The sequence below is a fragment of the Cajanus cajan genome, chromosome 2 (genome assembly GCF_000230855.2).
Source record: "Cajanus cajan strain Asha chromosome 2, NIPB_CcT2T_4, whole genome shotgun sequence".
In the NCBI taxonomy this organism is placed as follows: domain Eukaryota; kingdom Viridiplantae; phylum Streptophyta; class Magnoliopsida; order Fabales; family Fabaceae; genus Cajanus; species Cajanus cajan.
In genome coordinates, this window is record NC_138518.1 from 78,900,711 (window position 1) to 78,968,792 (window position 68,082).

A 68,082-nucleotide genomic window follows, 5' to 3' on the forward strand; every position below is an offset into this window, starting at 1 on the left:
TATCCTATCAAGCTCTAACACAGTCTAATTAATCTTAATGTTTTACTCTACTAAAACTTAATGACTTGAACGGTGGAGTGTGTGTGGATGATCATTACTAAATTCTTCTCTTATAAAAGTTATCTTAATAGAGTTCAGCTGTCCGTTCAATCCATATTTGCCACCTAAACTGTTTTTGACATTATGAAAATTTTGCAAGAAAATCTCAATAAAATTCCGGTAAGTCCAAAATTCTATATACTGTGGCTGTATTTACGTGGACCACATGTACAGTTTAAAACCATATTCAGAAATAACAAGGACCTACCTATTCAATGAAAATACAATTTCAAAGGTCGATTGTCCTTGAAGGTTTCGTCACCCGACATGAATGTACCAATGAAAAGCCTAATTTATATCCGTGTCTAATTCTTAACCTCTAGCTGTCTCTTCCCTTCTTTTCCCTGAACTCAAAGTTTTTGCTTTCTAGTACTGAGAAGTGACCACATAATAATGCACTTTGCTAGGAAAAATATATCTCCTCAATAAAACATTAGGCGGCATTCTTTTTAGATATTATTAATTATAGGGAGTACAAGTGTTCCTATACGCTTGCCAATTTTTTTTAAACTAATCCTTCTCACCCTTAATATTTTAGTCTCTTCTCACACTTATAAATTATAATCACATGTATCCTTTAATAGAGATAATTGAAATTAACTTAAATGGAAACTTTATTCAAATTATCTCTTCGTTATAGCCAAGTTGTGTGTGTATTTTTTTCATTTTAGTTTTTGGTTAATTACTAAATATATAATTGTAGTTTGTGTTTAAACAATGTTGAGGTACTGACAAAGTTTCACAATATTGAATTATGAAGATAAATAAAGATTTATAAAATATATATAGTTCTTATTAGTATGTAATTTTTTGAAAAATGACCAAAAGCAAAATTATTGGTGTTTAAGTCCAAAATAAACAATATCATATCATTGTAGAGACATCTATGTGTGAATCTCGGATATCCAAAAGTGATATCAGAGTCGATGGTTAAACAGGTAATCAACTCAAAGTTTTGGATGAATATTTAGCAATGAAAGATGATGGATCCAAGTGTGGGATATCCAAAGCAAGTTGGTAAGTGTAGCTAAAATTTTAAGAGTCATCATTGAATATTCATAAATGAAAAAAAGGTTTCCGCTAATGGAAAGTTAAACCATAGCCTTTTGTTTGAAGGGAAGTTTGTTGGAGTATAAATAAAGTTTCATATCATTGGATCATGAGGAGAAATAAAATTTTATAAAACACATATATAATCTCCATTAATTGATGTCTTTTAGGAGAAGACCAAAAACAAAACTACAAGAGCTGAAACTCAAAATGAACAATATCATATAATTGTAAAGAAATATGTGTGAACCCCGACTACAAAAAAAAATGTATATAAATTTCATATATCTAGTACAGTTACATCCGCTAAATTTCATTATTTACAGTCCAGGCAATATTAGAGAAACTAACAGGACTCTTACACTGAAATTATAATTTGTGAGAAACGTTTATGTGCTTCAACTGTGTTGTTCAAAGAGAATCCGTGAATCTTAATGACCGGCAAAATCTCCACGGTGATTGAACAATATTTGATTTTAGGAATTTTCTTTTTTTTACAATAGTTGCACTGATGTTCGAATTTGTGAACTCATGTATACTATCATTACTAAGTCAAACCCACTAGTTATTTCATATTTGATTTTAGGATTTGAAATAAAAGAAACGAAGCCCTTCGATAAATTGCAGTTTTCACTTTTCAGACGGGTTTAAAGTCCAATTTAAGGTCGATGGAGCGTGGAAAACAATCTATAATTGAATTGAGAAAGCAATTAGTTGATGATGTAATATTGTACCTTAGTAGGAGCGCCAAGAAGAAGGTTATGACTGGAAGGCAGTTTGTGGTAGCAGCAGCCAAAGTAGCAGAGGTGTAAATAAGAGCAATACCATATATGTCCAAGCTCGCAGTGATCCTGAAATTTGTAACCACCGACACAGCTTTAATGATTTATTTTAAAAATGGTAATCAATCAATAACATCATTTGAAACATATTTTAATTGAATATATAACGTAAAGTTTAAACCTAGCTAGATACATATTTGTAGCAGTACACTCTTCAACTTTTGTATATTAGGATCTAATTCTAATCTTAATAGCAAGCAAATACATGTTATTCAATTGAATATTTGCACATACCCAAGGAGAGAAAGGAAAAAGATCTTCCAGAAAGTGACGAAAGACAAGGGGGGTGCAGTTTTCCTGCTTTGAACAATGAAAACTGGCATCATTAAAGTGGAAAAAAGTAGTTTAATTAGCTAGCTAGATATATATACATAATACATGTAATAAACAAGTGTAATATATGTTGATCATATTGATCCGAGTTATGTTGTGCATATATGATATACCGCTCAAAGAAGAAAGCGAAGGGGATAAGGAATATGGTAGCTACGGCCTGTCTATAGAAAATAAAGATGAAGTTGTTCATGCCATGGTCGAATGCAGCTTTTGAGAGAAGAAACATGGCAGCGTAGATGGCTTGTACGAGAATCACAACTAGATAGGGCTTGTTTTCTTTCATGGCTTTGATTAACTTATGATTTTTAAGGGTTCTTGTGAAGTGGAAGTGATGAAAATGAAGATGACATAGATGTTTGTACATAAGTTGTGCCTTTTATGGGCAATGGAGATATTGCATAGTGTGGATGACACTGTCGATCATTGGCTCTAGTCTTTCTATTATGGGGACGTGTGTGGTGAATATAATAAGCTGCTTTTACGTCTTCGGGACCACCCGGGTCAAACACAAATTATTATTACCTAATAATTTACTAAATTAGTTATATTCATGTAATTGTGGTTATTGTTTTAATTAATTATTTATTATTAATCTCAAAGTACAGTCACGGAGATATCTATGTATTCACTATTCAGTGACATAGAAATTAGAATCGAAACTGCTGTTCGTGTAAATATGAGATCAGATACGAATATTTATTTTAAATAGGGTGCAAAAATTATAATATAAAACCCTGTACAGACTTTATTCATTGTCATCCTAACTTCCTCTTAGACGGTGCCAATCTTTCATGCATTTATCTTCGTAGTGCATTGCGTACTGGTGTATGCTATGCTACACCTTTGTATCTATAAAATCAATGTCACATTGTTTTGGTTTTCACTCACGTGCCTGTTTTGGTTTTTTTTTTGTTGGTAAAAGCCTGTTTTGTTTCCAACTATAGTACTATTCAATTCATGTTCTCCAAAATTATCTCCACTTTAATTTCTACATATGTTTTTTTTTTCCTAACTCGTCTTTTCTCCAATCACGTTATCCATAATAGCACGAGTTTTATTTTTTTTTTCTTTTTTATCTATCAAGGTTGGTGTATCTCGGAGTATACAAATATATATTTGTTTCATTAGTAAACAAATTGGCTTATACTTACGAGTAGTTTTTTTTATTTTATTTTACAAATATAATAACTGAATAAAACAAAAAAAATATTACTTTATTAATATTTAGTGCAAGTAAAAACCAAATACTTATAGTTAATTATTATATTGTATGTAAAATTTAAAAAATTCTTATTATACAATTCACATAATAGCCAAATAAATCGTTTGCGAGTCAATATAAAATAGCCATTTATCTACAAAAATTCAACTTTTAATAATAAAAAATTGTGTATTGATTCAAGTTCTTTTTTTTTTTTTTTTTAGATTTTTGCTTTTCGTAATACCTGGTTACCTATTAAAGGTAGGGTTATCCAATAAAAAACAAGTTTGTTAAAAGTTTATGTCACATTAATTGTTAAAGGGTGGGGGATATTTGAACTTTCATTTTTTCCTATGCGCCTATCTAATAACGTGTAATTATAATTTTAATTGATATCCGTATTTATAGAATCTTTTTATATTAAACCTTAATTAACTAATGGTCAAGGTTTGACCATTAGTTTGGGTATTGAGTCACGATGAAATGTATTATTCTATTCTTATAGAAATCGATGATTCCTTATTATTAAAAGAATATCTTCGGCTACGGTTCATAAGAAAGAATATTGTATGTACTTTTTAATTTTCATTTTTTAAAATATGTGATAAAAAAAATAGTTTGGTACAAGAAAAAATAATCTAAAAATAAAATAGATTTATTAAAATGTAAATCCAAATATGATTAAAATTAACGTTTGAATAGAAATAAAATATAATAATAATGAATGTAAAAAATGAAGAGAAAATGAGTCAATTTTAAATTGTTTGGTATCAGAAAAATACAAAAATAAGGAGAAAATAAAATAAAATTTTCATCATTAATTGAATATTACTTTATTTAAAATTGAAAGAAAAATATTATTTTATGCCTCTAATTAATAATTATAAATATTACATAATGGCTAATATTATTTTTATTTTAGTGCATTAAATAAAATAATATAAATGTTATTCTAAAAAATAAAATAAAATATTATTTGATAAAATAAAACGAACGTTTATTATATTATTTTATTGATGAAATGAAATCAACGTGTAATTAAACTAATAAGCATTAGTGCAAAAAATAGATACAAGGTGAGTGAGAATATTGAAATTATTGTGAGCAAGTTGTAAATGAGTTGTAGGAAAAGTTTGTGTTAGAGTCCATTTATAAATTGGTAGTACTACACACACCTGATTTAGAACTTAGAAGGGACATTAAAATACATTCCCATTTCTACGAAGTTGTCTCATCTTTCTCGCCAGACGCACGCCCCTTTAACAATCGTTAACTTTTGTTGTTGACGCTGCACTTACCTTTTCTTGTCTAACTGTCATCATTACTTTGCTCGCCCAACATCATGTTTCACTACAAAAAATAAATTGACATACAATACTTTGCTATACATATTGTACTGATCGTATCGCGAAGTCGAGCTCCAAGCTCGGCATCACAGTGCAAGATGATCTCGGGCACGCGTCATACGATGTCAGCTCGGCATTCAGGTGAATCACAACTGATTCCCGAGGATCTCGCCCATACGAGATCCATTATCTAATCACTAATTACCGAAGATCTCGCCCCAGACGAGATCCGCTATCATATCTTATCTCAGGCCCAGAGCCCAAAGCAAACCTAATTCACTCCAAGGTACGTGCATTACTTATACGAGACTATTACTCATACAAGCCCTAACTTTAGCATCGGAGTCTCTTTTGTAGGTACCACCCCCATCTTGGAGCATCAGCATACAAGTGAAGGAGGCTCACCAATCTTACTTGGAAGATCGACCCTACGACAAATTCCGGTAAGAACATTTGGCGCCCACCGTGGGGCCGATCGAGACAGCTCTTATCGGCCACCCGTATGGAATTCACCAGAAGCCACAACAAACGTGCAACAGAGGACGCTGAACACTCAGTCACCATGGACAGCGACGCTGCAACCTTGAGAAGGCTGATCGACCAAGTCGAACAGATGCGCCAGCAACATGACACTGACCTACGCAACATGCGTGCCAAACACGAAGCCGACCTAGCAGCAATGCAGACAGCCAATGAAGCAGACCTCGCAGCGCTGCGTGAAGAAAACGAGCGCATTCGCGCCCAACTTCCTCGACGCACCTCTGATCACCCTCCTCACAGGAGCAACGTCCATGAAGAGGAGGCACACTCGACCTCTCAATCCCGGACTGCGACTAGGGCACCAACGTCGCAACCCGCCACGCACCGATCTCATGCATCGACGCACAAGCAGGGCCCAGACGCCAGCAGAGCACCCTCACATGCCACGGAAGGCCACGAAACCTTCCGCCGACATCCCTTTGTGGACGGCATCATGGAGACCCCACTCCCTCGAGGATGGAAGCCTCTCCATCTCAACCGCTATGACGGCACGACGGACCCTGATGAGCACATTGACCTATACATAACCCAGGTAAACCTCTACACTAACAGTGATGCTATCCTGTGTAGGGTTTTTCCGACCTCGCTCAAAGGGGCCGCACTCCACTGGTACACCCAGCTACCTGCCGAGTCCATCGACAGCTTCGGTACCTTAATCCGCCGGTTCATGGTGCAGTACGCCACCAGCCGACCTCACCACACAACCTCCACTACATTGGCCAACCTCAGGCAGAGTGATGACGAACCTCTGCGGGCCTTCATGGAGCGCTTCTCCAGCATCTCGGTGAGGATCCGAAACTTAAACCCCGAGGTCGCCCTTCACTCCATGCTCATGGCCCTCAAAGCTGGCCCTTTGTCGACAGCCTCTGCCGAGACCCCCCACGACATGGATGAACTTCGCGCTCGCGCGGCCGGATACATCCAGATCGAGGAGCACTCCGCCTTCCGCGACCAGGTCCGCGGGAAAGCCCCAGCAAAGCCGGAACAGGGGCATAAGGATAAAATCAAAGTCAACAATGACAACCAATTCAAGAAGTCGACTAGGGCAAACAAAGGGGGGAGATACGACTTTTACACTCCCCTGAACGCACCTAGGGTACACATCCTGGAGGAAGCCAACAATAATAACTTGCTCGCCCTTCCACCACCGGGTCACACTCCCAGCAGCGCCGACAAGTCCAAGCACTGTCGGTACCACAGGAACCATGGTCACACCACGGAGGAATGTCGCACACTCCGGGACCGCATTGAAGAGTTCATCCAAGCAGGTCACCTCGGCCAGTATGTCCAGCGCCAACAGAGTAACAGAGGTGGCTATGGAGGCCGAGGACGCGGTAGAGGTCGAGGTTCAGGAGCCCGCACTGACTCACGCCCGGGTTCCCAACAAAATGCTAGCGGCGCAGTACAAGCCGAGATAAGCCAAGAGACAGAGTCGGCTCCCTTACGGTGAGTAATCAACACGATTGCAGGTGGTTTTGCGGGAGGAGGCGCCAGCAGCTCGGCCCGAAGAAGACACCTGCAGAGCAGCAACTGCGTCCACTCTACCACCTCGGCCCCGCACCAAAGCTCATCGCCGATCTCCTTCTCCGATGAAGACTACGCCGGCGTCAACCCTAACCAGGACGACCCCATGGTCATTGTTGTGGAGATAGCCAACAGGAAAGTGCAGAAAACACTCATCGACCAGGGAAGCTCGGCTGACGTCCTGTACTGGCCAACGTTCCTCAAACTAGACGTCCCTCACTCTCTCATCCAACCTCACACGGAGCCCCTAGTCGGCTTCGCAGGAGAGCGAGTTCACACTCGGGGATACGTAGACTTGCTGACAACTTTTGGAACGCCACCAGATACAAGGCGGGTCATGGTCCGGTACCTCCTCGTGGAAGCCAACACTTCCTACAACATCATCATTGGGAGGCCAACCTTGAACCAACTCGGAGCGGTAGTGTCAACCCCACACCTCACCATGAAGTTCCCGGGCAAGGACGGTAAAGTCATCTCCATCAAAGCTAACCAGAAAATAGCTCGGCAATGCTACGCCGAGAGCCTGAAGACTTCATCGTCGAGCAAGCAAAGCAAAGGGAATCCCCCCACCATAGCTACTTAAGTTTTTTTGTCTCTCTTCTTCTTCCAATGTGAACAAAGCTGTGCACTCTTTTCCCGCCTCAGCCTTTGACTGAGAGGGTTTTTAACGAGACACACAAGCACCATAAATAAAACTACTCCTTTCGCTCATCTCATATTCTTATTTTCCTGATTATCTAAAGGACGAAAATGAAGTCTAACTGTGCAAACGCTGAAATACGAGGTCGAGTACGAACCTCGATGCTTCCGCTAAAGGTCGAGTTCGAACCTTAATTAAATAACATATCGCAAATTTGAGGTCGAGTCCGAACCTCGACATTTCCGAGGTCGAGTACGAACCCCGACGCTCTCTTTAAAGGTCGAGTTCGAACCGTAATCAAATAGCAAATCCGAGGTCGAGTGCGAACCTCGATGCTTCCGTCAAAGGTCGAGTTCGAACCTTAATTAAATAATCTATCTCAAACCTGAGGTCGAGTACGATCCTTGACGCTCTCGTTAAAGGTCGAGTTCGAACCTTAATTAAATAGCATATCTCAAATTTGAGGTCGAGTCCGAACCTCGACATTTCCGAGGTCGAGTACGAACCCCGACGCTTTCTTTAAAGGTCGACTCAGAACCTCAATCAAATCACTTCACTTGAATTCGAGGTCGAATACGAAACTCGACGCTTCCGTTTAAGGTCGAGTCCGAACCTTAATCGAACCAACTCACAAATTCTGAGGTTGAATACGAACCTCGACGCTCTTGTCAAGGGTCGAGTTCGAACCTTAATAACTTATTCGGAGGTCGAGTCCGAACCACATATCCGAGATCGAGTTCGAACCTCGATGAAACACGCACCACCCTAAATCTAAGGTCGAGTATGAACCTCGACACTATCGTTAAAAGCCGAGTACGAGCCGTATACCTAAGGTCGAGTTCGAACCGTGACGAAACATACATGACCCTAAACTTAAGGGCGGATACGGACAACCTATCCAATTCACTACACTCCGGTTTGAGGTCGGCTCAGAACCTCGGCGCCAATAAATCAAGGTCATCGAACCTTCACAGAAACGCTCACCCAAACAGAAGTCCGAGGTCGAGCCCGAACCTCCCTTAGCATATGAGGTCGAGTATGAACCACAGCATCCGGATGCGAGGTCGAATACGAACCTCGCCAAAAAATTCATTTTATTCGAAACCGAGGTCGAATATGAACCTCGATGTCCCCGCTTAAAAGTCGAGTTTGAACCTTAGCTAAATCATTTTGCTCAAACCTAAGGTCAAGCCCGAACCCCACCAAAGCCTAAGGTCGGATACGAACCTCGGAACTTTCAAGGTCAAACCCGAACCTTAATAAAATCGGTCAAATCTGAACCACAATAAAATCAGTTGCTCAAAATCGAAGTGTAAGGGCGAATACGAGCCTCGACACTCTCAATAAAGGTCGAGTCCGAACCTAACCAAATCGTCTAACTCAAATCCGAGGTCGAATACGAGCCTCAACACATTTACTTAAGGTCGAGTCCAAACCACTAACCTGAGGACGACTTTGAACCCTGGCAAAGCACACCCCACTCTCAATACCGGGGTCGAATTCAAACCCCGACACGACCGACTTAAGGTCGAATTCTGACCTTGACTCCAGTCTAGGGTCATTTATGAACTTTCACAACAATTACTTAGTCAAAATTCGAGGTCGAATACGAATCTTAACACATTCATTTACGGCCGGGTTCGAACTCCCACGAAAAGTCCTACTAAACAAAAAACTAAGGCCGACCTCGAACCTCGACTTCACCAACTCAAGGTAGAAGTATCACCATATACAAAAGCATATAACAGACACCAAACATGTGCCTCAAACAGCGCGAACAGCCAAAATTGAACGCAAATACGGACAAGATAGAGCAAAATATATATATATATATACAAACAAATTTCTCAAAATTCAATACATCAATTCAAGCCAAAGAAAAATAAACCAAGCTATTACAAAGGCGGCCTAGGCTGAAGCACCCCCGCTAGAACTGTCGTCGGCATCGTCCTCCTTGACTAGCCTCCCAAAGCGGACGACTTTCTCCACATGCATGCAAGAAAAGTCGAATCCGGGAGCAAGAAGCTGAGCCTGACGAACAGCCTTTTGGAAGTCTCTCTTGTGCTCAACCACAACGGAGCATTCGACCCCTGCGAGCCTCTTGTCCTTGGTCGCCTTCCCCGCCGCCAGCTCCGCGAGCTCCGCCTTCAAGGTGGCAATTTTGTCCTCACGGCCACCGAGAATGACCTCGCTACGGAGGCTCTCCTCAGCCGCCGCCGCCAACTCTCCCTTAAGGGAGGTCACAACGTCCTCCAGAGCCCACACTTGGCCACGAGAAGAGGTCACCTCATCCTCCAAGGAGCGAGTGCGGCCTCGAGAGAAGGTGACGAGCTCCTGCAGCTCCCCCACCTGAGAGGCATAAGCCTCATTGGATCGCAACGCAATCTCAAGAGACTTTTGCACCCGGGCAAGGTCGCCACGCGCAGAGCGTAGCTCAGCCTCGTGCCGCTTCGCCTCATCAAGGGCTGTGCTAAGAGCTTTATTCTCTTCCCTCAGGATCTTGTTTGCCTCCTTCCAGGGTTGAAGTCGGCCCCTCAACTTGGCCAGGTCCTCCTTCTGCTTGACCAAATCCTCCTGTTGTTGGCCCTACTTGGGCTTCCAATGGCCCAATATGCCCATAACCCTCTGCAGAAGGACCAGGGCCGCATCAAAACTCTCTTCGGGACCGGCCCCGTCTATCAATCCCTGGTCCTCGGAGCTCAACGAACCCTGAGGGTAGAACTTCTCCCCGGTCACCCTCGCGCTCCACAGCGAATCAATGTCGGCGGAGGCGCTCACGTGGTCCAGCCGCACTTTGGAAAGACCCTTCCCGAAATGGTGAGCCAGATATCGGCTCCGAGAAGCCTCCTGCGACGGGCCAAGAGGTGGCGCCGAAGCAGCAGCCGCAGACGAAGGAACCTCATGACTAGGGCCTCCTCCACGGGCCTCAGCAGAGACGGAAGCCGGCGTCCCCTGCTCGGCATCCAGAAAGTCCACAATGGGGACCCCCGACCTTGCCTGCGAAAATCAACCCCATGTCAAAAATAAACAAGGTGACATACGGGGAACTACAAAATCAAGCAAACAAACGCTACCTACCTCAGCAGCTTGGGCGACCCGCTCGGCAGCCTGCGTCGCCGCCTCAAGGGCATTTCCTGCCTACAAAAAACTGCCCCAGGTCAAGTGACCAGAAAGCATAATAAAAGTATTAACGAAAAACCCAAGAAACAAGATATTCACCACCTTGGCAACTCGAGCAACTCGCTCAGCAGCCTGGTCTCCCACCTTGGCAGCAGTCACCCCGACCTGCGAAAAGATACACTCACCTCGGCGGCCTGCACAGTAGGCTCAGCAATCCGAGCCACCTCCTCAGAGGCCACCTGGGGCGGTGGACTCTCAGTGAGATCCACCGCATCAGCATCAGCGGCCTTGGAGCTCACCTCCTCGGCACCTGGAGGGACCGAGGTTCCCTCGGCCTCTTCCCCCCCCCCTCTTTCTCATCCGACTAGCCTTCAGGGGGTAACATCCTCCTCCGGAGGCTCGGGAACCTCGAGCTCGGCAACGTTGTAGCGGTGCTTAAGCTCGCGCCACAAGTTTTTCCCCATAATGCCTGCGAACAAAAACGGAAACACATCAACAAAAGGAAATTACACGAACCCTAGCAAACCACTAAAACACGAAATACTCACTCTCTAAGCCCCTCTCCCTGTAGGGCGAATTCGCAAGCGACAGAACGAGCTTGCAATCCAGCGGGCGAGGGAGCGCGGCAAGGTTTTTGATGGCGGCCGCCTCTGAAGCCGTCACCTCCAGGTTACCCAAACCATGAAACCTAGACGGTTTGGAACACCAGTAAAAAGGAAACTTCGGCAAGCCGCCGAAGTGGAACACCTCATTCTCCAAGGGGTCAATACCCACAAGGGCAACCCGGAAGAACTCCTATTTGAAGTTTTTATATGATTGGGAGTAGAGAGTAAACAAACCCCCATCCCTACTCCCATTCAAAGACAAAATACCATATGGCGGAGCGCCTAGCTTCAGTTGATAAAAATGAAGAAAGACGCGAAGGGACACCTCTATCCCCAGCACTGTACACAGGACTTGAAAAGCCCTCAAAAAACCCCAGCTATTGGGGTGCAACTGGCAAGGAGCCGAGTTGATGAAGTTCAAAAAATCGCACTCAAATCGTTGAAGGGAAGGCAGACACCTAAATCCCTAAAAAAGCTTAGGTACATATAGAAATGGGGAGGGTCAATAGACTTCCCCATGTACACGCCCTCATCGGCCTGACAAGGCTCAAGCCGAATCATATGGGAGATAGAAGGGTCACAAACCCTATACGACCTAGAGATCCTATTAACATCAAGAAAGGTCCGACAGACGCTTTGGACCCCTGCCATCTCACACTTGACCCAATCATAACCAGGAATGCCTGGCTCCAGGCCCCGGGACGGATCCCTCTTTTCGGCGGTAGCCTTCCCGACAGCCACCGCCTTACCCCGAGAAGGCGCAGAAGAACCGGCACTACTCCCCCCAGCCATGAAAAAGAAAAGAAAGACTCGAAGAAAAATCGGGAAGAAGAGAAAAGAAGACAGTAAAAAGGAAGTACCTGGTACTCCTCTTCAGAAAATAACCCTAACAACGAAGGGGTTACCGGAAACAGTGACTAAAACGGAGACGGAGAACGAACGAAAGCGAGAGCAATGGCGTGCACAAGAAGCCACAAGAATGGAAAAGAGCAAAGTGAAAAAGGCCAAGAGGCGCGAGTGAAAGAAAAGAAAAAACTCTCCCCCAGAATTTCAAAATGGTCACGACACGTGTCACCCAAGGGACACGCCTGACCACGCATTAAATGAGACCCATTATGACAGAGGAAGCCATCATTGCATAACTGTCATGACCACTAACGCGTCGACCTCGTGTTTCGAAATACGAAACGACTTTTGCACGCGTGGCATCTTGATAGGCGGACATACGCGAAGGGTCACTTCCCCCTGGCGAGCTCGGTCTTAACTCCTTGACCTACGGTCTTCGAAGCTCGGGGGGCTAGTGTACTGACTGTACCGCGAAGCCGAGCTTCAAGCTCGGCATCACAGTGCAAGATGATCTCGGGCACGCGTCATACGACGTCAGCTCGGCATTCAGGTGAATCACAACTGATTCCCGAGGATCTCGCCCATACGAGATCCATTATCTAATCACTGATTATCGAAGATCTCGCCCCAGACGAGATCCGCTATCATATCTTATCTCAGGCCTAGTGCCCAAAGCAAACCTAATTCACTCCAAGGTACGTGCATTACTTATACGAGACTATTACTCATACAAACCCTAACTTTAGCATCGGAGTCTCTTTTGCAGGTACCACCCCCATCTTGGAGCATCAGCGTACCAGTGAAGGATGCTCACCAATCTTACTTGGAAGATCGTCCCTACGACAAATTCCGGTAAGAACACATATAATACATATTATTAAAAATTATGTTTATTTATATTATAAATATAATATATATTAATATATTGTTAAAAAAAAAAGGTGTAGATTACAATAACAAATATTATATGTTATTAAATTTTATTTAAAATTAACATTAAAATTATCTGTAATTATATGTTCAATAGATTTATATACACATATATTATATTTATAATGACACTTTTTGTATGACACTTTCTCTCAAGTTGAATGATGATAGATTCTTGAATCCTTTTCTTGAAATTGTCCACAGAAGATCAAAAGATTCTTTCGCAAAGTGAACATAGCTTTTTTTAGTTCTTTTTTTATCTAAGTTCAAAAATTATCACAAAGATATAAATTTTTTAGTTCTTTATAATCTAAGTTCGAAAAATGATATTTAAAGAACTTTGTCTGAAATAATCAATTATTTACATGAATAATCGATTATGTTGTTTTTGGTAAATCAAGAATACTTAGATCAATTATTTGCTGAGATAATCGTTGACTCTAAAATAATCAATTATTGCATAGTGATAATCGATTATTGCAATGTGTTTTTTATAATGAGAAAATTAGAGTAAATAATTGATTATTCAAGTCGATAATAGATTATTTTGAGTGACAGACTCAAATTCTCAATTTTTCATCATCAATCATCATCTAATAAGAGATATAACTAAGTTACTCATAATGCACAAAGCAAACATGCATACCAAAGCTTAAAAATAAATCAATACAATTTGCACTCTTTTAACTATGAGAGACATTCTTTGTAACCATCAAAATAAACTTCTTCATCATGAGTTTAGTCAACAAATTCTCTTAAGTCTTCATCATGAGCTAGCCTTGCCAACAATTGTTTGTTTGTCGAGGTTTGAACAATATGTTTCTTATATTTGTTTTTATATATTCTTTGATTAAAAATGCATGGATAGTAATTAAAATTGAGGACATAATTTTTTATTGAATTGAATTGTTCTATCTATTGTTGAATTGGTACGCTTTTTTTCGATCTATTTGTGTCTTTTGTTTGGTATGTGGATTTCTTGTATAGAATGGGGACATTTGATATTGAAACTTTTAATTTGGAAGGATTTATAGACTTTGCATTAGTCATCCTCGTTATTTTATAACTCATCTACTATTTGTAGTCATCATCGTTACAAATCCAAATTGACTCGACATCTCCCAACTATTGGATTGCTTAGATCTAACAACTCATAGGACACAATCCTTTGACTCTCATAATACAGTGTTTCAAAATGAAGAGTCACATCTGTTACATTTCTCTAGGATGATGTCATCACCCACATTACTTGTCACCTTTTTTGTCACTTCTCTTATTATTTGAGAACATGTTTTGACCTTTCCTTCTTCGACTGTCGAGACGACCAATGATAACACTTTGACTGAAGATAATATACTACCTTATTACCTTAGTCTTGGTCACCTCAATGGTCGAAATAGTTGAAAAATGTTGAAATGATTTATTCACTCTTACGTGCATACCCTATTTAGAATAGCTTTGATGCTCTTAGCTATCAAGCAAGCCAAGATGACCAACACCACTAGGCTATAAAGACTACAAATTACCCAACTAATAAAGGGATTAGCCTATGTTAAGAGGTTAGTCTATTATTAGCAGTTGTATTACCTAATTTTATTTAGAAAACAAAGTTCACCAAGTTCAAACTTAAACTCATTATAGTGAGTATAAATAGTCACACAAACTAACCATGGTAAAATTATTATTTATTTATTATTCACTTAATTATTTGAGTTTGTCTAGATTTGAACGTCGGAGTGCCTTTTACGGATATTCCCTCAAAGTGTTCAACTAAGAAAGAGTTCAAAACCTGTTGACAAAGACTTATCAATATACCCTCAAACAGGTACTCCGTCGGAGTTAATGACTAGCAAAGAGTTTAGAGCTCGATGACAAAGATCTATTAGTATATACCCTCAAACAAATACACTGACTAACGGTAATCTTCACTTCTAAGTATATTTATATCATGCATAAGAGGCTCAATTTCAATATTTTTCTTTATAAGTTCAAATTCAATTCCAACCAGATCAACTTAATATAATAAATATGCTTTTATATATGTACAAATGTAAAATAAATTTAGATTATATAAATAAGATAAATTCAAATGTCCTCGTTCAATTGCAATCTTATTCGAGATTAAAGTCACATTATTTTGTCACATTCTGAGAAACGGCATACTTCTACTAAATTGAAACTTGTCGGTGGGAATTTATTGTAAGAGTACAGTATCTTACTCCTAGTTTTAATTTTGTTTCGATCATGAGCGGGATAGATTCAACAATGAGTCTTAAAAGATAACTTGAGAAAGACTTTTATGCTTAAAATAAAATAGTTATGACTTAGACTCTTTTTTTTATAACTTGAGAGAAAGACTTTCATGCTTAAAATAAAAAAAGTTATATGTTAGATTTATTTTTTTATGGATATATATGTGATCTTCTTGTTTTACAAAACCTAACCTAATAGTAAATAAGTTTTAATTGTTGGACTTAAAAATTGAACTTTAGTAGCTTTATCTTTGGGTGGACCATGATCACAAGTATTTTTTTATTTGGATGTAATTTTGTTTGAATAGAGTAGAATTACTCTTGGTAGCAAACTTTCTCTTTGAATATTTAACGCAAGTTCATGACCGCTAACAATGACAAATATTTCTCTATTTCCATACCATAACAATTAACAAGTACAAATGCTTCGCATGCATTTCGGATTTATATTCTTAATAATGAGTTAAATATCTCTTACAATTATTAAAATTCTATTTTAAATAATATTAATTTAACAAGTAAAATTTTAAATCAAACTAAATATTATTAAATTTTGATTAATTATTAAATAAATAATAATGTTTGGTCTGAAAATTTTTAACATATCGTTATTTCTCTATTTGATAATTATGGGAATGTCATCCTTTGTTTTACTCACAAATATATATATATAAACATGACATAAGACGGTGAAGCTATTGCAGTAACTAATTAATTAATACATTTCTCTCATCTTGTTCTAGTTCAAAGAGTAGTAGATAGCCCCATAGGCACTTGCCCCCTAACCCGAGGTATATATGAATTTATTTTCTGTAGTAGTACTATTCGTGTAACATTTTGCTAACACGAGAATAAAGAAAGAAAAAAAAAAAAAGAGAGAGAGACTAAGCTACTTTCTTGCAAATTCAGCAACGAGTCTAAATTGGGGTACTTTCAGTCTTTTTCACATTTGTGAAGTAGCTTTGGACGTAGAAGAAAAGCAACTAGATGGTGATACGTCATGAGTGCCTAGTTACTTTCCATGCAGATATGGATGAGATTTATTTATAAATTAATCTTTCAAATTCATATAATGAGGACATTTAAATGGAGAAAAAGCTACGACGCGCTTCATAGAGGACCATAATTCTATGGAAAGGGTATATTCCTTACATGGCTATATATATATTTTGGCAATATTTTGGAACCATAGTGTTCTTCGCTACATTTTTATTTTTGGTGTTCTTGATATTCTTTTTTCAATTAAAATTAAAATTAATATTTTACTTTATTTTTTTAATGTAATATTTCATCTTATTTAATATGTGTAATAAATTATTTCAATAAATATTAGTGCATATTGCCAAAGGAATATTTGAAATCTGATTGAAAAAAAATACTAATGTTGATATCATATTGTATCTACATTTAATTTTTTTAATAAAAAATTAGTCACATATAATGTGTCGTATAGGAGAGGTTTCATTAAAAAAATGATAAAAAAAATTCTGACAAAATTTAATAATCCATAAAATTGGTAAATATTTCATATGAATAATGTGGGTTTTTTTTAAATAAAAAATATTTCCAACAACCAAATTAATAAGCACTGAATGAGAAAGATATATTTTGTGGTTTTATATACTCAATTTTATCTATTCAATATTCACCACCCATATTTAATATCTATATTTATGTCTCGGGTGAAATTACTTCCATTATAGGTTGTTAATTTGTAAGGAATTCAAAAATAAAATTAAAAAAAAAATCCATCGTTTTCGACTGCAACTTTTTCTTTTTCTCCGCATGTCTGACCACTTTGTAGGAAAGGAATATTCACTAACAAGCATTCATGTGAAGGTAATATATATATGATAAGAAACGACAAAAAAAATGTAATGATAGTTACAAATACAATTATGTTTAGGGACTTGGTTTATGTACTTTTGGTATATATTCGATCAAAATTAAAGTTTTATTTTAATTATATATGCAATAAAGAACGAAATCAAAACTGACTAACAAGATATAAACCTCTACTTTTAATTAGAAAAACAACATTAAAAAAAATTGACTAACTATCCTATAGTTAATTTTATATATCTTAATTTGTTTTAATCAGTTTTGTGATAAGATAACTTTCTTTCGGTTGAAAAAAAGATGGAGTTCCCACACTTCCCCCTTAATCAGTTTTTCTCTTCATTTTTATAGTTTTAAATGTATAAATTAATGACATTAAGTGTTAATTATATGAAAATATTACACATGTCATTTATACACTCAAAACTTTATTAGAAATATGCAAAAAAAGAATGGAGATAAAAAAAATGGTGAGTATCTCAATTCGTGTGTTTCATTCCTCATTCTGTCTTTTTGATGGGAAATGATTAGAACAAGAAAAGAAAACTTAGGATTCTTGATCTGTCCCTTTATTCATATCACGCCCACTTAAAGCCAATTATGTTACATATGAGAAACCCTTTTTTATTTTTGATAACTATGGAAAACCTTTTTCTGTGTGAAACAAACTTAAAAACTCCGCTGTTAATGCTAAGTAACTAAAAAGTCATCAAGATTGAAGACATGTTGTTAATTACAAGCCATTCAGTACATTCTTAAAAAAAGAATGAAGTGACTGTCTGATATATAAGCAGCACATTGAGCACATGACCAATGATATTAATTACTTATTAGAACATATAGTTGAGAATCCTATCTTCTTTTTTTTTCTTCCATGTGTATTTCATGGAGACAATCCTTTTCAAATTAAATAAAATTATTATGAACACAAAGTTTTTTCTTTGTAATATATTTACATATTCAAGATTTGAAGTCGAAATCACTAATTAAAATGTAACAATTTCATACCAATTAATTTATGTGTTCATTGGTTGAAAATTATTTTTATACGAAAGATATTCATACTCTATATGAATTATACCACATTCACCCTTTCTTCACCTCTACGCAAGTGCCTTCTCTAAACTGTCAATGTATACTGTTTGTTTTTCTTGGTCCTACTATCGATCTCAACACATTAAAAAACGGAAGCAAAACCACATGCAAGAAAGAGGAGTCCAATTATTAAGTATGCTTGTCGCCTGTTAACATCAAAATATAAAATTTCACGATGATGACAACTGCAATAAACATGGTTTAAAAAGGTAATTAATTACTTCAATTAAGCACTTCAATCGACAAAGGCCACTAGCCAATTGTTTAATGCAAAGTTCTCCCACTTCCACGCCATAGTCATTCTTTTCTGATTAATTAATAATCAACGACTGTGCTTGATATGTTCTAGGTTGGATTGGATCTCTCAAATTTCCTTTTTCCTTGCTTCCTTATTAGTATGGTTTTGCTCTTTTCCATTGCCACGTTAATCATGTGAGCGCGTCTAGACATGATATGTAACCTACCTCATGGTCCTCAATCTACATAATTCATAGACATGAGAGGATTTTCTTCTTCTTTTTAGGTAAACTATGATATTTTATATCCCAAAAGTTAAAGATTAATGTCTCGAAGTATCAAAATTAATTTAAGATATGACTTCTCACAATAAATATTAATTTATAAATATAAACTAATTATTAAAATCATTAATCATATATTTAAGAGACAATGTTATTTATAAATTATATTATATATTTTGTTAGTTAAAAACATAAAAGCTATCGCATTGAATCATTGACGTATACTCATTCCAAATTAGGGCAACATTCCCAATTGGTAAAATGGACAAATTGATAATGTCAATGATTGAAGGCAACCGTCAATAATGCAAAGGGAAAAGGATAGTAATTTTAATCCCTCATATGATTTGTTAGTTTAAATTTGTTCTTAAAAGTTTAAAAAATTTGTTTTGATTCTTAACGGGTCTATATTAGATCATGTTAGTAATTTTGTCAAATTATCATATTAACGTTGTCTACATAACACGTGATAAACTGTAAATAAGGTCAAATTAAGTATAAGACGATTCAAAACCTTCTTCTCAAAAAAAAAGTTTAATAATTTTTAGTTGCACTTATATAGTAGTATATTTATGTTAAAGATCATCACATAACTCTTGCTAACACAAAAGCATTTAACTTCTCCATTTTTAAGACCAAAACCACACATTGTTTCTCAATTCTCCCATATCAGAAATGAAAGCATTTTTGCTGTATGGTTGGAAAAAGCTAGGAAACACCTAGTTGAAAGTGTCTGCTAAAACAAAGTATTCACCCCACTTCTTACTTTCCAAACCAAGTTATTAGAAAACCAATCAGGAAACAAAATTTCATTGATCTCCACCTCATTCAACTATTGCCATCAAATGAATTTTTTTTCCTTTTTTTTTATTGAATTCCACCATCTAAAAGATGTGGCTTATCAAAGATCCATATATATCTATGTTCAAGGATTCTAAACCAAACTGCTTATCTATCTACAACAAGGCAACGCCATTCCATTTGGACAAGACTTAGGTTCGAGATTTCCACACTATGACAAAATCTGATTTTTGCAATATCAGAAAAATGTTAAGTTATGAGTAAATATTTACAATATATTTTTGCGACGACCTTTTATCAAATGTAAGATGTACCTGTCTAAGGGTACACTGGTAATCTTCACTTGATACTTTAGGATCTTGGAGCCGAATAAGAGCTCCGAGTCGAGAGGAAGAGATATGTACTTATGAAAGGCACTTCAACGTCTAAGTCAGAACAAACACAAATATCGATAATAGCAATAAATAAACAATAATTTTACCTCGTTTTGTGTAACAATTTATACTAACCAAAATGGGCTTTTAATATGGTGGGTCGTGTGCCCTGATTATCAATTAGGGAATATGATCATTCGTGATTAATTAATCCTTAATTTGTGATTATCTCGTGTTTGATATGTTTAGGCTATGTTGGACTTCTCAGTTTGTTCGGTATTCCGAAGACAACCCTCAGCCTATTTGGCCTCCGATAATGACGAGTCGTTCTATGACAAGTTCGTTTTGTCTTAAGTAAAGGTTGTCCTCTTTTCCCTATATGTTTGTCTTACTGTAATCATTTCGGCTAATTCGACTATCGTCAAGGCCGAGACTTGTCTTCACATTGGACCTTGGTAGTTGTGCTGGATTGATTGACTTGATTGTCGAATTGACCAATGCCTGAGTTTCCTATACCCTTGTATGACTTGGAATAAGATAAAACTTATGTTGCTAAAGATTTTTAACAATATTTTTAAAAATATTACAACAGGCCTATTGCTAAGTTTTTGTAAATTTTATAAAATGATTAATTAGTTTGTATTATTCCTTATATATATTTATGACTCTTGTTATAATTAAGATGTCATAAGTTTTTTTTAACAAGAAATATATCCCAAGTTAGTTATCATCAAATTTAGATCATATATCAAAAGTTCATTTATCTTAAGTTGTATTTTATGATTATATATATTCTTTATGTGTCATTTTTTTATTCAATGGAACTTCAATTTTGGAAAACAATGAGAGATCAAAGAAAAATATTTTTTATATATCATTCTTTTACTGGATATGGTACTTAATTTTGAAAGACAATTATAAAGAACAATATTAAAATAAAAATATTACTTTATCTTTAGTAACATTTTTAAAAAAAAAATTGTTGGAATAAACTATTAACTTAATCTATAATAACATTTTAATAAAATTAAATAGATAAATGTTGTTAATGTTAAATGTAGTAGTGTCATCACACTTTAAGTTGGCAAATCTTATCCTACTTAATTAACCCAAGTTGGTATATTAGAGACATCTACTCCATTCCACATAAAAGACCTCTGTAGTATCATATGAATAATAAACACCTAATTAAATATTTTATAAAATACTATAAAAAAATGTTACATATAATAGTAACATACAAAAAGTGTTATTATAGATATAATATATATAAATATAAATTCATTTAATATATTTCTATGCATAATTTTAGTAAGTTTGACAAAACTAAATTGAGAAGGATTAATTTACCCTCCAAAAAGAGGCAGTTACCCTAATTTCATGAAGCAGGTCTTTTTTTTTTAAAGAATCCATTGGTTGCCATGTATATTAATTAGCACTTATATAGGTGGACCAAGGAATTTGAAGGGAAAATGTGCAATGTTGCAACAAAGAAAGTAGGAGGCAACCAACAAAAACTGCTCATCCATATTAATTCTCATAAGATTACTCTTACAAAATTAACATTTAACCCGGGCACTAACTTGAAGCCCCTATGTAAAGCTTTTAGATCTAAACATTTTAAAAAATAAAATTGCCTACTAACAGTAGTCATTTTCATATTGTATCATAATTATTGTCCACCTTAAAATCATTAAACAACTCCAAGTCTCCAACTTTGATGCCCGTTCATTTAGCCGCATCAAAATGATATTATTTTCAAGAATACACCAATCAAGCAGAAAAAGTTTTCGAAACATAAAAGTTAGAACTTGAAGTTGCATTACTTCAAAAGCAAAATGTGCAATAACTCCTTTACTGTCTTATAATTCAATGTATTATTTGTAATTTTTGCTTTTGCTATCAAAACATTTTGTATTTTTTTTCTATTTTTATATACGGATTGAGAGTGAAAGAGAAACCGACACAACATCAAAATTTAGTATTAATGACAATTATTCAATGAAAATAAATTAATTATTTATGTTTTATTATTTAATAAAACATTAATGGATAATAAATAATATCCACTAAAAATATATTTGTAATATTAGTTATTGAAAATAGTCAATAAAAAAGTAAGAGTGACTTTTAATTTATTTTATTAGAAAAAAACTCAAGTCTTGCATCGATTATTAATAAAAGAATTAAGTAAGGATATATATGTGGGGGCCAACACTCATTTTACAAGTTGGTTGTGTACGATTGAATTAGGTTTATACCCACTATTCCAAAATAGTATCAAAGTTATTCTAGATCCATCATAAAAAGAGTACATTATTGATCACGCACTAAGTCTAATAATACTAACGAAGGTGTATTTGAAAAAATTCAAGTCCCACAATATAAGTGGAGGGCATAAAAGTTAAGAATCATTTTTTAAATTTTTAGTGGCAATAATAAAAAAATCAATAAATAATTAAGTTAAACATTTAAAAACTAATATTAGTAACCATTATAGATGGCAATAAAAAAATATCACAAAAACTCATATATTTTTCTTAATCATTATAAGGGTCTTTATCAATATGTAGAATAATTGTTGATAAATGTTTTACTGACACTACATATAATGACTAATGTAAAAATGCTGATAAAATATTTTATAACTATTTTTATTATTATTAAAAACAATATTAAATGTCACTAAAAATTATTTTTGTTGTAATATGAGAAAAACAAGAAAAAGGCATAACAATTAATGTAAGACACATAGGGGAAGGATGAAAAATTTAAATGGGTAACAAGTGTTGCACTTGGACTTCTAATATTAGAACTTAGCAACTACATTTAGCTGGCCTCTACATCAGCATGTTATGTGATCAATAATCACTCTCTCCATATATATATATATATAAAAGAACAATTCCCTATTTAATAAACGTTTCACTTTTTCTATTCTCTTGATCATTATCATTTGAATACTGTCATGAATACATGCACTTTGATCACTCTTAATATATAAGTATCTCTTATATATGTTCATATCAAATGAATGATCTATATATTATTTAATAAGTAGTTATTCATGAATATCAAAATAAAGTATGTATTTTATCTTCAAAATTCAAATATTATATTTGTTCATCATTTTTATATTTACTTGAATATTTTTTAGCTTTTTATCTCTTTTACTACATCATTTTTATGTTTATTTCATATTTTTTAACTTATTATCTTTTTAATATATTATTTTTTGTATTTTTTATATTTTTATAAAAAAATCAATATTTAAAAATAATTTTTATTCAAAATACAAATTATTTATCATAATTCTAAAATACAACTTATATGTTTAAAATTATATTTATATATTTACCAGAAAAAAATATTTATTACAAATTTTAATTATAGTATACAATATATATATATATATATATATATATATAATCAAAATTTCTATATATTATAAAATTTAGTTATATAAAAAAAATTTATGTTGTCCATTAAATCGACTTTAAAATTTGTCATTTAACAACGTGTTTAGTGTCCAACTAGATAGCGACCATACGTGTGATTACTAGCTAAATTATTACTACCTACCAAAATCTCATGACTCACAAAAGCAATTATTTTCAGTAATGACAAATACACTCTTGTTTCTTGTTCTTTTTTACAATGATATAATTTAGAAAATTATAATTAATGTCATCTTAATATTTTAAAATAACAAATAAAAATATTTTTCTTCAAAGGTTAAAATAAACAAAAATAATAATATTTAAACCTGAACAACTAGAAATATTTGACTCCACTCACTTAACACATTTTCCCCAAATAAAGAATATGTGATGATCCCACTTTAGTCACCTTGAGATTTTTTTCAAAGTTCGGAAAGTAGATTTCATGTGATGCGTTTGGTTGTTTTACTTTTAAGTTCTCAATTCTTGAATTGGGAAAAACTTACACCTTTTTTTCCTTCTTAAACAACCTCTTGTGAAGTTTGTCTCAATCTTTTTCTATAAGAATATTCTTTACAAAGTATTTTACCACACGTTAATTATTTTTTCTACCAAAATATCTTTAAATAGAAATTATTAATTAATTAAGTAGAAAATATTATATAAGGACAATATAATAAAATTATATACGTTATTAACAATTTAATCATCATTAATTAAATTTCCTAATTCTTCTAAAGTGGTTAAAAGGATCTTATAGAAACACAGTAGTATGTAGAAGCATTTTTTTTGTTCAAATTATATATCGTTTAAAAATTTTCAAACCCAACATTAAAGGAATAAAACTCTTCTAAACGAAAACGCCTATTTTTATTTTTTGTATTTAAAGGACCTTTTAACACAATTCTAAACACTTAAAAATTTACAGTAACACTGACTTAATTATTCCAATGTTGTTTATGACCATTCATCAGTGTAACTTAGAATTCAAACTAACAACCGATTAAGTTGCAACTACTCTATGTTAATTGATTCGGTGGCCGTGGTCAAAAGTAGGATATTGAAGTATATATATTTTATCTGCTGGTTCAAAAACAAATGAATATGAATGAATCATATTGAATTTTCATGCAGAAAAATGGCATGAAAAGCTGGGTCGAGGGAACTTAAAAAACACATGGGTGTATTGAATTTGTAGCCGTAACATAGAAAGTAGGATATGTGTATAATTTATGAATTGGACGATTCAGTTGTCAACACCACCATGACCATGCATGCATATATATATGTGGTTGTCTCTAGGCCTGTGTCGAAACATTTTGAACGCAGTAATCTTTTTCTTTTGATTTGTGTTTCGAATTTGACCTGTGATGGTACTAATGGTAATGGACACACATTGTGGTCCAAAAGACCACAAACATAATCTCTGCCGACCAAACTGTCTTTGCCCAACAACCGGAATATACTAATACTAATACTTCCAACACGAAAACTTAGTATCTTAATTCACGTGATCATATACTTTCTTTTTGGTGAATCCAAAAATATTTAAAACTATACTTTCTTTGGTAGGTATGATAAACTATACCTTTTTTCCTTATAAACTCATAATTTCCCACTTGTTTTCTTTATACTTTTTTATCGTTAATCTTTTCTAAAATTTATATTAAATGAAAATATTACAAAAAAAAATTAAAAATATAATCAATTAGTCTAAAATTAAAGCTAAATTAAATAAAGATAATAAATTTAATATTTTTATATTAACCAAATTTAATGATAAGAAATAAAATTTAATAATGATGTACTGACAATATAAAGTATTTTATATTATCAATCAATTAGGTATTACAATTGATGTAGCTTTTTTTTTTGTTATAAAAATCACCAACTTATCATAAATAATAGTTTGTGATTGGTATTTACATTGTTAATGTCAATGCAATGCATCATCTATTTTTTCTCAAAAAAATATAAGTTAAAAAGGATAAGACTATAGTAAAAAAAATAAAGTAAAATATAATTTACCTTAATTTGTAATTTGAAATTTGTCAATTTTGCAAAATAGATATAAAAAAAAAACCTTCAAACGTTTAGGTTATATTTAGATTGGTAGTAGAAAATAAAATTAAATGTGAATTTTAAAATTGAAGATTGAATAACTTTATATTAAATGTGAATTTTTTCAATCCAATCATTGAATTATAACTTTATATTACTTAATATGTTTATATCAAATTTTATTAAAATTGAACAACAATTTAAAAATAATAAAAAAATTATATTTTAGTGTATTTTAAAATATATATTATGTCAATTTTGTTCTATAATAATGAGATATTACATCATCTTTGATTAATATAAAATTTTGTAAATAAAACCTAGAAATAAGAAACTTTCAATTTTACGATAAATTTTAAAAAAATTATATTTAATTAAAGTTTATTGAATAATATAATAACTAACTCAAACCAATGGTAGTGTTAGATAATAATAAATAAAAGGTGAAATAGTATTAATATAGCATGATAATGAATATTTATTAACATAAAAAATTATTCCATAGCTTTTATGGAACAAAAAGTAGAATTCCAGTACTGTGAATTTTTAGTAAATGAAACGCACCATAAGAATATTAAAAGTCTAAAGTCTTGAACAAAAAGTATATTAAGACCTTTTATATAAATAAAAGTTTTTTCCAAAATTGTTCAAAATTTAATTTATTTATTTTTTACATGCAATGCAAAATCAACTATTAAATCTATGTAATAAAAAAAATTAGCTAACAAAAAAATACCCGTTAAAAGTTTAGCAATAACCATTAATAACATAAATTACAGTTGAAAAACTCCTAAAATGCTAAAATAGAGTTTTTAACCATTAATTATAAATTGTATGACTATCTTTACTTTAGTACTCTATTCTGTATAAGAAAAAAAAAACAGTTATTATTTTTAAATATAAACAAACTTAATAAGTTTTACATCATTAATTTATATTTTTTATGTAAAATATCCTTTAATACATGATCTTTCAAATATACTACTTTTAACATTTATAGTAAGGATAATTTAAGAAGAATCTTATAAAAATAATAAAATTTAATACAAATAATTAATTTTTTAATATATATAAAATTATTTTCTTTGTTTATAATAAAAAACAGTATGAAATTTTTAACTAAAAAAAAAAAAAGAGGATCTCGACCTACTCTTTGACGCAAGGGAACATTACATGCACATGCATTATGTATTGAAATGCGTTTTGCTTCATTTGTTGATATCGTAAATATCAGCTTACTTTCTACAGTACTTGGGTCCAGGCAAGACAATAATTGATTATAGCACCAACTATAAAGGCCACGAATTGGACCCGTGCCCCTGGGCATATTAAGTGGTAGTAAGAAGTAGTCAACTCTTGATTTGGCTGGCTGAAATTGTTGGATGTGGCATTAAGATAAGAACAAGAACAAAAATCAAGCTAAACAGACTTTATTGGAGCATCAGAGTAAAACATTAACAATACCCTTCAGGCTCCAACCCTAAAAATAATGTTTTAAATATCAAAAAGTCATCCCCCAAACATCTTCATTCAGATGCTGAAATCATCATGGGCTCCTCACCAAACCCACATTCCAAAAACAGATAGTTTGGCAAATAAAATTATCATGGATTTGGTTGGGGCTTCATATATTAAGTAGCGATACCTTCTTAGGACTATGTGGCATCAGTAACCCACAAAAAGGCCTTTCTACACGTAACTTGCCACATACATGGGTGTCAACTAGTGCCTTCCCTGACCGTTGCCGCCTTTGTTTTTTCCAAAGAAGGCATTCTTGGGTTTTGGTAAATCATGGAGGTCCATCACCTGAATCGTTCTTTGCTTTTTGGCTAGCCACCCCCACCACAAACAGACAAAACAATAGTCAGTACAGTATGCATGGAACAAGTTGTACTAACCAAAGAAACAATATTTAGTACAAAAATGTAAACCAAATGGACTAAAAACTTCACCATTTGCAGCCTCTTTGTAGTTCTCTTGAAGTCGTTTTCTAGCTGAATCAAATCTATCCAAGTCAATATTGATAACGCTCTGTCTCTGCAATCATTCAACGACGAGTTAGGACCACTACATTGATGCTCCTGTGTAGGCACTAAATGATGTAGCTAAGCTCCACAATTGCACATTGGTTTAAACTTGTTAAGTGATTTTGAAACAACAACCTCCAAATATTAGTAGCCACATTTAGAAGATCAGAGAGACCAGAAAGTTATAAAATCATATCCATACATTTTGAGGAGCAGGAGCAGGATTAGTGACTGATGGCGGTGGTTTTGGGGGAGCTTCTTTGCGAGGAATTGCTTTTGGTTTTAGTTGTTGTGGTTCAATATTGTTGATCTCTGACCCAAAACTCCCATCTGAGAAAACAGGAAACGTGTTATTCTATCAACAAAATAAAAGTTGGATACAAAGTAAGCTTTGATTCAGATATTACACTCACTGTGTGGATTAGGCGAATATGCAAAATCAAGAATCTGCAAAAAGGAATAGAATATCAGAAAGCTTGAAAGCTTGGCTTTCTGAATAATGATCAAAAAGATTTCTTCAACCTGACGATGCCCATTTTGTAGGCTTTTCTGTTGAGGTGAGTCCCCATCAGCTGCCATGCTCAACAATATAAAAGAATCATCAACATTTTCAATTCAGCAAAAACTATAATCCTTGATTCAAATTTTCACTTTAAAGCCGAATAACTTTTCCCAAGTGAAGATTAAGTTTAAGTTTATTACCCATGACAGCAGTACCCGCTTCTCCCGTTGTCCTCGACTTCACCCATTCGTCTACAATTTCCTTCCACTTCCTGCACACAAACAAACAAACAAAAAAATCAAAAGTCAACGAAACTGCAAATTTCACTCACTGCACTGTTGCAATGCACACAAATATCAATAAACATTCATTATTCGTATTTAAAAAATAATAGCAGAAACAATAATAATGATAGCTAGTAGTTCTAAACCTGACGAGTAACTTCACCAATCTCTTAACATCATTGGACGAATGCTTCCGCAAACGATTCACATGCCTACCAATGTCAGTTTTCTAGAAATAAAATTAGCATGAAATTAAAAACAATAAATAAAAATAATAATAATAATAATAATTAACAAACTGAATGAAATAAAATTAATTAATTAATTAATTACTCCTAACGCTTGGAATGTAATATCCATATCTGCTAGATTCTGTAACAACTCCACCAATGAATCTTCAGACTGATGAATGAACAAAAAAAAACAAATCAGAAACTCAATCAAGTTAAGAACAACATTTAAAAAAACAAATCAGAAACTCAGTATCCTAGACCTGGTGAGGATCTTCGAGTTGCTCTTTAATCTCTAGAATCTTCATCTGCTCGTCGTCGACCAAGCCTCCGTGAGGATCCTTTGCCTCCGCCGCGGAGGGACTGTTCCGCGTCTTGATTTCACCGTCGTCCGGCTCGCAATTTCGACACCGCGGCGGCGCTGAACTCGCGACGTAAAGGCGCTCGACGATTCCGTCTCTCCGGCGCTTCAACTCGTCGCCGTGATCGACGGAGGCGACCGCGATGGCGGTGTCGATCAGCGTCCAAACGTCGGCGCCGGCACTCTCCAATATGGATCGGAAATCCTCCGAATCCATCTCCGAAACCGAAAAAAACGAAATCAACCTGAACAATACCTCGCTGATGATGCGAGAACACGGATCCACCCAAGAAACAAACAAAACCAATATCTATTCTCTTTTCCCTTTTCTTTCTCTATTATTTTTTAAAATAAAAAAAATAAAAATGAAGTAAGAAAACTCAACAGAAAAGGAGGAAAGGAAATTATAAAGCAATATTCCGCGAAACTCGATTTTAATTTTAATTTTTAATTTTTTATAACTTATTATTCTTTTACGCGTTGGGGGAAAGGAGATGAACGGACAAAATGAGAGGATAATTATTTATTTATTTATTTATTATATTTTAATGTAATTAATTTAAAAGTATAATATGAGAAAGGAGGGGATTGGGTTGGGCAAAGAATATTGAGATGTGTGTAGTGTTATTTTGGGGCATTACGACATTTCCTTGAACAAAAAACTGCAATCAGTAATGACTTTCTTTCTATTGGTCATTCATTACTCCACGCGATAACACTCAACCCGGCCCATTACCCCCTCTTCCTTTCTAATTTATCTTCAAAAAGCCCAATGTTTCTCTATTCATGCTTGAACTGGATCTTATATATATTGGGTATATGCAACAAATATTTGCCATCAACAAGCTAAATATTCAGCCCAAAAGGACTACTTTCTCAAATATGATGAATTGTAGTTTATATTTTTATTATATGTTCTTACAAAAAAAAATTTAATACTTACTAGTTTCTAACCTCTAGGTGAGTTTTTTTTAATGTATGCAGATGTTTTAATTCAATTACATTGATGTCTTACTTAACAACATAGAGTGTAGTACTATTTAAATTTATGATTTATTCACTTAAGTCTATATATATATATATATATAAAGATTTTAAAATGTAAAATTTTATGACATGAAAATAGATACATAGCTTAAATAAAAATGACATTTTTATTACATTAAACAAATAATATAATGTTAATAAATTTTAAAAAAAATATATGCAGTACTATTATTTTCATTCAAATTACCTCTATACTATCATTTATTATGAAGTGTTATATAAATTTAATAACAACTTTAAAATTAAACATGGTTTGTTTTAAAAATTAAAAGGACTAAAACAAAACAACAATTTTGAAGGACCAAAACAAGACTTGAAAGATTATAAATATTAAAAATATATTTTACTCTTTTATGAATATGATAAATAAATAATAATAATAATAAAATTAACATAAATTTGTAATTATATCAAAATTTTATAATTAGATATAAAAAATAAATACATAATAAATAGCTTTATTTTTAAAAATAATATAAAAATAATCTTACAATTATATAATTTTTTAAAAATTAGGACTCTTTTAATAATGGATCTAAAATGATTGCACTTTTAAACAACTCTAAGTTTGATCAAACTTGGACAATGACTTTCTAACAACCAAAAATGCAATAGAAAAACACAACAAAGATATATATTAAAAAAGTACTATTACAAATTCATTTAGATAAATAAATTATTTAAAATCTTATATAATAAGTCTCATATAATAAGAACTTATATTATAAGTTCTTAAAATTCATTAAATTATTGTATTTGAATATACAAATTAACAAGTATTTATATAATTTTAATATATTTAAATATATTATTATTTAAACACTTATCAGATATTATCTCATTTAAAAAACAAAAAAAAATTACAAATTAAAGTTTGAGTGAATGTGAAATAAAAATATAAAAATAATTAAATAATTTTTAAAAAACTTTTAAAAAATAACACTATATATCATCACAATAATATTAAAAATAATAAACAAAAATTATTAGTCATTATTCACCTAATTTCAGTTTATAAAATTAATAATAAAATATGAAAAACAATTATGTATATAACTATGATAAAATTTAACAGTCCTAAAAATTTTAACTTAAAAATCAATTATATATATTTTATAAAATAACAATTAAAAATTTATTGAAAAATTATCATCAATAAAATTATTTCATATGTACTACTTTAGAGAGGAAAAAAAATAAAAATGTGAGATTTTTCATAATAGAAAAATGTGGATTTTCGGGGGAGGAGATAGGAAAAAATAAGAAATAAAATTAAAAAAAAAACTTTAGAATAGAGTAATAAAAAAAATATATAAAACTGATGTTTCGTAAAAGATTGAAAAAATAAAAGTTATTTACATTGATAATGTAAATTAATAAATTATATTGGAGAAATTATCAGAATAAATTTAAAATATTTTATAAATTTGTAAATACTTAGCAACTAATAAATCCGTCTTTTAAATGAGGGCAAAGTAATAAATGCATAGATATTATAAAAATGGAGTGCGCACTTGTCGATGCTCCGTTGCAAATCACAATCCTTCCTTTTTCTGACAACAACAACAACAACCCATTCCCCAAAAACATTTTACCACTGTCATGTCTTGGGCATCCTATAATAGCATAATCCACGTGCTTCCAATCCCCACCTTGGACTTTCAGGATATGATCCACACTAAATTCGGAATACTCATAGGCCCAGGCCCAAAACAACACTTGTAACTTCTATTACCTTCTTTTCAAATCTAACTCCTTTGCCTCTATGTGTTTCAAATTAGTTGAATTCAACTTAATTCACTTGATTAAAAGTCATATTTCTTTTATATTATAATTTGCGATGTTTATTGTTAAACCATTTTTTATCCTCATAAAATTTAAAAATATTATATTAATATAAAATAGACAGAATTATAAATAAAAAATTAATAGTAGGGACTAGAAGTATTAAAAAATGTAAATATAAGTATTAAAAATAATATATTTATTGAGGTGTTGGATTATTTTAGTAAAAATATATTAAAAAATAATAAATTATTATAGAGTTATAATTCGTTTATATAATGTGTAAGTCTAAAAATTAAAAAAAAAAAAAGAATTATACTTTCAATTATATTTGATATAAAACAAATTTAATTGATGTAATTGTTGAATTTATATAATATTATATTTAATATATATTAATTTTGTATAATTATAAAATTATTTAGTATTTCTTCATATTATTTTATTTTAATATATAATATAATATTTTGTATAAAATTCTATTTTATAATAATATATCTAAAAAAATTCAAACAATATAAAATTTAATATATATATATATATATATATATATATATATATAATTTTAAATATAATATCACATAACTTAATAGTTACATCAGTTATATTTATTTCATAAAAAGAATGAAAAATATAAAATTTAATGATTTTTTAAACATGTACTTTATAATAACGGATCCCTACTCTATTTATTAGCATTGTTTCTAATCTGAGTATAAAAGTCTCTGAATTTGGTGATTTTCATTATGATACATACTTTAAATAAGTATTATATTTTTTATTCATTAATTAATGTCTTTAAAATATGATTTTATATTTTACTATATTTTCCTAAACTTGAGAATTTTATCAATACCCTTCCTTAAAAATGTTGTTAAGGTTAAAAAAATATTTTCTTTTAACTTCTTTATTGTAAAAATTTTATATTTTCATATTGTCAACATTAACTTTAAAAACGGTGAAATCAGTCTATTCTTTCAGATAATGTAATATTTGTTTGATTGAATCGAATTAATGGCTTACCTGCCTTTGCATGCCAAGCGGTGATTTAATTTAAGTATGAGATTCGCCGATTGCACCCTAACCGACTCTTCTTTTTTTTTTTTAGCGTTCTAACTAACTGGCACGCCATTCAAAGCAACATTTATAAGTTCAACTACCAACCAATCTATTCATTGGTGGATAGTACAGTATTTCTTTACTTTTGTATAACACGTTTTTAAGTTACAGTACTATACTATGGAATACTTATAGATTTTGCGAATGATTACACACTTGAAAATTCATATAACAAAACATTGTCTTGCAATTACCGTCATGTGTTATGTCCTTTAACTTAAATAAATAAATCTGTTACCCTGTATTATAAGAAAATAAGACTTAAATTTTATCTAATGGATATGAACTTGTAAAAAGAATAAACGAATTAATATATATTTAACACAAAAAAAAATTACTCCCAGACAATGCAGTTTCATAACTAACCATAATGCATTGGACATCAACAAAAGTGTCCCAATTTACAATTTTTTTATTAAAAAAAAATACAAGTACAAGTGTGTAATGATCCGTCGTGATTATTACACTTATGAATTTTTAACTAGGAATAGAACAACTATCATCAATCAACATACAACATGTAATAAATTCACTTAACTTATACATGTTCATCGATCCATCATACAAATAACAATAATTTTCAAAGTAACCTGCGTCCGACGCCACACAACTTGTGTCCAACATCATTGAGGCATGAAGCTTTCTATCTCGTTCATGTCTGACGTCATACAACCTATGTCCAGTGTGGATTAGGTAAAAACCCTTGAACCCTCGTGCTTGGCATGACAAAGTCCCACGTTCGATCCCAAACTAACTTGAGGCGATTCTTTTACTCCAAGTTCGACGTCATTCAAACCCCACCTAATGTGATTTCAACTATAGATGTTTCTCTCTCCCCACGCTCAACACCACCAATCTTGCGTCCAGTGTGAGCAAGACAAATACCCCTTGGTTGAAGTTGTGCATGGCACAATAATGAATTCTACATATAATAGACTCACGAATTGGCTCACCATCACCTAAAAAACAAATGATCTTAAGCATGCAATATAACATAATGCATCTATACATTATATTTAGCTCAAGATTCAGCAAAATATCAACATGCAACCAAAGATCATCCTCTTTCACCAAAATCATTCAACATGTTCAAAACTCCAACAACTCGACAACATGCAACTTCATCTCAACCATTCAAACAACCATGAATTTCAAATGAATTCTAACCAATATGTACATCCTAAATCAACATAAACAAAAGTTTTAGCTTTTCTTACCTCTGAAGATCCCCAAATCGAGCAGAAGAGAAAAAGGGAAGCAAGATGAACTCGAGCTATTACTGAAGCTCTACACCAACTCTGATTCTTAGTTCCATGGGCTTTGAATCAGCAACACAACACTCAAGACCACTAGGGGAAAGATTCAAAGCAAAAATTAAAAGAAATAAAAGTCACCTCTTATTCCCAAAGTCTCTCTCTTTGTTATCTCTCTAAGGTTCTTGAGGAAATAAGTTTATGAGACTCAATTCTCAAAAAATGCCTTATATACCTTCCTTCCAAGGATCTACTAGACCTATAACCAGAAAAAAAAAAAAAAAAAAAAACCTTAAACCTACCTAAACTCTTAAAAATTTCTTAATTCTCAAATTTTTCTCCCAACAATGAACTCCAAAATAACCTGACACACAAATATTGATAAAATATTAATAAAAATGTATAGTGTTACAATGTGAATAATGTAGATTGAATTTGAATGATGATATAAAATTATATAAAATATAACATGCATAAAACTCTTATATTGTCCATTAATTATATATGATATGACTGTTTATTTTTATAATAATTATTTTTGAAGCTATATTAAAATGAGTTTTTGATTGAAGCAAAACATAGAAAATCTACATATAAATTTGAATAATTATTAAAAATAATAAAATTCTTTTTACACTTTTAGGGTACATTTGTTTTCAGATATGTCATTACTTTCCTAGAAATATTATTATTGGAATATTATTCATAAAAATGTTTAAAAACGTATTTTGACAGGATTTTAATATTTTTTCAAATAAAAAATTAAATTGATTAAAATAAAAAATGAGTTGAAAAAGTGGGTTAAAATATAACTTCCCATATTTTAATGAGAATATAACTTTTTCATCCTCCATCACAAAAATCAAAATGAAATGGATAATGTTATGACTATTTTTCACGAGAATAAATTATATCTAGAAATTGTTTTTTCAAAATCCTAAATAAACATGTAAATATGACATTTCGAACTCAATATTTTCGGAAATAAGTTTTTAATTAATGTTTTAATTAAATTCTTCCTAAAAAAAAAAAACTTGACATTTTTTTATCTTTGATTTTAAGCTTTTCAAGTTTGAATCTCAACACTTATGACTTCATTCAACTTCGGGGAAAGATTAGAGGTCAATTGTGGAATCAAAAAGAAGTAAAGTCACTTATGATTCCAAAGTTCCTCTATGTAAACTACATCTCTAGGTTTCTTTAAAAATTAACTTATGAAGTTCAAACCTTAAAAAAAAAACAAAAAAAACTTTATATACCTTCATCTATAGGGAAAACTTGACCTTTACTTAAAGTAATTCTTAGACAACCAAAACTTCTAAAAATTCCTAAATTCCTAGAATTTATTAACAAATAAACAACTAAACCACTACGACACAATTTAATAAAGCTCACAATGTTATAATACAAAAATTCAATATGAAACATTTGTTAAATTATTACCAACACAAAAAATGAATGTGAGATCCTTTAACTATTCGACCAACTCACAATGAAAAGATTATATATGTATATATACACACACATTTGACAAAAAAAAATGAGATTACTAATTTTTATAATAATCATTCTATTAGGTTAAATATGAGATTCTCCACAAAATAAATTTTATCAACAACTGAATATGGGGTGTCTAATTACTAGACTAACATAAATAAGTAAGATATTTGATATATGTAATTAAAAAAACAAATTTATTAATTTTTATAATAACAAAAAAATTATCCTTTAATTTGACAAATACATGCTACTTTTGTCTTTATATAACAATTTTTTTACTTTATTACTTATTTTTTTATAAGACATTTTTTAATTGTTTCCTGCATCAATTATTGATTTTTCAAAATACCCTAAATTAATTAATAACTTTTGAAGAAAAAATAATAAATGGTGAAAATTAACCAGATAAACTCATTCTTTAATTCTTATATTAGGACTAGAGAAGCCTAGCATAGTTTTCAAACATTAAATAAGTAAGAAACACTTAAGTAAAAAAAAAAAGAAGATATAATTGATTTAAAAAAGATTAAGAGTAATTTAAAAAATAATAATATTTAAATTGTTGAATTTGTTCTGAGTAGATCAATAATTTTATAGAAGTTATTAAATGTTTACGAGTCCAAAACAAAATTTTTTCATGAACTAATATTTTTTTAACTAATTCATATATAATTATATTTTATAAAAGGAATTAAAGTTTTTGAGAACATAATGCAACCTCCTTCCCTCCTGTATTATTTTATTCACTTTATAATATACATAACACCTTTAAAACTATTATCATTCTCCCAATACCTAATAATAAAATACATTTCAAACTCACTTTTGTTAAAAGTCCCACTAATCAAAACAATTTATTAATCAAATTAAAAATTGTCTGAAGTGCTCTTAGTTTGAATGGGAAAATATGTGCCAAAACTTCTTTCTTTCATATATAATTATATTTGTATAACTAAATTGTATTATTTTATTTACTTCAGAATATACATAACACCTTTAAAATCCACCATCAATCTCCCAATACCTAATATATAATGAATGCAGTATATATACATTAAAAATCCACTTCTATTAAATGTTCCACTAATCAAAAAAAATTATTAATTAAATCGAAAAGAATTGTCTAAAAGTGTTATAGTGAGGAAAATACGAGCCAAAACTTTTTTCTATTACTATACTCGCAAAGGTAGCGTTGGTGTTTACATATGATATAAAATAACTTGATATTTTTTAAAAAGTTTATTTTCAAACTCAATTATAAGTAAAATTAATTAATTTATGAGTTAATTAAGAAAAATAATATTATATAATTTTAAATCTCAAATAATTTTTTTATTATTACCTTTCATCATAACTTGATATAAAAAAAGAGTCTTTGATGTGTAGAAGAAAAAAGTAGTTGAAATATTATTAAATTAAATAAATATATTTTAGAGATGATAACATTTAATATCATAAATTTAATTGATTTATTTATTTTAGGTTCACATCATAACATTTATTTATTTTTATTTGAGTTTTGAAGAGGTAATACCTCTGACTTCATATATTCTATTTACTTTAGTTAAATTTTGTTAATCATAAGATAATATACAAGATGGTATGTTCATGACTACTGTAAAAAAAATTAAATTAAGCACATTATCTACTTATTAGTTAAAATTCAATAATAACTATATAATAAACACATTACATATAAGATAGAAATGAATATATATTTTTATATAAATTATAATAAACACCTATCTACCTTTTCAATTTTATCCAATGTCCCGAGAAGAACACACGCATATAGTTTTAAACACGTCAATTGTTAACTTTTTTTATATCATTAATTTATCACAAATACATTAATGATTCATGAACTCATTTCTCATTAAAATTAATGTATTTATTAAATTACTAAAAATATAAATGATACCACCTCCATTTTATTAATGGTCATTCAAAATTGTTATGCGGAAATCAAGAAATGTAATAAAATTTTTTAATTTTCACAAAATGCTTTTATATTTTATATTATATTCTCTTTCATTTTTTTCCATAATAAATTGTTGGTGTATAAATTAAATTTAAGTGATAAATAAGAATATAATTAATAAAATAATAATTAATGTTGAATTTAGTAAATAACAAATAAACTAAAAAAATCACTTAAAAACCGACAATTAAAAAGTAATGGAAATAGTTAAAAAGTTATTCTTAATTTATGAAATTTATATAATTTAATTTTATGGATATACTTAGAATAAGATTATAAATTATGACACCATCAATTAAAATTAATTCATTTAATTATTTTTTTATTGGTCTTAGTGAATTAAATAATTATTTTTTTACATATAATTGAAAATGAATTTAAACTTAAATCCACTTTTTAGTTCTTATAAATCCTCTTCTTTGACTTTTTTATTATTACAAATTTGATCTCTAGTTTTTAGACTTTTTTATTATTAAAAATTTGATCTCTAGTTTTTAAAGTTAAGGAATGTTGGTTCATTATTATTAAACCATTCAAAATTAAATAAAAATTACTAACGTGATACTATTTGTAATTTTTTAATTAAATAAAAAATAATAATATAAAATTATAAAAAATTTCATATATTAATATATTATCTATATCTATACATATTATAAAGATGATACATTTAGTAACTAGCCTTCTGGTCTTCACTTTTTAATGAATCTTTATACTCTTGAATGTAAAATAAAAAAAATTCTTATACTCTCTATAATTTCTAATATTTGTTTGTATATAATTACCAGAGGTACTAAGTATCTCGACTCCTCTAATTAATATATAAAAAAAGTTATTTTTATAATTATTTTCGTCTCTATAATTATAAACAATTATACTCTTAAATTTTAAGAAATAAAATAAACACTTTTAATAATTATCATTAATTAATTCTAAGTAACTGTTCATATTATTATATTTATTTTTAAAAATACTTAGACACATAAATGTTTCATTTTCCTAGTAAATTATAATTAAAATAAAAAATACATAAGATATGTATAGTAAAAAAATATTCTATACATGAAAGCTAGAGTAATTAAATAACTATTAGGTAAAGTTACTCATAAAGATGTTAGTATTTTTTAATTTAATTTTAAATATCATATTAATATTAAACTAAAATTACTTAATATTAAAAATCCATAATACGAGTCAAAGATTACACGTTTTCAAACTATTGTAATAAAAATGAATTTAAGAGATATTTTATTTTGTTAAAAAACTATAACTCCTTTCCATTAAATCAATTGTTACAGAAAAAAAGAAGAAGGATGTTACCTCCAAAACTCCAATGGTAACTCTAAATTAAAGTCAGAATTCAGAAACGAATCTGAAACTTAAATTAAGAGGAGTGCTACGGCCTCCGAAAAATATCCGGAAAATTTAAAATATTAATATTTTTGTTATTAAATAATTATTTAATTAAATATTTTATAATTTAAATTAATTTTTTAAAGATACGGAACGTACGTGGGAATACGTTTTGGGAGGTCCTAGAAATTTTCTAAATTTAAAGAGTCCAAATACCGTTTCTGATAATGACTTTTGGTAAGAGATAAATGTGGAAGTTAAATGGAAGAGTCCAAGGGCTTAAGAAGTTTTTATTAAGAGATACGTAAATTAATTAAATTTGAAGAAGAGAGGAGTCCAGAGAAGAATTAAATTAATTTGGTTGAAAAAAAATAATTATAATAGATTCATTTAATGAGATTCCCTAAAAAGCAAATTGTTTGAGAATATATAGAGTGAGTGAGTGAGTGGCATTGCAGTGCAGAGTGCAGAGGGGAAAGGGAGAGAAAGAGAGAAAGCAGAAGGCATGGCTAAATCACCCCAAACCCAACTTCCTCTCAAAGCTTTTGGCTGGGCTGCTTCAGACACTTCTGGCATCCTCGCCCCCTTTCATTTTTCCAGAAGGTGTTTATCATTTTATTTTATTTAATTAAATACGATACTCTCAATTCTTACTATTTCTCAACCAGATCACGTGATTCTTGCAGGGAAAATGGCCAGAATGACGTCACTCTCCAGATTCTCTACTGCGGTGTTTGCCATTCCGATCTCCACACTCTCAAAAACGACTGGGGTTTCACCACTTACCCTGTCGTTCCTGGGTACCCCTTTTCTTTCTCCTTCCACTGCAACTTTTTATTTATTTATTATTATTAATTTTAAAGGTTACCATCTTTTCCCCCAACACCAGATCCTTTTATTTCTCCACGTTTCTTTTCCTTAGCCACTGCCCCTAACTAAGATTTTGTTACTATATAATATTCCATCGCACATCATTCAGTTTGAACGTGGTGGGACACGTATCCAACAAAAACATCGCTCTTCATCTTTCAACCGACCACGCTCCTGCTTTGGGATTTTTGATAATTGTTAATTCACATGATTATTTATCTCTGATTTGGGTGTTTTAACAGTAACAAACGCGAAATCCAACCTAATCATAAGCCACGTTTTTTTTTTTTTTTTTTTTTTCTTCACATATTCCACAACATCAACCATGTGTGTGTGTGTTTTATTTATCTCGCCTTACATTAGGTCCTGTATCACGCAAATAAGGTGTGGTGGGTGTAAAAGTAATTAGACCCTAGGTGGTACTGGTAACTAGGTGGGTCTTTGCAATTTTTTTTTTTGTTTTTGGATGAAATTGAATTTGGTTAAAATTGATTTTTAAATGATGATTTTGGGTGTTTAACTGTTTATATTGTGAATGCAATTTTTTTAGAAAAATTATCTACAGTTGTTTAAATTCAAAATTAATCTTGAATTTATAATTATTTTCTTAATGTGAAATTAATCAGGTGAATGTGATTGTGATTTTAGATGACGTGAATCTAAACACACACTTATTAACTGATGAAGGATGTTTTACTTGAACCAAAAACTTAAAGCTAATAGTGCAGTTTTTTGTTTGCGGTTTTAATGATGCAATATTTGTTTTATTACACATTTTTTATGTAAATTAACTGTTATTATTATTTGTTTAAGTTTCTCATCCGTGAGTTATAGTAACAGTGACTGTTTGAGGCTTACACGTGGTTGTGCAATTGTGAACGAGGATGTTGATAGTAATACTAGTTTTTGATTTTTGAAGATAAATCAGGGGGCTTTGTGTTTATACCTTGCATAGATGTATTGACTTTTGTATTTCTGTTTTGCAGGCATGAAATTGTTGGTGTTGTGACAAAAATTGGAAACAATGTAAAAAATTTCAAAGTGGGGGACAAAGTTGGAGTTGGTGTGATAGTGGAGTCTTGTAAGGAATGTGAGTGTTGCCAACAGGATCTGGAGAGTTACTGTCCCAAACCTGTGTTTACCTATAACTCTCCTTATTATGATGGGACACGAACTCAAGGTGGTTATTCTAATTTCGTGGTTGTTCACCAGCGTTATGTGCTCCGATTTCCTGAGAACTTACCCCTTGATGCTGGTGCTCCACTTCTGTGTGCTGGGATCACTGTGTATAGCCCAATGAAATATTATGGGATGACAGAGGCAGGCAAACATTTGGGAGTGGCAGGGCTTGGTGGGTTAGGCCATGTTGCAATCAAATTTGCTAAGGCGTTTGGGCTTAAAGTTACTGTCATTAGTTCATCCCCAAACAAGGAAGATGAGGCCATTAAAAGGCTTGGGGCTGATTCTTTCCTTGTTTCCTCAGACCCTGCGAAAATGAAGGCAAGTGTGATGCAAGATTAAAATTTGTGCTTTGCTTGATATAATTAGCTATTTTGCAATGGTAGTCTTTTGTTTACTCTTTTAATGACATATTTCAAAAGCTATCATCAAATGCTAATGAGTTAATAGCAAGAGCTAACTACTGTAGAGAAGTGAAAGTACTGGTTTAGAGAATAGTATACCTGTGCAGAACAAAATTTTCTAAGTGACTTTGCAGCTGTAGTCAGTGTTAGCAACGAAATGTGTCTCAGTACGAGAAAACCTTACCTCAGCAAGCACTCTAGAATATAAAGCACGAAGCTTGGTCTGCCTCAGCCTGTCCATGATAATCAATAGTAAAATGATGAATGGATTGGTCATGCAATTGCTCATAATGTCTTTTGTAATTTTTCACATATTTTATGCAGGCTGCTATGGGAACCATGGACTATATCATAGACACAATTTCTGCAGTTCATTCCCTGATTCCACTGCTTGGTCTGCTGAAGCTGAACGGGAAACTGGTTACTGTAGGGTTGCCTAACAAGCCCCTTGAGCTGCCTATCTTTCCGTTAGTTGCAGGTAAGCTATTAATTATCTTTCCCTAGTAAGTAATAACAAAAGGTGATAACAATCAATCATAGTATTGCGAACAAGATAAGTTTCTAATCCAGTGGATTGTGATACTTGTGATGGGATAAAAAGAAATTAAAAAGTTACTTGCGTCTGTTATCTGTTTTTTCTTGAATGCCACAACACGTGTAATTCATATTTTTTTGTTGTAGCTTATCTTCTATACTTGAAATTTTGAGCGGGTCTACCTTTATAGTAAATAATATGTAGGACATGGATTTGGCGAATGAAATGTCTAAGTTTTGTTATGTCCCATACGCAGGACGGAAGCTTGTTGGGGGGAGCAACTTTGGTGGGATCAAGGAAACCCAGGAAATGCTTGATTTCTGCGGAAAGCACAACATATCTGCGGATATTGAGCTGATTAAGATGGACCACATCAACACAGCCATGGAAAGGCTTAGCAAATCTGATGTCAAATATCGCTTTGTGATTGATGTGGCGAACTCTTTCTCAAGTTTGTAGAAGCTACCATGATTCTGCAACTCTTGGGCATGTGACTCCTTAGATGTCTTAGTATTTTGGGAATATTTAAGATTGCTAAAGATGTCGAACTTTAAAATTCATAGCATCTTCTCTTAAATTGATAGAACTATGGGTTTAAAATTTATATTTTGGGAATTGGTATAAGATGTCGAACTTTAAAGATAAGAGCATCCTATTAATAATGCTTGGGGTTTTGAATTTATATTATGTTCCTTCGTCTTCATGAAGTCGTAGACTAAGCATTTCACATTATCTAAATTGGTCATTTTAAGTTTACAATATTAACATAATAGCCTCTAAATATTTGCATTAAAACTATTTTTATAAGTATTTAAAATGTCATTATGTTCGCAAAAAAAAAGTCATTATATTCGGTCTTCTAAACTTTAGAGGATTATGGTAATTGTTCTGGGATAAAGGATCGTCTCTGGTAAATCATAGTTGCAGTCTAAAATTTAGAGTATTTTAAGAGTGTAATTTGTTAGTTTTGTCTTAGAACGAGGATTATATACTTAATTGTCGTGGCTTTATACGTCTAAAAAACTTTAAGGTTTTATGAGAATTTATCAGTTATTGAGCATCATATTTTTGGTGCTCAATCATGGTCATTAATAATTTGATTTGATTTTGTTCGAATGAGTTTTAAGTCAGAAAAATGAGTAGTAATTTTACAAGTAGGAGTATTTGATGAGGCTATCTTAATAAAAGATCAAGAGGGTACACTTGCCTACCAATTTCAAGTATGAAATGTGTAGAGGTTAAGTCAGAGCACGGTCTCTTACAAATTCTTTCGGTAAAAAATTGAGAAGGTACACTTGTCCATCAAACTTGAATGTCAAAAATATGAAAAGTTTAGTTACTCGATTTGCTAGATTAATTGTATGTCCAAACAATACAATTTATTATGAAAGTTGTATTTGTGTAAAGATTGCGATTGATATTTTTAACATGAGTGTAGTCACTCATTGCAAACTTAATTTGTAACAAAGTTGATTTCAAAGGAAAATTTTGAATGAATATTACAATTTTTTTAATAGATTTTTTTAGTAAAATTTTAGTAGATTTCCTAGTGAATATTTTCAAAGTAGGTATTTTTTTGTAAACTTTTCTGAGTAGATATTTCATAATAGATATTTTTGAGTAGGTTTTTGAATAGATATTATCAGGTAGATTTTTGAGTAAATATCATTACTAGATTTTTTCAAGTAGATATTACCATGTAATTTTTTTGAGTAAATATTATCAAGTAGTGTACAAAGAATATCATGTATTTCTTCATAATTTTTTTCAATCAAGATTAGGTAATAACAATCATTACACATTTATTATCTATTAATATTATATTAATTTCTAAAAGGAATAACCATAATAAAGAGGTGGTAACATATCTTGTAATATATTAGAATAAACAAAATAAATGAATAGTTAGAGAAAATATATACATATATTGTGAACATATATAATAATAATAATAATAATAATAATAATAATAATAATAATGATAATAATAATAATAGAAAACAAACAAACAAGTGTACTTAAATAAATAAAAAATATTTAATGATAAAGAGATGATCAACAAATACACCAAGCCATTTTCAAAAAATTAAACACGAATGCCAATCATTTTAACAAATTCAATCAAGGAGAGAAAACTTAAATAAATTTTTGAAAGGCCTAATCATATTTTTGAGAGACACAATCAATTTCAATTATAATTTGCTAAGATACATTTCAGCAAGTAGCAAATCAATTTCATATATTGACACAATGTGACCGAATAATATTTACATATCTATTTATACTTTAGTTATCATAAAAAAAAAAAAAAAAATGGCCTCATGAATGTTTATAATATTTGTTTAATTATAAGAATTAAATATATGATATAAAATCACGATTGTTTATCATATTGATTATGATAATAATTAAATAATCAAATGCAGGACAGACTTTCTTGGTGACAGGAGAGGCTCTTCCAAATTTTTCTTAAAAAAAATAATTTATATATATAATATTATATTTGTATGATTATTTTATAAAATGATGATAATATTTTTTTACATTTTATTATCACGAATGTTTATTTTAAGTAGAAAAAAATGAAAAATTTTGTTATTTTTAATTAATAAAACATTTAATTTATATATAAAAAAATTAATTTAGCATTTCCAAATTTTTTATCAAAGTTCCGCCACTGATGAAATGTAATGATAGAATTATGAGAATAATTAAAATTCAATGATAGAATTATAAAATCACTTAATAAATTGTCATGATTAGAAGATGGATTAAGAGAGTTGAACTGATTGCTTACATGCGAAAAACTTAACCAAACCAGAAAATAATGGATAATATGAAAATCGATCGATTAAGAGAAATAAGACTTTTTGTTTCGCATGCAAGAACCTTATTAGATGAAACAGACGAATAGTGACGTGACAATTGTCAAAAGTTAATCGAAATTATGATGGTAATATACTAAAGTTAAAATAATAGACTAGCCGGCAAACATATTGCTTCCGTCCCATTTTGCTTCACATCCTACTCAATAACAATTTATAAGAAATAAATTAATCCCATGTCATGTTTGATCAGAGTATAGTAATTAATCAGAGATTGATTTTAATACATAGTTAATATAATTCTTTTACATTATTAAAAAATTACTTTCAACACGACTTTTATAAGTAGTTTGGAGAGAAAAAGGTTTTTTTAATTCTCTAAAATACACTTTTTCACTATCATTTAAAGTTTGTATTATATTTTGGGAACCATGGTTGGTCCCAACAGAAAATCAACTTTCTAAAATCATAACTTTTTTCTCATGTCAAATCTTGATTTGTGACCGAAAATCATGCTCAAACCCAATCATGGTTTTTTACGTTATTCGCGAATAAATTTCAATTTGCAGAGTCTAGCAAAGTTAGAGATTCTTAAGCACGCAAAAACCGTACTTCAAACATGCTACCCGGTTTTATACAAACACTACAAATGAATGATGACAATGGAATATGGTTGGTGTAAAAAGTTAAATTTGTTAAAAATGCTTAGAATATTCTTCATCTTATAATTATTCTGCAGGCGAAACCTAGTACCATATATTCCACTCTCTACAATGAATCAGCATCCACTCCATTAAAATCACCCAATTAAACTCCAACTTCTTCATCTTGAGCACAAAAGAAAAACATGGGCGCTTTGTATCAAATTGTTCTTTTGAACATTGTTGTTTATTTTGCATCAGTGATGCACACCTCCTCAAGGAGCATGCCACTAGACTTAACATTCGGTTTCACTGCTCTCCCTCTGAACGCCTCCAACTTTAAACATCACAAGCCTTACAATTTACCGGAAAGACAACGCTATAGTTTCAAAAACGGAGTACACAAGCTGTGGGTATACGCCACAGACAAACCTATGTCCCCACATACCAAAACCAATCCTCGTTCAGAAATCCGCATTGAGGTAAGCATAACAGCGTCTTTTCTTAAATTAATATATATATACACACATTATACAACTTATGTGTTGGTATACAAGTGTGAATCGAAACTCTTACATTAAATAGAAATGAATATGCTAGAGTAACATATGTGACCAAGACACATAAATCTGACATGATATTTCAAAGTTTTGAGATAAGATATAATCTTTTAGTTCACTTATTTAGTTTGCTTATCACTCATCAGTGAGTTTTATTACGTGTTTTACCCCCTCGTAATCCTAATTATTGACATCAAAACCGATAGTTTGACTATATATATGACTTGCTCAAATGAGTATTGAACAGTGAGACAATGGATCTCTTAAAGTTGATGTCTAAATGTTTTGAGTTAAAACATGATGTAAAATTAACTTATGTGGTTGTTTATGACCCATTGCTGAGCTTTCTACTATATTTTACTCCATCGTATTCGAAACATTATGTAGCTATTAATATTATGTCTTGCAGGGCTTGGATTATTCAAGCGGGGTATGGCAATTTGAAGGGCAAGGTTTTGTGCCTGATGGTACTTCTGGGGTGTGCGTTATGCAGGTCTTTGGGGCACATCCTAAACGTTCGACCACTCTTATGCTTGATGTTTATGACGATTCCCTTACGTATTATAGACATTCTGTGGTGGTTCCAAACATACGGGACCAATGGTTCAAGTTGAATGTGATCCATGACGTGGAGGCCTCCAATGTGAAGATTTATGTTGATGGGGTTCATGTTTATGATGCCCCGGGACAAGGAGGGAGATTCCATTATTTCAAATTTGGTGTCTATGCACAAGATAATCCTTCGTGCTATATGGAGTCAAGGTGGAAAGGGATCAGAGTTCTAAGGAAGTCTTCATGATTTTGAGCTTTGGATAAGATTGTATCTGTATCTTTCAATATTCGGTTGAAGAAGTTAAAAAAATATTACTGATTTTAGTAATGCTTGCGTGACAAATATATGTAAATAGATTCTATTGATTTTATTAATTTTACGCACTCGACTAAGAGAAAAAATGACTCTAAGCTAAATCAATTCATAGCTGAAGGAAAGATGGAAATTGCACACTTCAGACTTGCTTTTTGGATTTTATGAACACACCAAGTCGCATGTCTTAAAAAACTATACACGTCTCAACGTGATTGGTCTTTGGTCAGGTTTTCCGGCTGAAGTTATCAACAAAGTTGACAACAATAATATAGTGACAAAAGAGAAAAATCATACACACAAAAATCACATAATAAACATTAGTTATACAAAAAATTAAAATCAAACAACATAATTCGTTATGGTATATGGTGCTATGCCAATTGATACATGTGGTTTTAAAAAAAAACAGTATACCAAATTTTGTCATTCCTAAACGGCCTTTGTATAATTTCTAGAGTTTTCACTATTCACACAACGAAATTTGGGCAGTAAAAAAAAAGGCATAATTATTGTGCGAGTTAGCAGCAATGCAACAATCTCTATAGCCATTAGAAGTTAGTAAACTTACTTTTATCCTTAACCTGGAGTGTATTATTGAGAAACCAGAATTCCACAAACACATGACAAGATCTTTGAATTCCTCTTAGATGGGAAATTTAACCATGATTCACTCCAAAGAGAAGGAAACTATTTATGAAAGAAAAAACGGCTTCTCCAATAAGACATTGAATACTTATTTAATAGATTGGGCTAACAGGTCCATCAGGCGCAGGGGCTAAAGCAGGAGTTGGAGCATAAGGATCACAGTAGCCACGTACATAGAAATATTCTTGGTAAGTAAGGCCCAAGAAGGTGAGCATTTTGGGCCAGCAATTATGGGTTATGTCTGTAATGGCACAGCAACAGTTGGGTGTAATATGAGCATGACCATTGATGAAGAAACGCATGATCTCACTGGAACATGATTTTAGCTCATTGAGGTTGCTCCAGCACCCCACGTGGCTGTCCCTTGTTGCTGCTCCACATGCAACAAAGCAAGCCAGGGCCAGGGCCAGGGCCAAGGCCAACATCAATAATCCATGTTTGAGAGCCATGAAATGAAGTTGATGATGTTTTTGTCACTAATCAAATTGTAATTGTTGTCAAACTACTTATAGTAATCATGCTTTTTATTGGATCCCGTTTGGTTTCTTAAATCAACCCAGTGGGACGGTTAATTAAACAAAATAACGGATGTTTATAAAATTTTAACAGCCAGCGCAAGGGAATATGGAAAGCGCACAATTGTATTATGCCTTCATTTTTGCACGATCTTACATATTCTCTTTCAGGTTTTTTTAATGTTCTTTATTAGCTTTTTTCCTTTAATTAATTAACTAATTAATAATAATAATCCCGTACCATTAAATTGGCGAGAAGTAGAACTCACTCTACTACTGATTTTGGATATTAGGCCCAATCCGTTTGAAAAATGGGCCAGGAAACGACTTTTCATGCGAAAACGGGCTTGCGGATTGGGCCGAGGTGCAGTGTAGTAGTAAGACTAGAGTAACGTAGGAGGGTGAGTGAAGAAGAAGAAGAAGAGATGAGCGTGGAAGATCTTCCGAGGAAAGAGGTAAACGTGCTGAAGGGTCACGAGGGTGCCGTGTTGGCCGCGAGGTTCAACGCCGACGGCAATTATTGTCTGAGTTGCGGCAAAGACCGTACCATACGCCTCTGGAATCCCCACCGTGGCATCCATATCAAGACCTACAAATCTCACGCTCGCGAAGTCCGCGATGTCCACGTCACACCGTACTCTCTCTATCATATTACTTCAATGCCATTTCGTTTCTCACTGAATCATGAAATTTATGCGTATTCAGAATGCAAATTGCAAACACGCTTCAGTTTGTAGGGTTTTGTGATTTCCACTTTGAACTGTCGTGGAATGTAACTGCATTGGGTCCATGGTCAACACTGGTTCATAATGCATTATTTGCGTGTTGCTATTACAGGGACAATTCCAAGTTATGTTCCTGTGGTGGAGATCGACAGGTGTTTTATTGGGATGTTGCAACTGGACGTGTAATTAGGAAATTTCGTGGCCATGATGGTGAGGTGAGCTATCTTTCCTCTCCTTCTATAGCCACATTTTCGCTTCTTCATTTTTTGTTTTTATTGTAATTTCAGTCATCTTCGCTTTGAGCTAGGAGTGATGCTGTTAATAAAGCTATTTATATTTAATTGTTGTAGTCTTTTATCCTTTTCTCTAGCTTGAATGCTATTTTCGCCTTTTACAACATATAACTCTAAGGCCTTGTTTGGATAATGGGGCGGGTGGGGGTGGATAGAAGAGAGTGATAGAAATGAAAGAAGAAACATAGATAGAGAAGGTGATAGATATGATGAGTGATGTGATAAAAAAATGAAGAGAGATAGAGAGAGAAAATTGAGGTGGAAGTGGGACGGAAGAGAAAGTGAATGTATGATTATAATTTTTCTTGGAATAAATTTCATAAACAACATTTATAGGAGAAAAAAAAAATGAAATAATTTTCTCCTATAAGCTAGTTTTAGTTTATGCAAGAAACTTATTTTATTTTTTCTCCTATATGTGCTGCATATGGAGAAGAGAAGCAACATGTTAATGTGAACCTTCAACTAATTATGTTCCAATGAGATTATGCATTTCTTCATCAATGGTGAAGCTGATATTGGCCCCTACCGTTTCTGTGCTATTAGTTGGCCTAAAATGCTCACTTCCTTATTGGGCTCACTTACCAGGATGTTCTCTATATACATGTTACTGTGGTGCTGCTTCAGTGCCAGCTTTAGCCCCTGCTGCTGATGAACCTGCCGACCCAATTTATTATAAACATCTATTGTTTTATTGGAGAAGCTGTTTTTGCTTTCATAATTAGTTGCCTTTTCTTAGGAGTGAATCTTGTTTAATTTTCCATCTAAGAGGAATGGAATGATCTAATAACGTACCTGTGGAATGCTGGTTTAGATAAATTCAGTTTCTTCCAATTTGTGTGCTAAAACTATGTTGTTTAAAATTTGACAGGAAAATAAATATGTATAATGATTTGTCAATAATACAAACTCCAGGTTACATTTTGTGATCGTTAGCAATTAGCCACAAGACAGTTTAAAGATAATAGTAGGTTTACTAATTTCCGATGGGGATAGTGATTGTTGCATTGCATTGCTTCTTATTTTCTTCTACTCAATTATCCAGGGCGTTATTATATGCACCTGATTCAGACCCATGTTAATTTGCACCTCCAACAAAATTACCACAGTAAATATTTTTTATTTTCTCAAAAAACACCATCCATTTTTAATTCATATACAGTGGAAAATGAAAGAAAAAAGAAACTTATGATTTTTGAGAGTTATAGTCATTTGGGGTTCTCAATGCTTGTCATTATGCTATGTTTTGACCCAAGCTCAAATCTAAATTGGCTGTAGATTTATAGTTTCTGATAATTTTTTCTTCAGGTAAATGGTGTCAAATTCAATGAGTATTCATCTGTTGTAGTATCAGCTGGCTATGATCAATCATTGCGTGCTTGGGACTGCAGATCCCACAGCACTGAGCCAATTCAGGTGGATTTCGTTGGCTCATTCCTTTACTTATTTTTTCCTCTATCAGTTTTTTATTACACGCAATTGTACTTTAAATTTTTTTTTCAACCAGGTAATTAATCAAGAGTTGCAATTGGCTTGCAGATTGTTGACACATTTGCAGATAGTGTGATGTCTGTTTCTTTAACGAAAACTGAAATTATTGGAGGAAGTGTTGATGGAACTGTCAGAACATTTGACATTCGTATTGGCAGGTTTCTTGCATCATAGCTTTGATAACATTATTTGTTTGTTTTTTGTAATTCATGAATTTATGGTTAAAACAACTTATCTTATTGGTTAATGCGTGTTTGGTGATAATTCAAAACAAAAGTGATACTTTTGTTACTATAAAATTTATTTGCAGTATGAACTTCTACTGATGTTCTCTTTTCTATTTACCAGAGAAATATCTGATAACTTAGGGCAACCTGTCAACTGTGTATCGATGTCAAATGATGGTAACTGCATTCTAGCCGGTTGCTTAGACTCTTCTTTGCGCCTCTTGGATAGGTATGTTTGTAACATTTTGATTAAAGTTACTATGGGTCTATATCCCTGCAAGCTTCATAGTCCTTTCTTGTGACAGATCCACAGGTGAACTGTTACAAGAATATAAAGGACACACTAATAAGGTTAGTCTGCAGATGCCTTGATCTGATTTTAGTTCTCTGTATTTTCTAACGTTCTGCATATAGCATTGTTTAATGATACAGGAAGATACAAAATGCATGCTCCCAAAAAATTGGGAATACAAGTTGAGATTCATTGCATTTATATATCAGCATTTCTGGACTATTATTTATTGGTTCCCGCTATTATTCATTCTTAAAGCATATTTTTTGTGTTTTTTAAGTAACTTTCCATGTTACAAACTTTTTACTATTCTTTTTTCTGAATTTTTTATTATTTATATTAAACTACCCTCAGTCTTACAAATTGGATTGCTGCCTAACCAATACGGATGCTCATGTGACTGGTGGCTCTGAGGATGGCTTCATTTATTTTTGGGATCTTGTAGATGCATCTGTTGTGTCAAGATTCAGGGCTCATACCTCGGTGGTAATTTCTTTTCACTAATTTATTCTTTCTGGTATTCTGGATGAAAGGCTTGCTAGGATGATACTAAAAAGACATTATAGACCATTTCTCCAGTAATATTTGACATGAATCATGATTGTGGTTGCTTCAAATTTTCAAGTCCTCCTTGTACCTCAACAAAGGACACTGATGGCTTGATAGTTGATACGCTTTTTCAGAAAAATGTTTAATAATTATGATTTTCGCTTTATTTTTGACTTTGTGTTGAAAGCTCAGTGTGAATATTCAATATTGTTATCACAAGCCCGGTCGTTAAAATTTTTTTTTAAAAAAAAGTGATTTTAAAAAAAGTAATTTATTAAGAAACAATAGGAGTTGATTCTTTAAAAAAATAATTTAGACAAACATATAAAATAATAGAAAACTGATTAATTTATTAAAAAATACTTTTTTTAAAAATAAACAAATGGGCCCAATATGGCAACTTCGCTCTAAAACAAAGTTTCTGTCTCTCAGAACTTCTTGATGATATTTTGGTCTGCTGCTTGATTAATGATTATATTTACAGGAACTTCGTTATTGATTTAACTAATGTTCCTCGTGCTGCATTTTATTATTGTCAGTTTCAAGTATAATGATAATGCCATCATTACCTTAACCTATATGGTGAAATGCTTCATTTTGTGCATAGGTTTCTTTTATTTAATAACTTGAAGGATGTGAAAATGACATAATGCATATTCTCTGTCAGGTAACAAGTGTTAGTTATCACCCAAAGGAAAACTGCATGGTAACTTCTTCTGTGGATGGCACCGTTCGAGTATGGAGAACATAAGAACAAAATACAAGCACGAAGCTTATATGGTGTGTCCATGCGGCCCATACCAATACCAATTAGTGTAATAATGATTACATGTCCAATTGCAATTGGAGTTCCCAGACACGATGTTGATCTATATGGGCTTTTGATTCGGAAGATAGTAAAAGCAAGGTGACTCTTGTTGGTTGCTGCGCATCTCTGACATACGGTCAAATCACAGTTTTTGACATTTTTCTCCAAAAAGGGTTAGGGTACTGTATAATTCACTTGTGTCCATTTAATGAAATATGTTGTATTTTATCCGCCATATACGAATTTCGCGGTTCATCTCATCCTGGTTTTACTAGTAGATTTGGTTTTCCAATGATCCTCAAACGGTGAAAGCGGACAGCGAAGACTTGCAGGCTTGCAGCCAGTTATTTTAATTTGTGGGGTAATCAATCGTTTGAAGTAGGGAAAAAGACTCTCTTGTTCGGATTATAGATGTAGGACGTTTTGGATTGCTTATTTCATTAATCCTTGATTTAATTAATACCTTTTACACTTAATTAGCATTTTTCATTATAGTATAAAGGTTTTATTAGTTAAATGTTAAATCAGTGTGAACAAATGATAATAGACGAATGAATTAGAACAAGTTGAACTTGTCTTTTCTGCTTGTCAATTTACATCGTCAAGTCTATAAACTTTTCTTATTTTTTGTAATACTAACATTTTTAACAATATAAAATATTACCCACATTTTAGTCATAGTCACGATAGAAGTTTAAACTTCTAGAATCACTTCACTATACAGTACAGTAGTGAATAGAGCTATGCACGAGAATTTTGATGAATACTTTTTCTTGGTGGTGTTAATAATTTATGAATAAATGAACCGACTCGTCGGCGATGAGGCAGCACGTGTGAATTGTGTTGGTTTGGAAGCTGAGAACCTGAGTTGCTCTTTCATATGCCTGAACATGAGCCAAACTTCGTCCAGCCAAACCAGTTATATTATTCTTTTTTTGATCAGTTTTTTAGTCTCGCTGTCACACTTTCCCGGCAAGAAGGATTCTCTTGTACATGTGGCTTTGCAATTATAAGAATAATAATTATTATATTAGTGGCAGTTATTGTCATTATCGTCGTCATGATTGCATTTTGTATATAAATCTTTACCAATTTTTATATTCAATATAAAAACATTTCAGAATGAACATGTCAAACCAATACGGTTTAAACATCAATTTATCTTGGTAAACTTTATCTTTCTAATGAACGCAATTAGTTAAGAAAATTTGAGTTAGTCACAATTTGTGGATCTGGTATATGTTGGCAACTTTAACTAATAAGGCTGGTTGGTTATATTCTGATGCTGCAGACACCGTACAGTTTTGATGGCACTGGCCATAGAATATGTTATGCGTATAATTTCCGTATCTCGCAGAGATATGCCAGTTTGATAGCTATTTGATATTTCAGTAACAAATGTAAAATATTTTTTTATATACAAATTAGAATAATAACTAATAAATATATCCTGTATTATTATTAATGTTAATTGAGAAGTTAAGAAGTTTTAAAAATGAGCTGTAAATTGAGAAACACATGTAATCATGAAAATTATCAATGGCCATATGTGAAATGCCGAAAGGCATTAGGATCTTGATTTCGATGCATGTTATATTGTTGTTGGTCAACTTGGATAAAATATTGTTCGATAGACATGTTATACCAATCTATCTTATGTTTATTGAATTGAGTATTAATATAGTCTAAAAGTAGGTGGTCTGTCAAATTTTACATTTGAATGAACCAGGTAGAGAGAAAGACTTGTATGTGGTGTTGTCCAATTATAATAATGAACGGCCTTTACTTGTTGTGGTGTAGAACCTTTGTATTTTTATTTAAAGCAAGTCGAAAGAAAAGATATTTTATAAAATACAGAAAAGGACAGAGAGGAGTGAGAAGGTAGCACCGAGGCACCGACACTTTTGATAGGTAACAAACGAATGAGCTACATATCTGAAACGACTGGTCCATTCTATAATGGATCAATTTCTATTATATCAAAATAATAATGAAGAGGAAGAAACCCTAGTTTTGTGTCTTAACTCTTAAATCATAATTTTGCAGTGCAGTTATAGGAAGGGCATTGATGCAAAGTTGGTGGCTAGGCTGGAGCCATTGATTCAACATGTCAAATATCTTGGGCCGACAGTGTGGCCCAGTTATGTGTATTCTCTTTTAGATTTGGTTTGTGTTTAGGCCATCGTGTGGTTCACAGTTCACTTTCCACCCAACACAAGCGAACACATTGCCAGCTGTTACCTCTTGTTCTTCTCGGACCCACATTAAATTATCATATTGGAACTTGCTCGGTTGTCTCTCACCCCACCTCATTCACATGCTTTTATAACGTGCCTTGTTCTTGTTCTTGTTATAATACAAAAACCCTTTTCACATTTCAACCGCTATTTTCTTTTTTTAATCCAAGTATTAACCCATTTTATAATTTAAAGAAAAATCAAATATATGATCATGTACATGAACTAACCGATAATGAGTAATGTAATTACCTCAACTTGCCTTTTTCATGAACACGCACCTTATTTTTCAGGTGCCCAAAAAAAAGGTTTGTCAAATATGGGGTGCTGAGTGCTAACAGTAGTACACTACATAATTGTGTTGTGGAAAAAGATAACTATTTAATTTTAATTTTTTATTACTTACATTAAGGGTTGGCTTATTTTAATATTATCCGTGAGTTACGTCAAATGATTAAAAGTTCCCCCAAAAGTTTGATTGAAGTAAAAAAATATATCATCACATATGATGCTTAAGCCACAAATTAAATTAAAATTCAATAATTGTTAAACAATACTTATTCGTCTTTTTTTTTTTATTAACTCTTTCTTTAGATTGTTTTGTTGAAAAGGGAAAGCCGTACATGCTTTAAGATTTTTTCTCTCTTTTCTTTTAAAGGAAATTGACCATTACTTCAGTTTTTGCGTTACCATCACATTCACGTTGGAGATAGGAAAACGTTAACATTAAAGTTTCCTTAAAGGAAATTTTGCATCCACGAATTAACGAATAATAACAGATTAATTAAGGTTGAATGAATGTATTAATCGAGCCGATTTTATGAACTAGAATCTCTGTTTTCCTGGGGATGTGTCTTTGTCTTAAAATTTTAATTCTTTCAATGTTTTTACATGTAAATCATTTAAGATTGTTATATCGAGATGTTATGACAAACTTTTTCGCCTTTAAAGTTTGAGATTAACAAATAAATCATTTTAGATATAATCTAAGATATGTCTATTAAAATAAAATAAGTAAATGTTACTTATTTATTATGTTAATTCCAAAAAAATTGGATCAAATTTTATCATTAATAATTAACATAATATGTTCAAGATATATACTTAAATAATTTTATAAATTTATAAACAATCAATTATAAATATTCTATTTCTAGGATAAAGATAAATAAATTACACTTTTGAATATTCTGATTTTAATTAAACACTAAAATTAACCCTAAACATTTTTCATATTGAAACATTTTGGGTCTAATCATGAGATTTGGTAAAATTTTACCAAATTCCACAAATCAAAATTCTTCACTTAATGTCTGCATATCATTATATTTAGGTTCAAACAAGATTTTGTGATTTTGTTTAAATCATTTGAGATTGTTATATCGAGATGTTATGAACAAACTTTTTCGTTTTTAAAGTTTAAGATTAACAAATAAAGCATTTTGGATATAATTTAAGATGTGTCTTAAAATAAAATAAGTAAATGTTACTTGATCTATTATGTTAATCCCAAAAAAATTAGATCAAATTTTATCATTAATAATTAACATAATATACACAAGATATATACTTAAATAATCTCATCAAATCTTGAAATTTAGGTTCATAAATTCATCAACAATTAATTATAAATATTCTATTTCTAGGATAAAGACAAACAAATTACACTTTTGAATATTCTAATTTTAATTAAACAGGAAAATTAATTCTAAATATTTTTCATATTGAAACATTTTGGGTTTAATCATGAGATTTGGTAAAAATTTTCTCAAACCCCACAAATCAAAATTCTTCACTTAATGTCTGCATACCATTATATTTAGGTTCAAACAAGATTTTGTGGTTTATACCTTCTTTATTAAATTATTTAATTCCTTTTTATCTTATTTATATTTTTGCAAGAGATATAAGACGTGCCAAAGTTCTTTATCTTATTGAATTTGATATCAAATTATGAACAAGATTTTTTTTTTTGGTTCGTCCCTGGAGTATCCAGGGCCGACAACAGTGACTAATCTCCTCGCTACGTTGGAAACATCTTAAAGGGTGGGATAGCTGGCCCCAAGATTTAACGCGACTGCATACACAATGCAAGATTCGAACCCTGACCTTGCTTAAGCGTGGATCAACCTTACCGCTGAACCACACGCTTGGGGTTAAATTATGAACAAGATTGCAATGTCTTTTGGATTTGGTAAAAAAAAAGGGGAAAAAATCATTAAAAGGGAGTATTGATTGATATTACATGTTGTTGCATACACGAACATGTTTTGTGATCTTTGTTTAAAACATGGAATGTGTTGTGTACATTCTTTTCAAGTTAGCAGTGATATTTTAGTATCCAGATTTTTTTTAGCAGAAGTTTTATATTCTTCAAAGTTTTTAACCAACTGTAGTTATGTTTTTACTTGCGAGGAATGAGAAACAAAAAATATTGCATGTGATTTGATAACAATGATACTTAATTCAGTGAATTGGACTGGAATGATTCGAATGTCACTTAATTAATATTTTTTTAATAGTAAAAAATAACAAAGATTCAAAAAAATGATAAAACGAGTATCTTTAAATTAAAATTAAATAGGATAAAAAAAATAAAATTGAATGAATTAAATTTTGCACATAATTTAAAGACTGTAGGAGTTACTAGTTAGGATTTATTTCTACAATGTTTCATTTTCTTGTTACAGATTTATATATAAATATATTTGAATGCGCTAATTGTCCTTAAATTTATCATAATTCCATAATATCGTATCAGTAGGATTATAATATAATTAAATATATTTGATGAGTTTTATTTGAAATAGTTTTCTCTAAAAAAAATAGTTGAAATTGAATGAAATAGTCTCCAAACATATGTATTTTTTATTTTTTTTAGAAAGAATAAATTATAGTGATAGATAATCGAGAACTGTATGCTTAGTACGTGTACTTTTTATTCAACAATTTTACTTGTATTAGCTTTAAAAATTGCTTGTGCATCTAAATTATTGCTTTGCTTAATTGATTTCTCTAATTAAAAATAATAATAATAATAATAATAATAATAATAATAATAAAATATTGAAAATAAAAGATAATATCATCATTTTTATTATCTTTCTTTTTATAAAAAATATAATAATATTGTTTTAATTTTTTTTATAATCAAATAATATTATAATTGTTTAAATAATTTGTGACCATTTTATAACATCTTTATTATAATTATTTATTTATAAATTATTATATTTATTATTACTAGATAGATTCTATTTTGATATATAATATTTATTTTACATAATTATCATTATTAATTTATTATTATAAGATATAAAATTAAACCTAAAAAATCATTTGAAAATTCAAAATTTTTAAATAAGTGTATAAGTATACATTTTTATCATTGTTTATTTGACCTCTAAAAAAATTATTACCTATTTAAAATTCATAAGAATTGTCTCTAACAAAAAAAAAGTTTCCATTGCTTAAAATCTTTTCGACCACTTTTAGTTTTATTTAAATTTATCTATCTTATTGATTACTTTTCTTCTAATTTGAGTATCTAATACTCTTTTTCATAATCTTATCAATTTATTTAAATATTTTTTTTACATTTATTTTATTTATAATTTATTTTGTGCGTTTATGTGATTATTCTCGTGAAATTTATTTTTTAATAAAAATAATGTACAAAAAAATTAAACTTGTTGAGATTTATTTAACAAAATGTAAAAATAAAAAAGTATGACACTAGATAAACTTGTAAAACTGATTACTAGAAGATAATAATAAAAAATGATAGCATAAATATTGTTCATTAATTATTGGTCATTGTATATAATTATCAAATTATTAGTTTTGTTAATTTTTGTCAAAGTATGTTTATTAATAAAAGGATCACACATTCAATGATTTATTAAAGTTATAATTTTAGCAATTATTCAACATTACAAACTCAATTTTGAAGACACGTGACTTAAATCGATTGTACAAAAATAAAAATGCAAAGACTTGTGAACAAATAAGTTACATGTTGACTATACGAGGATAAAAAGTGTGAAGACTAATTTTGAAGACTTGTAAATAGGTCAATTACATGTTGACTGTGTGAGGATAAAAAAATGTGAAGACTCTTGAACAAATTGGTTACATGTTGATTGCATAAGGATAAAAAGTTCAAAGACTAATTACGAAGATTTATGAATAGAATGATTACATGTCAATTAAAGAGGATAAAAAATGCGAAGACTCGTGATAAATTAATTTCATACCAACTACACGAGGATAAAAAAATTGTGAAGGCTAATTATGAAGACTCGTGAACAAATTGATTATAAGATGATTGCATGAGAATAAAAAAAATGTGAAGATTGATTGTGAAAACTCATGCATAGATCAATTTTATATCAATTGCACGAGGATAAAAAATGTGGAGGTTAATTGCAAAGACTCTTGAACAAATTGGTTACATGCCGATTGCACAAGGATAAAAAATGCAAAGACTAAGACTCGTGAACAAATCAATTACATGTTGATTGCTTCGAGAAATAAATGCGAAAACAAAAGGTGAAAGTCCTTAATGTGTCGTGTATACACTAATTTTTTTAAAATGATGTTTCAAAAAGCGTGTAGTTACTTTAGTGAGATGTTATGAATAAACCCTTTGCCTTTCAAACTCAAGGACGATAGATATGTTTACAATCTTAGATATAAATTGAGATGGACCCACTAAGATTGGTCTATCGAGATGCTATGAACAAACCCCTTGGTGTTTCAAGCTCAAGGATGGTAGCCAAGTGTATCACCTTGAACATCAACAGAGATGGACCTAATGAGATCAGTCTATTGAGATGCTATGAATAAATTCCTTTATTTTTCAAGCTTAAGGTTGATAGGCAAGTGTATCATCTTAGATATAATCTAAGATGAACACGACAATATGCGTCTATTGCGATGAGATAGGTAAATGTTATCCGATCTATTATTCCAATCCTAGAGAATTTGGATAAATTCTTATCCTTAATAATTAAGACAATATGTCTAAATATGATACTTAAAATATCTTACCAAATCCTTAAACTCTCGAGATCCATAAACTCATAAACAAACAATTACAAATATTGTAACCCTATGATAGAGATGAACAAATTATACTTTTAAATGTTTTAAGATTGGTTAAGCTATTAAATTAACGTTAGACATTCTCTAGACTGAAACATATTTAAAATTAAATATTAAAATCATTATAAATGTAATATGAAACTAATTATTGCTAAAGTAAAGATTAAGAAGCCGTGTAGAAAATAATTATGTTGTCAGTGTCTTTCATTCAAAATCATATTTTAATTTATTTATTTTAAAACACATTATACATATGTAATCAATTTTATGTTTGTTGTTTATAATATGATTAATATAACCGTTATAAGTTTTAGATTTATATATTATTGACTTTTAATGGAATAGTCAAATTAAATGAACAATTATATTTATGAGTTTACGAAAGAGTTTGTGGCTTTGCTTATATATAGACACTCTCCATTGATTCGCACATTTAGAAAAAGATAAAGGCTATAAGACTTTTCTAATCTTTCTAAAAAAAAATTTCTCTAATACTTGTATGAGTTTCTTTGTGTAATAAGCCGCAAATAAAGATATATTTCCACATTATACTATATATTATAATTTATATCAAAGACCAATATTAAATAATAAATATTTTATTATATTTATAGTAGAATTTAAACCATTTTTACATATAAAAAAATATTGTGCTTATCTTTATTAATATAATATTTATCTAATTAACAAACAATAATTTTTTAATATAATCATTAAACATTATACATTTATACTAATAATATAATGAATACTACGGGTACATATTTCTATTGCTGTATATGTATTATCCATATATATCATATTATTTGTAAAGAGCATAATTTGTTAGCAAATATATGTCCATAGTGTTTCATAATAATACTTTAATTTGTGATGAATAATTACATATATATATTAGTAAATATTATCTTATCATCTAACGTGCTTTTATCTATTCTATTATATTTTATAAAGTTTTTAATAAATTAGTGTACAGCTTCCTTGTATTACGATCCGATCATATTCTAACAATTTCTAAAAGTTTGATAATTGCAATTATTATTTAAGAACTCTTTTTTTTTTTTTTTTAAAGTGTACTAATATGTTACTAAGGAAAATAACTCCGATATAGATCAATTTTTTTCACACACGATAAAGTAATGGTATATAACATACATCCATCATAGTATCTTATTATGTTTTAATGTGTAATTAAATATATTACAATATGTTGTATAAGATGTAATTTTTTTCTTATAAAAAAATTACTTAATCACTCGATCAATTAGATCATATTTTTAATTGAATATGTTAGTCTTTGAAGAGCAATACGTAATTAGTAATTAAATATGGTCGTTAACAATACATGAAAAGATCGAGAAGAAAACCTTAATGTCCGAGTCAGTTATTGTGTACGAGCGTGTAGCAAAAAAGAGTGTTTCATTTTTATTTTTATTTTATTTTATTTTAAGTCACAAATTTGACGCACTTCCCCTTATATTAGAGGAAAGTTTTGTTACTTGAAATCACATATATTTGAAGACAATTTCCTTCTCTTTTCTCTTTTTTTGAACATTATCAATATTTTATCATTCTATCTTCTTTCACTTCCTCTCTTCCATTTCTTTCTTATCAACTTTTCCTTTCTCAAACAGAAACTTTATGATTTAAGTGATGTCAAGTTTAACTTAGTAAATATTACATAGAATATTATTTTAAATCTATGGCATTTTAAAATAAAAGTAAAACATTAATTAACTCATCTTTTAAACAACATGTAGGGAACCAAGTTGGTTTACTGGTATTTTCTTTATCATGTGCTGTAGAATACCTTAACGAAGCTTAAAAGAATACATGTTAATTTTAGTCATTCAAAGATATTGTGAAGTAATGTCACGTGTTGTCTTATTTTAAGGATTAATATACTATTATTTTATAGTACATGTTTGGAGCACCAAAATAGTATTTACCTCGACTTTAAATTAAGAGTATACTAGCACAATAGCATTTGCGTAAATTTTAAAACAATGAAAAACAATAATTTCGAAAGAAATAACTGCAACTTGAGATGAATATATATATATTCAATTTGCTCATCTATCTTTTAAAATATTCAATTTAATTTTTTATGATTATAAAGTAACTTAAAATGAATAACATACAGTTACAATAAACCCACAAAAAAAAGGACTTAAACTTTACATCATACTAACTAATTAAAATAGTTCACCATAAATCTCATAGAAGGTTTCAATGTGTTGTTGGTTGATTCGTTTCATTAATCGTGTTGAATTGATAAAGAGTGATATTGAGTTTTGTTTGGTGTGTAACCATTGTGTTTAGATTTAATTTAATTATTTATATTTATAATTAAATTCAATTTGATATTTTCACGTTTTAAATAAAGTTTAATTTTATCATTTAATTGTTATATAAAAAATTATGCCAATGTGTATAATTATCAATTTGAACTTAGTCATATGTTACCGAGATAACCATCTTGTGTCATTTTATAAACATAAATGTCTAAATTGAAAATTTCAAAAGATAAAAGATCAACCTAAATTTAAAATTTTAAAATAAAAAACAATATATATATATATATATATATATATATATATATTAATGTCAATAGATGTCTCCACCGTTATTTAGTGTTTGGTTTATATTTTTAAAAAAGAATACCCATTAATTACTTTTAAAAAAAATTAGATTATAAATAGATTCTCTTAAATTTCAATGTTAATTGTTTTTAAATTTTATTTTCTTTATAATAATAATTATAATGATATTTGGGAGGTAAAAATATTCATTCTTAGTTGATATATGTATTAAGATTCATTTGTTTAAAGGAAAAAATCATTTATACTCACACGTTTTAATGACAATCTATTTAGTCGTAAAAATTTGTTGGACCAACAATAATTATAATATTATTAACAATATTAATGTCTTACTAAATGAATTAAAGATACTCATGAAGAAAAAAAAAATCTATTAATTATATCATACTTTATTAATCTTTATTTAAATATACGAAGAGTACTAACAACACTCTTTTAAATAATTTAATTTGTATATCCTTTTACTTGTTACTATAGAACTGAACAAAAAGAAATTCTCTAGGATAGATTAGCGATAAAAAGGTTTAAACAATTTGTATAAAGTCATGAATTTAAAAATCATTATCCGAAGAAAAATGTAAAGAGTGAAGAAACGTTCATGCTATAAGAGAGTAATTTGACACATTAAACCCATAATATGATTTTACTTTTATGTATCTGCCCAGGGTTTTTTTTGAAAGTATATTTCTTTAAGTTTTTAGTAATAATCTATAAAATTGAAAAACAATGATATACGGTTATTAATTTTAATACCACTTTAAATGAGATAAACTGTTGTTTCTATAAAAAAATTATTGAATGTAATTAAAAATGTAATACTAGTACAATTTTTTTTTGTTTTAAAACTGCTATTCAACTACTGAACGTCATATGCGGTGACATTATATTGTTTTTTTAATGATTGTTTTAAAAGTAACATTTAATATAAAATATAATTAGTTAACAATGTAAATTTTTTTGACATTATATTAAATCAAATTTAAATCTGTTTTCATACAAGGATTATCTGTTTACAAATTTTATTTAATTATTATTCTATTTAAAATTTGATAATATTCTATGGGAAAGGAGGTAGGAAAATTAAATAGATGTATATTATATATATATATATAGTTGTAGAAAAAAGAGGAGGATATACATAGTTGTTAGACCCTTTAGGCACGACTTGAGGGATTAGTTAAAAAAATGTATTAATTAAGTTTGTTAATTTGTTGGGAAAGAAACATACAGTGGCTAAATACGGTGCATATTCTATTATTTTAAAGTAATAAAAAAAGAGTAGATAATAGAACTTTATGGCACTACTAGGAAGGTAATCATACGTAAATCACGATCACAGTTGTTTTACGTGACGTGGACTACCTTTCATTAATCCACGATTACGACGTTTTCCATTCAAAATATCACCACCGACACCTTATGCTGCCCATGTGGCATAAACAATCTTAACTTTTTTTCTTATAAAAACAAACACTAAAACACAATACCATTTTTAGGCTAACTAACACAACCTTATGTCAATTATTAATTAATTTCACTTTCTATGTTTTGTGATTATAAGTAATTCCATTGCTCTATTACCACAATACATGTTTTATACTAAGTTCAATCAAAAAGTTATATTACTTAAAATAAGTTATTATTATTATTATATAAAATTAAAAAAATTAAATGACAAAAAAAAAACACAGTAAGTAGGAATTTGCAGGCATTCCGTTTGAATAAGCCAAATCAATAAATGGGGTGTGTTTGGTCAGCATGAGTAAGCACAACTGGAAATTATAATAATAATAATAATAATAATATGTTATTGACTTAAAGTGAGATGAGAATAGTTGAATAGAAAAGAATGGATGGGTTGGCTAACCCACGTTATAGGTTAAAACTAATGAGTAATAACCAAAGCGTTAAGAATTAAAGCAGTGTGGACCCAAAGTCAATCAAATATAGATGATAGATCTAACAAACCCTACCCTTCTCGCACACACAATTTATACACTATTATTTCCACTAATTCTAAATACCAACCTATACTTTAATTACCTTGCGGAATATACTCAATTGGGTAATCAAACTTTACTTCATTTCATTATAAAATATTAACAACGATTAAAAATTATATTTATTAATTAAAGATTGATTTTCGATCTCAAACTTGTATTTAGAGATGGAAATGAAAGCATCATTTGATTTTTAATTTGGTCGATTCGATGTGAATAAATTATAATTTTATTTGACGTTTATCTTCAAATATTTGGAAATGAATATATTAATTGTTAATTTTCATTTCAAAATTATTTATTAATTAAATTTTTTGTATTGAATACCTTTCTTTAATTAGACACTTAATCTTAAGTAAAACTTTAATCTTTTAAATTATTTTTTACTAAAACATTGTTATTAACATAGAATTGTTGACATGATTACATAAACAAGATATGTATTTATAAAAGATTCAAGTTTTTCTTTATTTAAACAAATCAAGTTTTTCCTATGTAATAGAGTGTGTGAAGTGATATGTCATTTTTATACTTGTATATATTTTTCTAAACTTTTAATTTTGAAAATAATTTTTTGGTTCCAACTTATTTTCATACATAATAATGTATATTGGTTTGTTATTAAAAAAATAGAATGTGAAAATAAAAGAAAATATAAAATATGGGTTTTTTATTTACATGAATTATAATGATAATAATAAGATTTAAATTTAAGGTATTGTGCATCTTATCACAACTAATGTACGAGTTTAATTAATATATATTATTAATATACTATATTAGGTCTCATACCAACTATATCATTGATTAATTCCATAGATGTATTTGGCCAATTTTTGAGTCACTATAAAAAAAAAAGATAAGTTTTTATTTTTATTTGACATGATTTTAATTGTTAAAAAATAGTATAAGAAGAAATGAAAAACACAATTAGAAAAAGAAGAACATAATCAGAATGCTCTAGTGATAAAAAAAAATATATTTTTATATCAATCGGAAGAAAACTTAAAATAATTATTTACTTCCTTCGGATTAGGTCAACTTCCACAAAATGTAAATAAGAAAAAAAAAAAACACAATTAAATTTTAGCACATTTATATTTTTTAAAAAAATATTTTTTTTTATATTATTATTTTTAAATAATTCATTTTCACTAAATTAATCTCAGTGATATCTCTATCCATAACTTTATATTTAAGACAAGAATAAACCCACCTCTTAATTTTAATTAAGAAGTTGAAATACCAAAACACTAGATAACTACTTTTCCTGGTAATATTTTTTGAAGTTGGCTAAAGTAGTACATTTGAAGTGGGCACGGTCCACCTAAAGCTACATTAAAATGTGCATAACAACTTTAAACTGCTACATTTCTGAAATTAGTTTGTGTTAATCGCACGTAACACCAGTTTTTGTTTTTGAGGAGTGTGTCAAGTGGCAGTAAGTTAATTTTGTCCTCACCCTCTCCGAACGCATAACATAAACCCATTTTCTCTAATGCACGTACTTTCTTAAATGGAATTAAAAGGTAAACATGTTCTTCTCCAAATGGTATGCTATTGCCAGGTCAATAATTCTCATGCTTCATTTTATTAATTTCCGGCATTCTATGATTTGATGTAATGAAATATATTTTATTTATTCTTTGGTCAATGCTTTATACTTTATGTGTGCCTCTCGTGCTGTCGTCTCAGCATGTTTAGTAGTAAATGTAAGTTTACCAATTAGATTATAAGTAGATGAAGCAAGATCCATAGCTTAAGAAGGGGGAAAAAATATAATTAGTCAGATATAGAATTGGTCAATATAATTAAAGTTAAAATTATTCCTAAGGAGTTCTGACTCGTATATATTTAAAGCATAATTTTTACTCACTGTGCAATTTGGTAAGGAAATATATATATATTTTTTTTCATTTGGTAGATGAATGGTTGATGCTATTTTATTGATAGTGGAAAATAAAACATAAGATAAATAGAATTATTTAATTGGAGGGTTGTGATTCTTGTAGATTTAGTTTGATGCTGTAATTTAGGAAGTACATCCAATGCAACCTTGAGAAGTAACTTGTTTCGCTGTTTTTCTTCTCTGTCCTTAGAATTTTCAAAGTAACATTGAATTTGCTGAGGGGAGTGTGCGAGGAAGAATCCAATAAAATATATACTCATTACTCAAACTTATTCTTCTCTGATAAATCAGAATCCGACAATTTTCCATTTATTACAAAAAGGTTCCAATACTTCAATTTAATCAATGTATTCGGTTCCTCATTTTTTTTTCTTTGATTATTAAATCATCAAAATTACTAGCAGAAAATGCCAACCAGAGATGGATCTACATGCGCAAGCAAGGCTCTGACCCCCCTCTTTCAAAAATAAAATAAAATAATGTATACATATATAAAATTATTTTATATTTTATTTATATTATATTATAATATAGTATAAATATAATATGTTACATGTTTATATATAAAAAATGATTTTTATATTTTTCTATGATAGTTTTTACTTTTTACACTTTATAATTTAATTTTTATTTATTAATTATTATTAAACTTTATTTTCTTTCGACCCCTTTCTTTGATTTCAATAATGAAGATGTATCATGAATGTGTTATAATTTGGAAAAGGTTCATAAACCATGAATGAAAAACCGAGAATAAAGCTTATATTTTTAAGGCGTTTTTTACAGCTATTTTTAACGCGTTAAACATTATTATTAATTTAACTTTTAAATAATATCGTTACGCTTTAAATTCAAATTATTATTATTATTATTTTGATAAGTCAATTCAAATTTTTCAAGTTTTAAATTGTTGAGTTGAATATAATAATTTGATTCCATCATGGTAAAATTTATTTTAAAAATATATTTATATATTGAGATTTTTAAATTAAATTTTATAAAGATAAATATTAGTTAATTTTTCAATATTTAATAATTTTAAAAATTAATATTAGATAATATTTAATAATTTTAAAAATATTCTTAAATATTCAATAATTAAAAACATGAAGAGATAAAAGATAAGATAAAATATATAAGTGAAATAAGAAAAAAAAATGAAGAATTTCAAATTCTTACTTTTTTTGGGAGAATTTGAAATTCATCTATTTTAAAGAATTTCACAAATGCTTAAATTTCAAATTTCTTATAAATTCTCCATCCAAACAAGATATTTCACCTCAAAGAATTTGAAATCTTTCAAATAAATGAATTACTCCATTTAAATTTTTCATCCAAACACACTACAAAGGTATAACAAAACAGAGTTATAGACATTCAGAAAAACTTTTTTAAATCTATACAAGTGTCTAATAAATAATTTAATCCATTTTAATAAGTTTTATGAAAAATTATTAAAGTATTTTTTTTAACTCAACAATATATTTTACAATTAAATTTACCAATAATTTATTAAATAAAATTTTACGTAATAAGTATCTTATATAAATTATTTATTTAAACCTACTCTAAATTCATAAAACAGATATAAAAACTATGCAATTGTATTGTTAAATTATTGTTTGAGCTTTTATATATATATAAATAAATAAATAAGAGATCAAATTCTATGGATGATAGTATAAACATATTTTATGCTACCAACTAATTCGAAATTATGTTAACAATAAGAAATTTACAGGTATGTGCTGTTATTAGAATAAAATTTTCAACTAATTATAAATTGAGTTTAATTATTATGTATTATCTATGAAAGATTTACACAATCAATGAATTAAAAGAAATTATTTATGTAATATGGTTTTTAAAATAATTATTATAAAAATTAATAAACTT

General features: G+C 30.4%; 5 protein-coding genes across 6 annotated transcripts in view; 3 read left to right on the top strand and 2 right to left on the bottom strand.

Annotated features, from left to right (window-relative positions):
- Window positions 1-2,814, bottom strand: part of UMAMIT21 (nodulin MtN21 /EamA-like transporter family protein) — a 7,179-nt gene extending 4,365 nt beyond the window's left edge. The window contains exons 1-3 of the mRNA XM_020359881.3: window positions 2,438-2,814; window positions 2,226-2,288; window positions 1,884-2,000 (exon numbers count right to left, since the gene is read on the bottom strand). Coding sequence (XP_020215470.2) covers window positions 1,884-2,000; window positions 2,226-2,288; window positions 2,438-2,691 — 434 coding nt within the window. The 5' untranslated portion in view covers window positions 2,692-2,814. The remainder of the gene's footprint in view (window positions 1-1,883; window positions 2,001-2,225; window positions 2,289-2,437) is intronic.
- Window positions 2,815-26,795: 23,981 nt separating this feature from the next.
- LOC109799574 (Transcription elongation factor (TFIIS) family protein) lies at window positions 26,796-29,266 on the bottom strand. Of its 2 annotated transcripts, none has more exons than XM_029271491.2 (9): window positions 28,769-29,266; window positions 28,609-28,677; window positions 28,422-28,504; window positions 28,192-28,262; window positions 28,012-28,061; window positions 27,897-27,936; window positions 27,692-27,819; window positions 27,415-27,499; window positions 26,796-27,291 (listed from the first exon to the last, which is right to left on the bottom strand). In XM_029271491.2, exons 1-9 carry the CDS (start codon window positions 29,081-29,083, stop codon window positions 27,185-27,187), a joined length of 948 nt encoding a protein of 315 aa, XP_029127324.1. In that variant the 5' UTR covers window positions 29,084-29,266; the 3' UTR covers window positions 26,796-27,184. The 2 variants fall into 2 exon arrangements, with proteins under 2 accessions (XP_029127324.1, XP_020215746.1); XM_020360157.3 differs by having other exon boundaries at window positions 27,903-27,936; window positions 28,769-29,260.
- Window positions 29,267-39,304: 10,038 nt separating this feature from the next.
- CAD9 (cinnamyl alcohol dehydrogenase 9) lies at window positions 39,305-42,574 on the top strand. The gene is made up of 5 exons (XM_020360176.3): window positions 39,305-39,507; window positions 39,591-39,704; window positions 40,761-41,274; window positions 41,682-41,835; window positions 42,149-42,574. The coding sequence occupies exons 1-5, from the start codon at window positions 39,410-39,412 to the stop codon at window positions 42,349-42,351; spliced, it is 1,083 nt and encodes a 360-aa protein (XP_020215765.1). The 5' UTR covers window positions 39,305-39,409; the 3' UTR covers window positions 42,352-42,574.
- Window positions 42,575-45,470: 2,896 nt separating this feature from the next.
- On the top strand, window positions 45,471-46,798 carry LOC109799540 (citrate-binding protein). The gene is made up of 2 exons (XM_020360114.3): window positions 45,471-45,840; window positions 46,328-46,798. Exons 1-2 carry the CDS (start codon window positions 45,565-45,567, stop codon window positions 46,715-46,717), a joined length of 666 nt encoding a protein of 221 aa, XP_020215703.1. The 5' UTR covers window positions 45,471-45,564; the 3' UTR covers window positions 46,718-46,798.
- A 1,542-nt stretch (window positions 46,799-48,340) lies between these two features.
- On the top strand, window positions 48,341-52,807 carry LOC109799585 (Transducin/WD40 repeat-like superfamily protein). Its single transcript, XM_020360169.3, has 8 exons — window positions 48,341-48,580; window positions 48,784-48,886; window positions 50,273-50,380; window positions 50,504-50,613; window positions 50,804-50,911; window positions 50,988-51,033; window positions 51,329-51,460; window positions 52,191-52,807. The coding sequence occupies exons 1-8, from the start codon at window positions 48,372-48,374 to the stop codon at window positions 52,272-52,274; spliced, it is 900 nt and encodes a 299-aa protein (XP_020215758.1). The 5' UTR covers window positions 48,341-48,371; the 3' UTR covers window positions 52,275-52,807.
- Window positions 52,808-68,082: the final 15,275 nt, after the last annotated feature.

What these genes read in the sequence shown, in the direction of transcription:
- LOC109799574 (XM_029271491.2), bottom strand. Translation starts at nt 29,083, where the DNA reads ATGGATTCGGAGGATTTCCGATCCATATTGGAGAGTGCCGGCGCCGAC. An exon ending in TTGGTGAAGTTACTCGTCAG is followed by an intron (nt 28,263 to 28,421) that starts GTTTAGAACTAC and finishes GTTTGTGTGCAG; the next exon opens with GAAGTGGAAGGAAATTGTAG. An exon ending in TACAAAATGGGCATCGTCAG is followed by an intron (nt 27,937 to 28,011) that starts GTTGAAGAAATC and finishes TCCTTTTTGCAG; the next exon opens with ATTCTTGATTTTGCATATTC.
- CAD9 (XM_020360176.3), top strand. Translation starts at nt 39,410, where the DNA reads ATGGCTAAATCACCCCAAACCCAACTTCCTCTCAAAGCTTTTGGCTGG. An exon ending in ACTTACCCTGTCGTTCCTGG is followed by an intron (nt 39,705 to 40,760) that starts GTACCCCTTTTC and finishes TCTGTTTTGCAG; the next exon opens with GCATGAAATTGTTGGTGTTG. An exon ending in CAGACCCTGCGAAAATGAAG is followed by an intron (nt 41,275 to 41,681) that starts GCAAGTGTGATG and finishes TATTTTATGCAG; the next exon opens with GCTGCTATGGGAACCATGGA.
- LOC109799540 (XM_020360114.3), top strand. Translation starts at nt 45,565, where the DNA reads ATGGGCGCTTTGTATCAAATTGTTCTTTTGAACATTGTTGTTTATTTT. An exon ending in GTTCAGAAATCCGCATTGAG is followed by an intron (nt 45,841 to 46,327) that starts GTAAGCATAACA and finishes TATGTCTTGCAG; the next exon opens with GGCTTGGATTATTCAAGCGG.
- LOC109799585 (XM_020360169.3), top strand. Translation starts at nt 48,372, where the DNA reads ATGAGCGTGGAAGATCTTCCGAGGAAAGAGGTAAACGTGCTGAAGGGT. An exon ending in ATAAAGGACACACTAATAAG is followed by an intron (nt 51,034 to 51,328) that starts GTTAGTCTGCAG and finishes AACTACCCTCAG; the next exon opens with TCTTACAAATTGGATTGCTG. An exon ending in TCAGGGCTCATACCTCGGTG is followed by an intron (nt 51,461 to 52,190) that starts GTAATTTCTTTT and finishes ATTCTCTGTCAG; the next exon opens with GTAACAAGTGTTAGTTATCA.